Below are 62,787 nucleotides of genomic sequence, written 5' to 3' on the forward strand. Positions count from 1 at the left end.
TGCATTTAAGAACCGAAGGAGTTCGAATAAAAAAAAGTTAGTTTGGTGGATTCGTGTCAATTCAAATTTTAACGGTGTATCTATATGTATAAAAATATCACAACCGGATATAATAACTTTTTTATTTACTTATTGATCACACACAATGCTTTTAATCTTTATAACTCTTGACATATTGTGTATCCATTTAGATCAATCAACTAAAACAAATCTTAAACTCTAACTAATCTCTAACTTTAACTCTTACTCTTACTCTCTCTGGAACTAATTGCATAATTCACTTTCCACAGAACAACCAATTAAAGATTAAACTATAAAGCAAAGAAATTGACAGTAGCTGTATTTTAAATGTAGCCTAGTATATATGTTAAACAGACAAAATTCATATTTTAAACCCCATCATTATGGCACTTTGAAGTTTGGTTAAGCTGCCGAGGAATGATCAACGGTTATTTTGAGAGACAATTAAGGACACTAATAACTGTCATTGAAGAGAAACAGGACAGTTGGATACAGTTAAATATTTTTCTTTTCATAAAATGATTCCATTATTCATGAAATGGCAATAAATTGCTGATCAAACTCTCTCTATCGAATAGATTTTCAACAGTTTATGGACTTACCTTAAATTCGGCCATTTTCACTGTGATGTGTCTTTTTCCTGCCAGCAAAGGCTAGCAGGTTAAAGTAGTTTTGGGCGAAGGAGTATTCCAATCTAAGGTGGGAGGAGAAATTGGATTGAACTTGGAAATTTCAGCATTGCTAAAATTTCTAATTCTTGTTTCCTCTACACTTTGATGCTCGGCAGAGGACCGTTGAGAAAGCTGTTATCGCTTGACCATTCTGTACGTGATTCGGTTTCGCAGTGGTTGAGGCTATCAATGGGTAAGTAAGACTATGGCATTTTTCCGTGCTGCTGTGCGGCGCATTGGACTAGATTCTTGAGCTTTCACGATCCCCGGTGTGATGCCTGTCAGCAAAGATATTAAAATTATCATCCCCATAGTGCATGTACTAGTGATGACTGAGAAGACAGTCATTTAAACATATGCAAGTCGAAATACCTCAATTGTATGTGATCCTCTTAGCAATCCTGGCTCATGATTATGTTCAATTCATTCATGTAAAAATCCAAAACAAATATCTCTCTAAACCAAAATATATATCATTATAGAAAGTTCTATGCAACTAATAAAGTTTGGAAAGAAAATTTGTATTTTGTGCCACATATTTCGAAATCAAAGATTTGCCTGCGACTCTGCAAGTAAATATGTACATGTTTTCTGTGTTTACTATTAATTACATTAAATATAACATTTGACCGATTGCTGCAAGATTCTTCGAAAGAAAAGTGCTGTATTTGGTTACTAGTAAAGATATAAATGTCTTTGTCAGAAATTACCGCTTAGGTGATCGTTATCACCTGCGGTTGCTGCAGAACTCATAGCAACGTCTCGGTAATATGTTAGACGTTTCGTACGGCTCCATATAATGCTGGATGGATTGTAGCATATAATCACTTATTGATACTATTGATACTGATATAGGACACCGAAGCCTCGTATGATCATTACAAGACGTGATGACCTAAGTGCCATTAAACTCGGGTGGGATAGGTTTATATGACACGAAGGTGTTCAGTATGAAAGTAACTAACAGTAAGTTTCGAACTGTCTCATAAGTACATTTTTGCGGCTAATAGCACTATATTTGCATTATGCATGATCATATATTGTGTGGGGTTTGATTCAGAGTACGTGTTAGTATAGTATCTAGGCAAGGGTCCTCTAGCAGTTTGAGTGAGTCGCTGGAGTTCTCGATGTATGTGACAGCCGTAGGGGATTTCCAGAAGTTTCTCGTCTATAAAGCCACCCGGCCTCTGGGAGACTCAATCACCTAAAAGAGTTTGAAGCATAAGATAGATCTCGGTCTAATAAAACAATTGGCTGATCGTTAGCAAAACCTATCACTCACTTGAAAAATTTATGTCTATCTATCTATCTATCTATCTTTCCGCATGATATATAAAAAAATAAGTGAACTACATACTTAACATTTTGAATGAAACTTCATTTCCTTATAAGCAACACTCACTTCGATTATGGTGTATGTCACTCCATAGGATTTGGCTGAGAGTCAGGAAATATTTGTACATTGATCTAGTTTAGCAGAATAAATAAAGTTGTATAAAAGCTGACTAAAAGCTGACTACAATCATATGAGTTTATAAAATGTGAATTTTAATTCATAGAGTAATAGAAAATAATAATATAAATAATAATGAGCAAAAACAATATTAAAGGTCGATGCCAAGATGTTATGTCAGGGCTTACTTGTGTTGTAGTACTCTTCCTAGGTAACCGAATTTTTATTACTTAACCACTATTATAAAACGTAATGAAAAATAATGTAAAGGCATGTGGCAAGACTAAGATTTTGCATGCGACGATTTCTACGCAATCAAGAATGATTTCAGTGATGGTGCATGTCAAACCACAACATTTGGCTACGCGTCCTTAAAGCCACTTAGTAGGATGACAGAATTCCTCTTTTGTTTTCGAAGGAGATTTAGAATTTATTTACTTTTAGATTATCTCTCTGTATATGTGTACGTAGGACATCTCAAAAATAATATTAACTATAAAGTAGATTTCATGTTTGGCATGCATCTTCAGTGAAGCCTGTTAAGCCAGCGGTGTGTGGCTTACTCCTACCTTGTTTTATTTTTAGACACCTGTTCTCCAATATAGATTCTGTTTGGCGAGTTGGAGCCCCTGAACGTTAAAGAGCCTTACATACGCCTCCCCCCAACCACTGACTCCTACTGTACTATCTATCTGTTATGAGTAAAGTTGATAAAATGGAATATGGCTCTATACATTTAAATGTCAGTTTTAATACTGCTTGAGTACGTTTATTTAGACTTATTTCATTATTTCAGTATGAAGATTATAACATAACAAATCTTAACTGAATTAAATTTAAATTCACAAAAGTATTCAATGTATATCAGAGAAACAGACGATGACCATCCGGAAGAATCAAATATTAGGAATATACAACTAAGTGCGCTATCGCATGTCCTTTATTCAGTGAGGATCTGTAATTCTTTAGAAGCCAAAATCATCTCTGTATAGTGTGTGATCATTACTACTAGACTATATTGTTCTACAGGAAATTATGAAATACACATGTAACTTTAATTGTATAAATTTGTATATACTTGACTTTATTGTGACAACACGAGGTTTTATTTTTTAAAGAAGCTAGACAATATTACTATAAAATACTTTTATCCTCTCTATTGGCGATTTTGTGACTCCCTGCCAAGTAACCAGACTTGAGTACTACAGGTTCGGCCAGAGATCTGTGGTAAGGAGCGTTATGGTACTTCCAGTCTCCATGGTTCCACCACCATTCCACAGCGGCTTAGGCTGCAAGAAACAGGATACGGTCAAGATTACAGCGGACGGTATGAAAAGCATTCTGGAGTGTACCATGGATACTCGCACCATAACACTCCTTACTTATGGACCACCTGAGTTATACGGTTTACATAATACCAAAGACTAAATATATGGCACTCTTATGTCATGTTTGATTATTCACTGTGATAACACGATAACACGAAATGGCCGAATAATGTGATAAACAGCCTCAGTGTGGTGAGAAGAAAGAGATTATCAGTTTTACTTATTGAAGTTGTGAGAATGTTTCTGCAGTCGCATATTTAAGTAAATATACGAGGAAGGATAATCTTTAAGCCCAATAAATAAAGGGTTTAAAATGAATAACACGTGAAATAGGACAAATATAACAACGAGCATTCATTTGTGTTGGCTTTTTAAGTTCTCTGTACATTATCATGAAGTATTTGTGTGCGTGAAATATCACATTAGTGGGATGTCTGGAATTAAAGAAGAAAATTGTTTAAATATAAACGCATAAAACGATAGAAGAATCAGAACAAATTCGAAAAACAGTTTGAAATCAATTAATAAAAATACTTTTTTAATGCATTTTCTAATATTAGTGTTTAAAATGTTGCTTAGTTTACCTTTATGATGCAAATTTATATCGGTAAAAACGAATTTATAATCAAGGGATTAGAAAATATTAACAAACAACTGATAATCCTCAACTATGACATGTTAGGCGCTCCCGGATTGTGCAAGCCTATCTTGCTCGCTTATGCGTTGTTGGATTTCGATGAAAACATTACCTTTGGAATTGTTTTAAAAATTTCAAAATCTTTTAAAAATGTTATAACCAATGTAAAACATCTAATACCTATCAAAAGACAAAATGTTTGCTGTTTCTGGCTTGTGGTTGTGCTCACTTATCCCTTGACGGATTCCCTTGAAACTAGTATCATTGGAGCTTCAATAAAATTATCCAAATAGTTGGTATCTCGTAAATTTTTTATAACAATACTGGTATTTTTATTATTTTAATTTTAAAATTTTCAACTGACGTCATTTTGTTAATATTGAAGAAAATAACACAATGATTTAAAAAACATTTTATTTCACGTTTTGAAACCTATATGCCAAATATGGTTTCTTTAGCTTTACTAGTTTTAGAGATAATAATTTGCAAAAAAAAAATTAAAAAATGGCGGCTGACGCTAAACGAAGTGGAAATTGGAAAAAATATTCTTCATTTTTAGCTTATAGTCACACATAAAATCTGAAACTGCATAGCCAGACCAACTATTTTGTTACACCCTTTATAGTGGCATAACTATTGTGATGTTTGTGCCTCTATTAATAGATCGCCGGACATTAGGCATTCCATTCGTTCCAAGTGAAACATGCTAAGGAAGTTACCAAATACTAGTGGTATATAAACCCTCCAGTAATCTCAACAAACCAGTCGTCTCCTTCACCCACAATGAACATCTTGGTGAGTAGAAATACAGTTCATAAATATGTGCTTTTTGAAAGTAAAACTACTGTATTATTTTACCAAACAAATTTAAAACACTCATCTAAAAAATCAGTCGTTTAAACGTAATTCGAGCGCTACTCAAAATATAGAAAAAAGTAACACAGTGAAAAAATACTTTAGTATAAATGAACACACACACACAATATATATATATATATATATATATATATATATATATATATATATACATAAATTACAATTGTTTGTACTGTAACAAATTAGGTATTGCATATATATTTATTGTAACAAGATACGTATTATTTATTATTGGTATACATGATTGCAAAGTTCATATACTATATTAAAAACATTTAAGCACTTTAAAATCATTACTTATTGTTAACATATATCTCCAAATAACTTTAGTACCTCTATTTCCAGCCTGTTTTCCTCTTAATTACGGTGGTCTACACAATAGTGGATGGTACCTCTCATGGAGACTTGAGATACCACGGCCCCACCGCCATACCACACGTTCTCCATGACGGACACATCGCAGACACCCATGAGGTAGCAGCTGCGAAGAGCGCTCATCTTGCCGCTCTGGCCACACAGTCTCACAGTCATGGGTACGAAGGAAGATATGGATACAGCGGTGATGATGAACACCCCAGGTCTCTTGGAGACTTGAGATACCACGGCCCCACCGCCATACCACATGTTCTCCATGACGGACACATCGCAGACACCCATGAGGTAGCAGCTGCGAAGAGCGCTCATCTTGCCGCTCTGGCCACACAGTCTCACAGTCATGGGTACGAAGGAAGATATGGATACAGCGGTGATGATGAACACCCCAGCTCTCTTGGAGACTTGAGATACCACGGCCCCACCGCCATACCACACGTTCTCCATGACGGACACATCGAAGACACCCATGAGGTAGCAGCTGCGAAGAGCGCTCATCTTGTCGCTCTGGCCACACAGTCTCACAGTCATGGGTATGGAGCAAGCTATGGATACAGCGGTGATGAACACTCCAGCTCTATTGGAGACTTGAGATACCACGGCCCCACCGCAATACCACACGTTCTCCATGACGGACACATCGCAGACACTCATGAGGTAGCAGCTGCGAAGAGCGCTCATCTTGCCGCTCTGGCCACACAGTCTCACAGTCATGGGTATGGAGCAAGCTATGGATACAGCGGTGATGAACACTCCAGCTCTCTTGGAGACTTGAGATACCACGGCCCCACCGCCATACCACACGTTCTCCATGACGGACACATCGCAGACACCCATGAGGTAGCAGCTGCGAAGAGCGCTCATCTTGTCGCTCTGGCCACACAGTCTCACAGTCATGGGTATGGAGCAAGCTATGGATACAGCGGTGATGAACACTCCAGCTCTCTTGGAGACTTGAGATACCACGGCCCCACCGCCATACCACACGTTCTCCATGACGGACACATCGCAGACACTCATGAGGTAGCAGCTGCGAAGAGCGCTCATCTTGCCGCTCTGGCCACACAGTCTCACAGTCATGGGTATGGAGCAAGCTATGGATACAGCGGTGATGAACACTCCAGCTCTCTTGGAGACTTGAGATACCACGGCCCCACCGCCATACCACACGTTCTCCATGACGGACACATCGCAGATACTCATGAGGTAGCAGCTGCGAAGAGCGCTCATCTTGCCGCTCTGGCCACACAGTCTCACAGTCATGGGTATGGAGCAAGCTATGGATACAGCGGTGATGAACACTCCAGCTCTCTTGGAGACTTAAGATACCACGGCCCCACCGCCATACCACACGTTCTGCATGACGGACACATCGCAGACACTCATGAGGTAGCAGCTGCTAAGGTAGAACATTTCGCCGCTGTAGCTAAGGCCAAGGCTCATGCGGGATATGGTCAAGATTACAATGGACGATATGCTGAACATTCTGGAGCGTACAGTAGAAACTCGCACCATAACGCTCCTTACCACGGGCCTCTCACCAAGCCTGTCGTATTGAAGACTGGATACCTGGCTGACACTCAAGAAGTCGCTACTGCCAAACAAAATAACATGCATCTATTGCATTCGAACTACAACTATCACCAATGACGGGCGGAGATTATTATTATTTTTTTTAATTTGTAAAATTGTTACTGAAATCTCATAAATATAATTTGATGACCCACTAAATTCTACAATTACTAACTGCAACAAATCAAACAGAAACTTTTTATTCAATATTTCCTTCGCAGCACGTTTTCAAATATAGTAAATTTGATTACTAGTCTCGAAAGTGAACTTAGTGCGAGGCGAAACTGCATTCACAGTGGTTATTGAGCCCCGAAATATAGCTTTCGAGACGAATATTGAACGATAATTTTGATCACGATGCAAAAAGGATGCAACATATTTTATAGTCTTGTAATATATTTTTCCATAAAGAAGCATAACTTTATTGTATAATTAATTTTGGTGTTAAATCGGCGGTTTGATCATAGAACTGCCACAACATACAACAGAATTACACACAATTGTTTATATAGTTGTTTGTAAAGGGAAAGTAATGTTTAGGGAAATAATCGGACTTAGGTACGAGGGAAGTGATTACTTTCTCAGATGTCAGCTGTATTGATAAGTAGCCCATTACCTTCCTGAGTAATGGAACATATGTTTTGAGGACATATATTTTAGATATATTTATATACATTTATACTTAAGAAAAAAATGTTATTTTTCACAATTTTATTACTGCAAAAATTAATGAAAATATTGTAAACTTTGTTTTATAAATATTGCAGTTAAAAATTGAATTATTTAAGTAAAAAGAATTTCTATATTATAGAAAAAGTATGCGTCTGACTCCTCTAACTGGTACAAGTAATGTTAACATTTTCAGTTATTTGGGAACTACTAAAGTTTGATTTTTCGCACTCAATCCTGCGTAAAACGTAAATAATGCTATTATTTTATATATTAAGAGGAAGACAATTTCCATACCACAATGAAGAACTGTGGAGTTAGAAATGGTTCTGGACTTTAAATTCACAAATTCTTCAAAAAGTCTTCAATAAGTAATAAGAACACAAACGCTTGTATTTGATCCTTGATTATCATACCTTAGCGTAGCAGTCAGAACATTTGGCACTCTAACAGAGTAGATAATCTTAAATACATAAAAATATAAACTTAAACTTAGTAATATTTGCTCTTTCTCACTATCAGATTCCAATCGAATTACGTGCAGCCGATATCAAATACAAAAGTAGTTGGTATACATTTTAATTAAAACACATTTAATAATGTAATATTGAACTTAGTTAACTTGGTTAACTATATTAAATCCACTATGTTAATCATAACTGAGAATTTTGGTGAAATAACAATTTTATTTCTGCAAAAACTATTGAAAATATTTTTAACTTTATTTTATAATTATTGCAGTTAAAAATGGAATTATTTACGTAAACAGATTCTATATTATAGATGAAGTATGTAGTTGTATCTCACTGGTACAAGTAATGTTAACATTTTTCAATCAGTTGTAAACTACTCAAATTAGATCTTTCGCACTCAAACCGAAGGAAAACGTATGAAAATGCTATTATTTTATATATTTTGAGGAAGAAAATTTCCCGTGGACATACAGCAATAAAGATTTGTGGAGTTAGACATGGTTTTAGACTTAAAAATGCACAATTCTCTTCAAAAAAGCTAAGACGTCCTTGTTAACATGGTTACATGGTTAAATGGTAAATTAAAAATAAAACGTTTTACTATTCAAAAAGGTTTCAGTTAAGAAAATAAAATATATAGGTTGTCTGTCCAATCACAAGAATAAACAAAACAATTATTTTGGGAATATTTCTGATAAATAAAAGAAACTTGTAGTTCACAATGAACGTATTTGGAACAGAAAAATAATCATACGAATTGATTCAGGGTCATTAAAATTGTGTTTTAAAATATACACATATTGAAATGCATTTATAGTTAAAAAGGATTTTCGTGTCTATAGAAATATATATTCAAACACAATTGACCAAGTGTGTACACGACACAATATAAGACGCTGAATATCGACCATAGAAAGTGGAGACACCAACGGTTGTCTACAGTGAAGGTGAAACTGATGCCTGACACCTGACAGAAGGTGCGTGACAGCGCAGTATTGTTGGCATATCAAGCTGGCCCTGATGCCAGAGCTGAGGTACGGTTAGTATTTGGAGAGATCTACTTTTAGGCACACATCTAGAATACAATTTTGGTTCAGGACACTACTATAAATTTCTGAGGTGCAATCATGATCAGTCAAAAAGCTAACCGTCCTTCGAAAAACCAAGACTCTAGTGGGTTTATCTCTGTGTATTCTACGCATTGAAGTAGTAGGTATTATTTACGTCTTATTATTAAGTACTAAAGTAAGTCTGTAAATAACTCCATTATTGGTTGATCGTTAACGAAGTCTATCACTCGAGGGGCTGGAAAAATTTAATTTCTGTCTGTTTCAATAATATCTAGAAAACTAACTGACGTATAGACTTAAAATGTTGCATGAAACTTCTACTTTATAGGCAATACTGAGTTCAATGATTATAATTTTCACTTAATGGGATGTGGCTGAGCGTTACCAAATATGTTTATATTGGTTTTAAGGGTTTTTAACCATGATGACAACGAGAAAATATCAGAATTAATAATATTAAATTTTAACATGTGTAATTTATATTCATAGAGTAAAAAAACATAATAAAGTGGAAAGTCGATGTTAAAGTCAGTAGTGATTTCAGTGTACCCAATCTTGGGTTTTAGTGCCCTCTCAAGCTCACAAGCACTGTTATTATTAGAAAAATGCTATTAAAAAAACCCTTGTTTTTGGTAACGCTTTAGATGATCAAGGAACTACCTGGATTGTATACTCAATGTCAGAGAGCCAAATAATGCAACACATATTGAAAAAAGGTTCTTGCTACGGTTTCAAATGCTTCTTAGGCTGGTAAAATTTCAAAATTACATAAAATTACAAATATTATAGGTTCGAGTATGTCGTGCCATATTGTGTAGCTTATAATCCGGTGAGCGAAACAGTTCCTTAGTGAGCACTTTGGGATGAGCATCAATGTAAAACCTTTGATTAGACGGTTCTCAGGAATTAATTATTGTCTACTGAATTATTCAATAGGATTGAGTTGTGAACTTGATGAGAAAGATAGCCACGTTTTAACGAATCAATTAGAAGAATTCATTGCAGAATGAAACTCCATTACTCTGATACGATTCTTTCAATTTCTTCCAGTATAATTTAAAAAGTAATTATATTTATTGCTATATGTATATCGTAAATAAACGTAAAACTTTCAGAGAGATATAAGTAAATGTTATTGATACTTACTGAATTTCCTGTATTTCATTAACACTATACTAAGGTGTATTCTAATCTTTGACTTTACAAAGAAATCTTTCAAAATTTTATTATTATTATTAAATTTTTTATTTACAATATGATGTCATTAAAAACCAAATATATATGAACTGTTTGGTGTTTGTATGATTTCGAAGTATATAAAACAACTTTTTTTGTATTAAATCATACCATAATTTTATTTCTTTTCATTCTAAGAAATAATTTAACCTCAATATCGGTGAAATCTTAGAATTTCTTTTGATCAAGGGTTTTGAGCTAGACACTACATAAATGTCATAAAATATCAATGTAATTGCAGAAATCTGTTACACATTTATCATTCTGTAGAGGTGCAAATATAAAGAAACCGTTTGGTGTGTAAATACAGAAATACACCGTTTTACACCTGTCTTGGGAACTATCCAAACAAAAGAAATCAAATGTTGAAAAGTGTGAAAAGAGCATTAAATTTACTGATAATTAATCAATTTCGTTTTTAAATTTCAGGGCTTCAGTACATTAGTTGGTTGTAAAAGATATTCAATGATTTTAATGTGTTTTGAAGATAGGAATGTCTTCCAATGACTAGGAATTTCTCATTATTACTTGAAACGCTTCTTACATATTTCTTTTGTATTATGCTATCCTAATATGCTTAATTATCTAGTAATACTGGAATTTACTTCGGTCTTTTCAAAATTAATGAATTGTGACAAAAATAAATGCCAAGATTAAAAGTCTGACATATTTTATAACTAATGTACATTTGTGCGTAGCGTTTATAAACACTATTGTTCGTTCAATAAAAATGCACTCATATAAACGGTCAAAACTATTATTCGCCATTTATTGTTTTACTTAATTATTGTTGCAATTTATTGATTAATGTGTATATTTATTGTCTCTGAACAATATCTTGAAAGTGAACTGATATATAAACTTAAAATTTGGCATGAAGTCATTTCTATATTAGCAACATCGAGTTTAATGATGGTAAATTTTACGCCGCACCGTAGGATTTGGCTGAGCATTATTAAATGTTTTTAAATTGGCCAGCCATTCGGCAACCATGATGGCAACGAAAAATCTCAGAGTGTATAAACCGTGTATAATAGTGTGAAATTTCACCATGTGACGTAGTAACATGTGTAGCCTAATGCAATGACATAAAGACATAAATGTTTCATATATCATTAGCGAATCAAGTAACACACGTTACATACTACTACTTTTTAACGGTAAACAAATTCTTCAATAAAGGTTTATTAATAAACGACTTGTGTTAAGACTTGTGTTTCAATGATCTTAATATTTTCATAAGATTTTCGTGGGTAGCAGTGAAGATCAAAATCTGGAGTATTCCAGCTACAACTGCTACCATCAGATGGTAAATTTAGCCGGAATGCAACAAATAAATGGTATCTCTAGGCTTGGTGAGGGGTCCGTGGTAAGGAGCGTTATGGTGCGGGTATCCATGGTACGCTTCAGAATGCTCTCCATACCGTCTGTTGTAGTCTGGTCCTTATCCCGCATGATCCTTGGCCTTGGCTTCGGCGGCAAAATGCTCAGCCTTGGCCGCTGCTATGTTATGACTGTCTGCGATGGGTCCGTCATGCAGGAAGTGTGGGATAGTAGTGGGACAGCAGTACCTCAAGTCGCCATGATAGCTGGAGTGTTCTTCACCACAGCTATAGTTATAGCTATCTTCATAATGGTGACCTTGGGACTGTGTAGCTAAAACAGCAAGGTGGCAGCTGCTACTTCATGAGTGTCTGCCAGGTAGCCATTGTGGAGGACGTGTGGGATTGCGATTGGTCCATAATAGTTATCTTCTACACAATGGATAACCACCGTAACTAAGAAGATAGATATCTGGAGAACGTAGCAGAACTTTAGTTACAAACAGTATAGATGTGAGTTATAACCATAGATAATTAATTGTATTTATTTACTTTATTATATATGTAATACATTGATCAGTAAGGAGTAATTAATCGTCCTGGACAAACATCGAGTGGTTTCACGTACCGAATAGTACATGGTTGATGTTTATTGTGGTGTGAATCGGTATGCTTTGGTTACACGTTTTATAGTGTATAACGGAGGATCAGTATCCTGGGAGAAAGTCACATTTTGTGGAATTCCGTACGTTTTCTAGTTAAAAAAAAGAATAGTATTACCATTGCAGTCCTTTGCAAGGAGGAGAACATCTCAAACTCGTATATATAACGTCAACGGTTTGTTTACAGGTTTTGATTAAAAGTTTTTCGTTATAATTCAACAATGTAAGTTTACTTGAAGGACATTTGGTGACTTCAGATATGTTATAGTCTGTTGTACGGAAATTATTTTTTGTTGAACATCTTCAGGGCCGCATTTACAAATTCGGCGCCCCTAGGCCTACAGACCAAAGAGCGCCCCCCCCCCCCCCCCCAGAGGACTCTGATTACATTGACGTAGAAATCCAGTAAATTTAATAATATAATATAATTATAATTATTCCAGTAATTATATAATATATATATATATATATATATATATATATATATATATATATATATAGGAGTGTTTTGAATAAATAAAAGCAATGAACCAATGAATGAGTCAACGTCGCACCCCGGACCTAGTTGACCTTGGCCACCCGCCCCGCCGAGCGCCAACACCACCCGCCGCCGCAACTTTTTTCTTTTGTGTACTTTAAAATTTATGCGCCCCCTAAAATTTTGCGCCCTAGGCCTGGGCCTAGTGGGCCTATAGGGAAATGCGGCACTGAACATCTTAAAGGGATCTTTAAGAAACAAACGCTTCAGGGTTGAAACCTGATTATTTGATCCTAGCGGAGCAGTCAGAGTATTTATCACTTTAACAGTGTAGATAATCTTAGATATACAAATATAAACTTAGACTTAGTAATGTTTGATCTTTCTCACTAACAGATTCCAATCGAAGTACGTTCAAGCTGATACAAGAGTAGTTCGTCTATAAATTGAATTATACATATTTAATAATGTAATATTCAATTGAGTTAACTTAGTTAGATATATTAAATCCACTATGGTAATAGTAACACAGATATTTGGTTGGAATAACAATTTAGCTTTAATTTGGTACTAAAATAACGTAGGTCAGTAAAGATACACGAAATTTTGGGTTATATGGAAGTGAATGGTTTAAAAAGAAAATAACCATATAAAAGTAATTGAAAACAGTAGCTAGAATTCAATGAAGATGACAGGGATTTGTGTTTGGGTATTGTTGTATGGCCGAATACTATTATGAACCATGGCTGGTTAGTATTCAAGGTCATTGCCTCATTCCCACAATCATCGTATCTGTACGCAAGGATCACACGCACCAGGATGACCCACTTCCTACCACACATCTTCTCACATACGTGTTCATTGAACCCTTGTATATAATGGAACATATTATCAGCTTCATTAAAACTTTGCATTTCATTAAATTTTGGAGAAATGCTATTTTAATTTTTGTTGTCAACATTTATGAAGACAAGTTGTTGGGTTCTAAAACAATTCAGATTTATTTTGATGGGAGGTTGGTCTTTATCCAGCGTAAGAACTTTAACTATAATCTCATTTACACCGATTTTCATAACACTTCTTAGTAAACAGTTTTTACTAGAATTTAAGTACGTAACGAACTTTAAAATTTTACATTGTGTGAAATAAACGAATACACAGTGACCACGGTTGACCTGTGACCTTAGTCTAATGGTTAGAGTTTTACTGTTTTCATATTATAAACCTTACCCTTCTAAAGTTGACTTAATTTATCTGTAATTTGACAAAACAGGCTAATGTCAACCGATGGTTGAAATATTAGTACCCTTGCAATAGTGTTTTTCAATCTAAATATTTATTTGAAATTTACAGATTAATTTTTAATATAATTAGACGCAAATCAAGAGAATAACGCTTATTGAAACATAAAAAGTCATAGTGTTTGGCACCTTTAGTAATGTTTTGTCCTGATATTGGTATAGGCTAGGCTACTCGTTTTCGTTCTGAGGACATTACGGCTCACTGGAATGTAAAGCAGTTTAGAAAAGAAGTCCTTACTGGATTTTTGTACAACTCAGGGAGGTATTTATACAGCCTTTCCGAGCTACAGTCACGCATTACAGATATGTCACTATGAACACTCTAGTAACTGTAAGTATTCGTGTAAGTTACATACGAGTGTAAGAATTCGTTTATTTGGCGCTATTTTTATTTTGAACAATTTGAAAAGTTAAAATATCTAATTTTACTTGTTTTTCAAAACTAGTCTTCTCTCAGTCAAAAATGCCCCATTTTTAATGTTTCATATGTTGCAAATTGGCAACAAAAACAACAGTTATTTACAATATGATTTTTCCCACATGCCCTAGATTACAAATATACTAATTGTATTATAAAACGTAGAGTACGTAATCCTATATTTCATTCTAGATATTAATTTTACTTAAAAAAACTTACTGTACACACTATACAATTGTAATTATTATTTACAGTAATAAATAAAAGGTTTTAACAAATATAAACGCTTTATGGGGTCTTTCTGTTATAACTCATATTTAGCTAGTCCATAACAAATTATTCCAAAAGTAATCTATTAACCCTAATACGAATATTTAGTAATTACACATCCACTTTTTAAAATTTTTAAATTGAGTACAATTTAGTACTTAGTTATTACAGAACGAAATGTTCAGCCTTTGTAGCTACTACTTCAAGAGTGTGCTTATTACGATGTGTACTTAGTAATTAGTACATTCAAGTACAAACCACACAGTTCACTGGCATAACACCTTCTTTGTAACAAATACAAGTATAATGTTTAATGTAATATTAGATAGAATGACGCACAAATTGATGTAATTATATTTTAAAACTATAGGTTTTTTAATGACTTCATGGCAGAGATATGCACGAATTTTTGTTTTGTACTTATTAAACGGTAGAAATGTGATAAATGATATAACGCATGTCAATAACGAAATCGAACGACTTTTCTTACAGTTAGGCATTATCGTAGCAGTGGCCAAGAGCTACCATCTTGCTGCTCTAGTCGTATAGCTTCACGGTTACGATTATGGAGGAATGTATGGCTATAGTGGTAATGAAGAACATCCCAGCTGTCATGGAGAATTGATTGAGGTACCACAATCCTACCGCCAGCCCAAACGTCCTGCATGACGGACACATCGCAGACACTCTTGAAGTAGTAGCTACGAAGGCTGAACATTTCGCTTCTGTAACCAAGACAAAGGCTTATGCAGGATACGGTGGAGACTACTGTGTACGATTTGTCCAGCATTCTGAAGGGTACCCTGAATACTCCCATCGTGGTGCTCCTCACCACGGAAAACTTGCTAAACGTGTCATTCTCAAATCTAGATACCTAGTAGACACTCTTGAAGTAGTAGCTACGAAGGCTGAACATTTCGCTTCTGTAACCAAGACAAAGGCTTATGCAGGATATGGAGGAGACTACTGTGTACGATTTGTCCAGCATTCTGAAGGGTACCCTGAATACTCCCATCGTGGTGCTCCTCACCACGGAAAACTTGCTAAACGTGTCATTCTCAAATCTAGATACCTAGTAGACACTCTTGAAGTAGTAGCTACGAAGGCTGAACATTTCGCTTCTGTAACCAAGACAAAGGCTTATGCAGGATATGGAGGAGACTACTGTGTACGATTTGTCCAGCATTCTGAAGGGTACCCTGAATACTCCCATCGTGGTGCTCCTCACCACGGAAAACTTGCTAAACGTGTCATTCTCAAATCTAGATACCTAGTAGACACTCTTGAAGTAGTAGCTACGAAGGCTGAACATTTCGCTTCTGTAACCAAGACAAAGGCTTATGCAGGATACGGAGGAGACTACTGTGTACGATTTGTCCAGCATTCTGAAGGGTACCCTGAATACTCCCATCGTGGTGCTCCTCACCACGGAAAACTTGCTAAACGTGTCATTCTCAAATCTAGATACCTAGTAGACACTCTTGAAGTAGTAGCTACGAAGGCTGAACATTTCGCTTCTGTAACCAAGACAAAGGCTTATGCAGGATATGGAGGAGACTACTGTGTACGATTTGTCCAGCATTCTGAAGGGTACCCTGAATACTCCCATCGTGGTGCTCCTCACCACGGAAAACTTGCTAAACGTGTCATTCTCAAATCTAGATACCTAGTAGACACTCTTGAAGTAGTAGCTACGAAGGCTGAACATTTCGCTTCTGTAACCAAGACAAAGGCTTATGCAGGATATGGAGGAGACTACTGTGTACGATTTGTCCAGCATTCTGAAGGGTACCCTGAATACTCCCATCGTGGTGCTCCTCACCACAGAAAACTTGCTAAACGTGTCATTCTCAAATCTAGATACCTAGTAGACACTCTTGAAGTAGTAGCTACGAAGGCTGAACATTTCGCTTCTGTAACCAAGACAAAGCTTATGCAGGATACGGAGGAGACTACTGTGTACGATTTGTCCAGCATTCTGAAGGGTACCCTGAATACTCCCATCATGGTGCTCCTCACCACAGAAAACTTGCTAAAGTGTCATTCTCAAATCTAGATACCTAGTAGACACTCTTGAAGTAGTAGCTACGAAGGCTGAACATTTCGCTTCTGTAAAGGCTTATGCTGGATATAGAGGAGACTACTGTGTACGATTTGTCCAGCATTCTGTACCCTAAATACTCCCATCGTGGTGCTCCTCACCACGGAAAACTTGCTAAACGTGTCATTCTCAAATCTAGATACCTAGTAGACACTCTTGAAGTAGTAGCTACGAAGGCTGAACATTTCGCTTCTGTAAACAAAGGCTTATGCTGGATATAGAGGAGACTACTGTGTACGATTTGTCCAGCATTCTGAAGGGTACCCTAAATACTCCCATCGTGGTGCTCCTCACCACGGAAAACTTGCTAAACGTGTCATTCTCAAATCTAGATACCTAGTAGACACTCAAGAGGTCGTTGCGGCCAAGCATCTGTTAAATTCCGTTCACCAAAATGTTCACCAAAATGTTATAAATGATGGGCTGAAACTATCATTGGTTTGGTTGGTTTCCCAAACCAGTATCATATACTCAGTATAAAATTTAAACAAAGTTATGTTTTCTAAGTGGATTTTAATACAAATGTTTTGAATTGCTCTCAGGATTATTCACTAGCAATATGTTTTACGAGTTAAGATTTCAAGTTGGTAATTCATAATAATACAAGTTATTATCAAAACTGTATAAAGATATTAATACTCGTATACTGCTTAAGAGCTGCTGTTTGGAATCTACCTAGCGCGAGTAGGATTCGAGGTGACATTCGGGAGACAAGCACCATTCCGGATATGTGTCATGCTTTCTACGGTAGAGGTCTAACATTAGGGAGCAGAGAGAGACGAGCATGTCGGACCTACCATTAGCCGAGAGAGCATCTGGTGCACGTCTAATAACATGTGGGAGTAATCTGATAGTCACTTGCGTCTGCGCATGCGTCTAACTCGGTGTTCCGCGTTCCCCTGTCCAAGTTGTTCCCATCCGACAAACTGAGACTGAGCAAAAATTAAAAACCTTTAATTTCATTTGACATCGCTCATCCAATACTGAACAAATTCCAACACTCAATGACCACCACGGTGATGCAATTAAAGTGGGAGGTATTTGTTTGTTTATACTGGTAAGTATTCATTCGTTGCAGTGGTCCAAGCATTTATTTTTAAAATTCCTCATGAAAAATGCTTTGTTTCTTACGTAAATGTTAGGCTAAAAAGAGGTCGTGAGGTTGTAATCGAAATTTTTAAATTTACGTCATGTGGGATTGTGTGGGAAAAATTTGAAATACATAGTTATCTTTACTAACTAATTTGTAATAGTGCAAACCCTAAAGGTTGTAAAGTTCCAAAAATTACAATTTGCTTGTATGGTCTGTAATAAAAAAAATTTCCTTCGTTAGACTTAAATTTATTCAATAACATCCTACATTCATAGGAAACGAGAGCGTAAGTATGAAGTAAGAGTTGGAAATTTCCATTATCATGGCTGTTGCTAGTATATGCTAATGGGAATTTAGACGTGTTGGTATCTTTTAAAGTGAAACCTGTTCAAAAATGATTAAGCTTGATACCTTATAAGGGACTGAAAATCATATATTTTAATATACGCTAGTTATTGACAGAGCATTTCAAAATCGAGCTAAAGGCCTTTGGTTGAACTATCGTAATACTTGTTCGATCTTAAAAGTAGATTATTGTACCTCTTAAACCGAAAGAAACACATACTAATGAGAAAAATAAAATTTGGTGATTTTTAAATTGATCTTACACATAACCAAAGTAGTAATGAGAGAAACGTGAACAGCCATATTAAAAAAAAGCATATTAGGAACGACAAACGTGCGACATTTGTGGATACGTTATATGCATAATGTAACGAAGGTATTTGGTAGAGTTGGTTGGTTTGATTAAAAGCTTGAAAATTTCGTTTACCTATAATATTGTGTTTATATCAAGCTAATTAAAAAAAATGGTGTTTCATCTTTTTTTACTGGAAGATGTGTTAACACGTACGGAAGCTCAGCCAATATGCCAAAAATTAAACATTGGCCCATATTAAAAATTAAATGATCTGTGTAGACTTGGCACTGGAATATTAGGCTGCATGATTTGTAAACTCTGTCTTTCCAAGAGAGTTTCTTATGCGAATATAGATTTATCTTGTATTAACTGTTGACAGTTCATGTTTTAGTATATTGGAACAACTCCCAGTTCCAAACGCAAATGTGAGAGAAACTGGAAAAAAGTTATAGAAGAACAGGAAGATTTGTTGTTACGTAATACATTATTATGTTGTAGCTAATGTAATCCAATCGTCATATTAGTTTGGAGTAGCCTAAGCAATAAGAAAAGAAATTAATATTTGCATTAAGTGAATATTTCGGCACATTAGCCAGTTAAAACCAAACTTTTAATCATATTATAATCACTAATGAACGACAGCGTTTTTACAGACAAGATGAAACTGAATAAATTTTAATGTGAGTGACATCAATGCATCACATATCTAAAATAGTAGTATTAATTAAATTACATAAAATGAATAAACCTACATGGCTTTTACGGGCCAACGCCATTTCACTTGTTTCCCTATTTTTGGACCTTCTTTGTAAAGTTGTCAAGCTGCTTTAATTTCAGGTGTCATACGAGGAGATGTAAAGTTGTATGATTTTACATATCATAATTATTGCATATAACATAAGTAAATTATTATGCGAATTCGAAGCAATATTAGATAAAAACTCAAAAATACGTAACAGTGTTAATATTATAATTATCAATAGATTTAAAAATATGTCATTATTAGCACGCTTTTTAGCGTCCCAAACATTTTAATGTTACCGAATTTGTGACGTTTGTCAGAGACATCGCCCAATTAGGTGATTGACTTCGTCGGTGTTTTGAATATGATGGTGGTGAGAATGCACAGAATTTAGTTCTGAATCTTGTAAATTGATATTTGCTATACATATAAATCATGTCTCCGCAATAAATATTGATTGACTGATTATCATGTAATAGTTATAATTCTCCAGGTTTCTTATATCACAGAGAACCAAGCGCTAATACATTCTACAACTAACTGCACTTATAGATTATAACTGTTTTTAGTAAATTATTAGGAGTTAAAAAAATCGGTATTGTACAATAAATCTGGAGAGGATGGTTTTTCCAGTAAATTTTACTTCAATATTAATAGCGTCTAGTAATATTATTTTATAAATTTTCAATGGAAATGAAATAATTATCTATTTTAATTTAGTCTGAAATTATAACTAGCAACACTATGACCAGTTCTAACATTTATAATGCTTCATAATATTTATAAAAGTACAGATATGACGTCGTTACATGGTACTCATTGAATAAAATATATAAATATAAATTTACTAGGTGCAATTTCTATATATTAAATTAGACTTTAGAATAATTAATCTTTTCTTGTCAAAATAAAAAGTACCCTTACCCTATTAGGTCATAAAGGAAAATAAGTTCGTTCTCCCACTTTTGGCCCAAAAACCTTATTGATATATTCACGAAAGTAATAGTCGCGCACCGGTCATTGTGCGAGGTGAAACCCGCAGACAGGTCGGAATGCATCAGAGATTCGGCGGTGAGTTTTAAATATGCTCCAGTAAAAACGTTGGTCACGGAGGGAAAAGCGCCTAGAAGGAAAGGGATAGTGACAGGAAGGGGAAAGGTGGGGGCACAATATCCACCAGTAGCAATGACGTTTCTTTTTTATACATATTCGAGCCGAGTTCAATGTTCAAGTGCACGGTAGCATTGCAGAAGAGGGGGCCCGTGATTGGTTATGCTCCAGATCCCCCAGGTGTCAGTATGAATCCTATATAACAAGCCGTGTGACGCATCCGGCGTAGTGAGCGTCACCCAGACATGAAAACAACACTGGTCCTAGTATGCTACCTTGCGGTGGTCCTCGCCGATTCGGACCTCAGCAGTCTAAAGCTGTTCTATCGCGTCGTGGAAAAGTGTGGGGATGACGCCGACGTATACAGCTGCCTCAAGATGAAGGCTGTGGGGCTCCTTGACAGAGCTCTGTCTATGGACACTCTACCCATCTCCAACTACATCACAATCACCAAGGATCCCAAGGCCCATGAAGTACCACCGCCCACGCTCAGGACAGAAGGGGAACTAGAAGCGTCGCTTCCTAGAGATCAGCAGAAAAAGAGCGCTGTTCTTGATGAGATGCTGGAAGACCGAGTCAGCAGGTACTTAGATACCAGGACGATCCAGCTCTCTATGCCAGCTGATGTTCTCGAAGGTAAATTCTAGTAAAACAGTTTCGTATATTTCTATACTTTACAAATTTATCTAGAAGAATCTTAATAGCAATGTAAATCAACAAATTTATTGACTCTTCAATAGTCCAATATCTTTTTAAATACGTTTAAACTTGCTAATCTTAGCTTGGGTGCAAGTAACAGCGTTGAGTTTTTATTAACTCTTAGAAACAGTACAATATCAGTAATGAGCAAGCATATGTAATACAAAGACCTTCATACGTGTAGACCATGATGAAGGAGACGTTTTTTCTTACACGGTGCATGTATCCAATCTGCTTATGGAGTAAATTGCGAAAAATTAAACATAATAAAATAATGAAAATTTGTAAAGATTTCAATCATATAAGCACCTTAATTTTAATATGATATAATGTATTATTTAATTATGATTTAGTCTGTAATGTTTACGAGCGATCCACCTTTAGTGATCGATTAAGAAAATTATTAAAATTATAGCTGAACATATATTTATTCAGTAGGCTAACTTAAACAACAGCTTTTCATTGTAATTTGTTGCTCTAGTGCATGCTGTATACCCTTTAATAAAATAGAAAGTTTCAAAACTACCAGTAATAATAATTTATAATAAATTATTGGTTTTTAACGTATTTACGAAATCAAACTATTAAACTATTGTGGGACTTTGAAATGTTATTTTGAACATAAACTTCGTAGAATATACCCATACTGAACTAGTAGGTCTGTATGGACATGTATAAATATAAAGCTTTAGGTGATATAATATTACATTAATAGATTTCCATTTATTGGAAAAATGCGATATTTTATAAAGGTGCTTCTACCCAATAGACTAATATCTAATAACCTAATAATCTAATTTAAATCTCTATTTGTGATTTTGTCTAGAAAATATTTTTATTTTATATTAAAATTTATTTCATAAAAGTTTTTGCAAAAAGTCATAGTATGTAACTCTTATCAAAAATGGTTTTAAAAATCGCATTTGTGTGGCTAATACTTAAATAAATATTTAATTTCTGATTGAGTAAAAACATATTTCCCTGATTTTAAAATAATGGTCAATAAAACATCCGCCATTATTAAATGTTAGAACTGAATAGGACAAAAAGCTTGGAATGAAATAATAGAAAACTGTCTTTAATGATCAATGATTGGAACGTCTGAAATGACTAAGCTGCTTTATTATCCGTGACAGCTAGATCAAATTGTTTCCTATGCTTTAACGCCTCCAGTTATATATTTTATTTTCATTACTTCTTCGAGTTCGTTTCACTGTATTATTATAGGTGACTCAATGAAGCTTGCTAGTAAACCAGAGGCATCAACAGAGACATAATTTCCGTATTGTAAAATCTTACTGATTGTAGTAAAAAATAAATTTACAGTACAAGAAGTAAATATTATAACAGATTACTATCTAAACTAGTTTACTCGAACTAGAACAATGAACATACATTCATAAAACTCATTAAATAAAGGAAAAGAGAACTAAAAGTTTGGAAAATATCAAAAAATAAGTTGTGCTGTTCATAGCACTCAATTATAGAACGTTTATAGAACAATTAAAGTACGTATAGAACGTATGAAGAAGGTTGAATAAAGTAAATTACAGTAAATAATGATGTGGTGATTGAGACATGTTTAATATTAAAAATAGATTAACTCCGGTGGGTATCTTTATAATATTTACTGCAATTAATAAATATTTTTAGGACTTAAAGAGGCAGTTTTGTAAATTAATTGTGACAATAGATTAAAGTAAATTTAATAGGTCTTAGAGTGCTGTATTAATAATGTGCTAAACGTGCTCAATCTGAATATCTTCGCTAGAATTTTTATTTTTTATGTTTCAGTTTATTGCAAAATAAAGAAGAGCCTATGTAAAAAGGGCAAATGCCCCTATAAAACTGCAAATCCTAAATGATTTGCACCATTATTAATCACAGGGTTTAAACTGCAAATTATATTTTAATGTTTTCAGTTAAAGACTTCCATCTGTTTGGTGGAAACGTGTTTCTAATTCAATTACTAAGAGTTTAATAACATATAAGTATTCTTGTTTTAAATAACGTTATACATGACAATGGAACATTTTAAATGCATATGTGAACAAAACATAACATTCATTTACTCGTTTCTTATGATATATGACACATTAAAACGAATATATCTATATTTTCACACATCCGTTTAAAGATTTTCTTTTGGTGATTTCTTTATTTAAGTAGGTGAAAAAACGGCAATAGTAAACTTTAAAACAATCTTTATATTTTAAATTAAAAATCTTTTACCTCATTTCGACAAAACAGATTATAATTTTTCTTAGTATGCCAACTCAGAAAAAATCCTTGATTGATTAGTTTTCGATTATTTAAGTGAACCCACCCTTTTAATGCATAATCAATCATAACGCGATAGTTAGTTAAACACCAAAATTGGAATAAGAAAGAATTATCTAAGACTATATTTAAAATTTGTTGACTTAATAGAGACACATTTAAAGATATGTTTTAACTAATTAGTTATGGGATAAAGATCGTGCCAATTTTCTAAACACTCCGTATTTAAAAATTTAAATGTACTTATTATAGTAGTTTCGTTTTCAAATTCAACCGCGTTATTAAATATCTATGAAAATTCCACCAAAAGGGTATAGACCATCCCCCCATAATGTAGTTAAAAATAAGTTAACATTAAATATTAATTTATCAATTTTAATTACTAATATAGTTTTTTTACTTTTAAAAAATACCGAGACGTTCATTCTGTAACCAAGTTGGCTGAACTACTTACTCTACCTCGATCAAAAATATTTTCATAAGCCTCAGTAATTTATACAGGCAATAACTATTATAAACAAATTGTCTTACATTTTACGTGTAAGGCGTTATTTTCCGAAGTTCTTGAATTGTTCATTAAGGACTCTTTTGAAAAAAATAATCGATAGTAATGCAATACTAAAACTCTTATTATTTATTTACTGCCTCTACCATCCCCCTCCCCCCCTGAAATTCCTCCCTAATCACAGTTCATCCCTTATTTGATAATGTGTTGTGAATTATCTTTGATATGATATTGAGATTTATTATTAAAGAAAAACTGATTGGAAAGTAAATATTTTTTAAATATAAATAATATATTAATTTAGTTGTTAAATATATTAAATGCAATCCGTATAAAATTACTCTTACAAACAAGATTCCACACATTATCGGTTATTAAAAGTGTGTTACAATAATATCTATAACGATTGATTTGTAATTAGAAAAATGTACTAACAGTTAAATAATTGGTTGATACTTAATAGCTGCTTTACATCTGTTAAATTAATGGGGCCTTTGAGATTTTCATATATGTATTTTAATTTTATGTATACATGTATTATGATATACATAGCCATATACATATGATTTTGATACTCTTACAATCAATATTAAACATAATTTATTGTACTTACATTCAATTACTTCACCAAAGTGGTACATTTCGTCATGAAACAAAAAATAAATTTTGAAATTAAATAAACTTCTTTGACCGTCAATTTACATGTTGAAATATGAAAAACACTACTAACAAAAATAAAAAAAATAAACAGATTTTATCATTTAAAATGTACTTTACTTTTAGCTAACTGCGATTTTGAAAACGAAATATTTAATTTAAAATAGTATTTCACACAAATACTATATAGCAGTTAACATTCATAAGCAAAGTGTTTTGGTACTCCGCTGGTATCTGTAAACAAAGGACGTGAACATTTTAAACAATTAAGAAAATGTTAAATACTCAACAATATATACTCACCCTCTAAAGTACGATATACCAATTATAGTAGTCTATCGCCATAGTATATCCACCCTGAGAAGCAACATTGTCTCCACTGACTGTAAAAGTTCGCTGTAACATAAGTTTCCATTATTTTTTATAATACATTATGTACTAAATATATGAGCAAACATCATTAATTATATTTATTTCATTTCAATGATAGCGTTCGCAAATAATCAAACAAGATATGCACATAATATTATTTCGGATATTTGACATCGTTAGATGTTACCAAAATATATAACTCCAAGTTCCAATGACTTAAATTTACCCTCTTCTTCAGTTGCAATAAAATACCCTAAAATATAAAAAACTAAACATTGTGGCAATAAACTGCCGCTCAAATTTAAAATAATTACTACGCAGTACAAGATGAGTGGAGAGAATTAACCCAAGCGATGAGACTGGACAGGGGTCAAGAGCGCAAAAACGTCTCATCCGAACTAACGAGAGTGAAACAATTGGTTCATTCTCTCTTGTATAGATTTAGGTCTTGCAGGTCGTTTGGTATGACTTAATAATTATTTTAACTTTGAGTGGCGGTCCAGTGCCACAAATTTAGGGCCATGTTACACCTGAAGAAGAGGTTAGATTTCAAACCTCGAAACGTAGTGTTATATGGTTTTTTAACTTATAACGATGAAATGTCCAAAATCTTATTATTCTTTCAACATTATCCATCGACAGTAAAAAACTTCAAACGAAGGTACCTATAACATATAATAATGCATAGAAGCACTGTGGAGAACCAATATGTCATAAAATACCATCGATTCTTTCAGTTCTTTGCTCAACAGAAAACGCTCATGATTTCTACATATGCGTGACTCATTTAGGGCTCGACCCACAGTGAAGAGTACGATGATTTTGCACCAAACGCACGGTGGAGGAACAATAGGAGACAGTTAGCTAATGTTGACAATGATATGATAAGTAGGCAGACGCGGCACGGTCGGCAGAACTCGGTAATGTTGTAGACTTGACCAACAGACCTCGGCCTCGAGACTTTCACGGTCCTGTCATGCTTCAGGTGCTGCTGCATTTGGAGCCGCATCGGCCGCGTTTTAATTTTAGACTGTTTCATGGTGCTTTTGAGGTAGTGTGCATTTTAATGCATTAAAGCACCTCTCTATTGAATAACATACTTGGTCACTATCTACTGAATAAATATGTGGTCTAATGAAATGAGTAATTTATGAAAACGGTTTGATTAATACATATCACATTTATATCATTACGATATTATTCTTATTGTAAAATAACTCAGAACCATCTAATCCTCAATTCACCTTTCTTAAATTATAATAATTGATATATTAACTTTTCAAATATCGTGAAGTTTATTGATCAAATTTAGAACCAAATTGTTAATTTAGAAATATACAAAACAAATTATTTTCTTAAAGGTTACTCCTTGACTTCAATATTTATAACACTTAAAAATAATAAATTACTACAGCAGTTAAGTTAGCGTACACAATTAATTTTTGAAATTTGAAAGGATAACCTCATGATATGTCGCTAGGAAAAGTCTGAATTTGAATTTAAAAAGTCAGAATGGGACTGAACATTTCCACGAATGAACAAAGTTGACGATAAATGTGTGGTGGTAGGATTAATATTTTTGTTACATGACAGTAAAACATTACTATTGTGATGTAACTCTACTATTGCTCTTTTACTATAAACATATCGTTATTAATAGCTGGCCGGTGAACCCAAGGCCCTAGTGATTACCACATAATGAATCAGTCCTTCCTGTAATTCTTTAATAAATGTGACGTCGTCATATATGTATACGCCATATTAGTAGGTTCTACTATCATTTAACTGTATTTGTTTAATTTTACCTGTTAGGTAGTAAATCATCAAATGAAACTATTGAAAACCATTGTACATATTTCTTTTTTATAGTAAAACGTTGTTTAGTAACATTGAAAAACCCGACGGAACGTTTTAAACGGATTTTAAATATAATTTGACTTTGAAACCAATAAAGGTCTTTCTTAAACGTATAGCCTATGTAAAAATCAGGTTACAAGTCTATAGCAGTTTGATATTAAGAGTTATCATACACACAGCATGATTTTAACAAGAAACTGTCGACTCCTTAATAACGCAGCAAGTGTGTAGAGAATCAATCATCCTCTGCCTAAAACTCATACTGTTGCCACTTGCTCTTTTTCTACTTACGTTGCTTATTTTTTTTAGTTTCATAGATTTAAGTAGCTGTTGTATAATTAATTGTTATCTGTAATAAATATTTTTTTAATTTTCTGTATTACACGCATAATATGTAATGTATATTATAAACCAAATTAATAAGGTTATTGAAATATTTTAGTAAGAACATTTATAAAAATTTCTACATATTCAGTTTCAATAATATACAAACTGTTTTCAGCAGGTCGTAAGAAGAAGGACAAGGGCGGGATGATGATGATGGCTGCCGTGGCGATGGGAGGGATGATGCTGCAGATGGCTATGGGGAAGATCGCGCTGATAGCAGGCAAAGCACTGCTGATAGGCAAAGTGGCGCTTCTACTATCAGCAATTATCGGACTGAAGAAGCTGGTTGGAGGGGGTGGAGGGGAGAGTCATCCTCAGGTAGTCTACGCAGGCGGTGACCACCACGGAGGCGGCGGTTGGGGACGAAGCGCTGCTGAGGAGGCTCAGGAACTAGCCTATCGGGCGTACAAACCCCAGACGTCGGGGGCTTAGCCGTCACATGATCAATTTACCCTACAGTATTACTTCAAATGGGTTGTTAGAATTGTTGTCATCCATTTACAATTGTTATTTGAAGAATTTTAATGTTGGTTGATTTGATGAGTCAAACAACCACTGATGTAAGTTTTTGTGCAATATTTCTCATCAATACCTATGAAGCGTACATTTAGACATTTAAAACTAGTCATATTTTTAATTTTCATCTCTAAATATTACCACAGAAGGTCTCAAATTTTAAAAATCCTCAAAATTAAATAATACTTATTGGTGTATCAAATAATCATTATCAACCAGTCAGGAGTAGTTAAAACAATTGTTTTATTTTTCTTATTTTATTGTTAAATATTTACTATCATGGACACGATTATGAAGAAAGAACAAACTCTACTAGAGGATTTTCTTTATTTGAGGAAAAAATTAACTATATATTGTTTGTTTTAGATCTATACATTTAGTAATAAGGGCATTACATTGTTGATATTAATTTCTAGACATTATTAATGCTTGTAAATACAGATATTTTATTTATACCTTTGCTGTTCAAACTTAAATAGATTACACTGTAAATAGATTAGAATATTTGATAGTCATAGAGCAATGTGTTTTATTTATGTTTTATTTATTTTACCTCATACAATATTTATATGTTCCTGAAATAGAAAATTTTACAATACCGTCCATGTATTTTATTTTCCCTCCTGCCTCAGAGTTTTATGACACTGTAAATTAAAATAAAGTGGATTTTGGCTATTTATTTTCATAAAATATCAATCAATTGAAACTATGGTTGTGAAATATAACACAACCGATATAGCTTGAAGAACAATAAAGCCGAAGTAGCTTGAAGAACACTAACAGTTAGGTAAAACAAATATTTATAATAAATTACGATTTATTTATTTGTGTTATCAATGATTCATGAGCTGGAGTACAACGTCTTATCTATGTCATACTGGAAACTTGAAAATATGATATTATATGAAAGAAAACGTTTTGTTAACGCCCTTATCCCTTGTACACCTTATTAAATATTAATAAAACTTGAGAGCAATGAGTATATATTTTTCAACTACCAAACAGCTTTAAATAGGATGTAGAGAATAATGGGATATCTAGAAAGATACAATCAGTTAGTTACAATCTTAATGGAAAATTTCTGTAAAACTTTTACACACTCGTATAATCAAAATTATTGCACTATCTATCCTGGATAAAATTTAATCACAGGCCAGTGAGCTACAGTATGGATGGGTGCAGTTATATGGCATGATTACTCAAATATTTTATTCTAGAACAAAATATTTAAACAAGTACTTGATTATTTTTAGTTTTTCTTGAATAATGTAGCCTAAGCTATTTGAAGAGCCCTATAACCCAAGATCCTTCAACGAGTTACATATGAATAATAACATCACTTCTACATACTACGGTATTTTAACGTAAAGCACCGTCTAAATTGGAATGTTGTAATACATGTGGCTCCCGGTCCACGCAAAAACTCTTTTCAATTTCATGCGCATTTTGATATAATTAAATGTATATTGGGATTACAAATTTGAATGTTCAGAGAATTTAAACGGTTTAGGTTTAGAATTAAAAATCATTCTTCAGAAAGAAGAAATTATTTTATATATCAAAGCAAAACCAATAGCACCAGTGTTTAATAAAATATCATATGCATCTATATCACTTAGCAAAGATGTACAATAAAATACAATTACAAAATAACTAAGCATTCGTCAACCAGAGCCTTATGTATTTGTCTGATAGTAAAATTTTATGCGATTGGATTTATTGAAGGAGTCAAATAATTATTCTAAGAAGTACTAATATCTACTGTAGACTTTTATCTGTTACAGAAGAAAGTTAATAAGAAACTATCCTTAATAGATGTTTATGAATTTAATATAACCACATATTGATTTTGCACTAGGGTACAGACAGGATTTGAATCTACGCCATCTATAGGTCAGGTCCAAAGTCTAACGTCTGAAACAGATTGGCAATCGGCACTCCCATTTTTTTAAAGATAAAATAACAGATTTTCAAAAAATGTATTAACTTCAAATTGATACTTTTAAATCGACAAATTTAGACGAAATTTCAAGGCGATGTAAACTATAGACGTGCTACATGAGGTTAGGAGTGTAAAACGTGGAAAAGACAAGTAATCATGCGACTAAATATACAAATTTTAAAATGGGTTGCGGTGATGTATATCTGAACATAAAAATAATTTTCGAAGACCACTGGCCTGCTGGCTATCCTACGAATGATCCGGAATTATTCTACACCAGGGAGCAAGGACCGGAACCGACACAAACGATACGCACTTTACTACCGGCTATTGTATTATTAGCGCGCGGCATAATGCCGTAGCTACGGTATAACATTACTCAGGAATGTTGGGATGTACATGAGTTAGGCCAAAGAAGTAGTTTCCATTCTCCACCCAATGACAGAAACAACTGACTGTTATCATGGCTTGCGGACTTATTTCCACGTACTCTTTACTAGTAGATATTATTTCACTCATCTTGCATATTCTTTCTTTGTACTCTTGTACTTTCAATTCCAAACTCCAGTTCATCTCTCCCCATCCCAAAGGTCCCCAAACTTATTCCTTTGTGATTGTGGGATTTCTTTTCTGATATCGTCCTCTTCCTTCCACCTACTTCAAGCTTCGTGACTGTCGGGTATGTACTAGAGGCATCAAGGTACTATTCCAAAAACACGGGTTTAATTTATCTGTTTATTAATGGTTAAGATTTTTTAAATATTTTTTCTTGTAGGTCCCTCTCCACTTTACAGTGGGTAGGATTACTCCTACCCTTTCTTGTGGCGTAGCTCTTCAATCCGTTGCTTTTCTTCAGGCATTATCTTACAAAAGATAAGTACGGCAGATCACAAGCACATAATTGGCTTCGGTACTACCAGAAGTTTTGAGACCATATTCGTTTTCTCGAAGTCATTATGTTTGTCATTGTTCATACCATTGTCCACAAAAACTGCATTGACCTAATTAAATCCAAAAAAGGATTAAAAGATTCCCTATAATCACGACACGGAAACTAATGCCACTCTGGACCCACCCCTTTACTGTTTGTAAGTAATGAACGACATCCTAGTCAGATATTGCATAAAATGACATAAACCTTCATAGAATTCAATCGTACTCTAAGTTAAGAATATGCCACACGACTTGGCGCGAAGATTTTTCAGAACAGTAACATCTGAAGCATATAATGATTGCGCTGGACAATGCTCAAAGTACAATAACTAGAAAACTAGGATTTTACGATAACTTTTATAAATACTGTATAACATTATACATTATAAACATTTGTGGTTATCCTTCAGACCAATGTAAAAATATTCGCTAACGCGCAACCAAATTGATGGATAAAAATATTATTCAAGTAAATCTATTTCAAGTTTAGACTTTTACCCTTTATGTTTTGAGTGAAATAAGGTTTTAAAAATGGGAGCATTGCCAAAAAAGCACAACTACCAGTTTTTTAAAGGATTTTTCACTCATAACACTCTCAAAAGAATGTTGTTAATAGCGGTTTTCACTCAAAAGGTTTCTCCCGTAGACTCAAAATGTGTTTACACCGATCCTGGTTTATTAAGAATGTCAAATTTAGATATTCCCGTCCAATATAAAAAATAATATACAATCGTTTACTTCACTGTTTATGCCATTAAAGCTTTGCTTTTACTTTTCATATTCGATTTAAATTGGTTAATTGAATCGTCATTTTCAGATCAATGTATAAAACGTCTATAAAAATTCCATAAATATTACAGAAAATGGTTTTTACCGCCGGCCATAAATCCGAAAATATATCTTAAACATGTAAGAAACGTATCGATAAGTCTCTTTTGGAATTAGATAATACTAATAAAAAAATCTTCGAATGAAATTTTAATTTTCTAAGAGCAAATTGGTTTATTTAGAATTCCAGGATATAATTAATTATCTGCACATTCAACAACACTTACGTTCAAGAGGTTTTCGTGTTATATAGAAACAAATACATAACATGAAAACACATTAAAATTCATAACAACCAGCAAAATGAAATACATAATTGTATTTTATATTATGTTATAATAGATTACAGTTCAATTAGAATTCGTTAACTTTTGAATATTCAAATAAATAAATATTATACCAAACCGGTTTTGCTTGAATAAAATTAAAACTGTCCGAAAATACAGTTTTAATTGAAATTATCTTAAATATCTTAAAACGTAAGACATAATGACATTTAAATAGAAGATTTTAAATATAAATATTACTTGGTAGTCCTACTATAAAATGATTTATTTAACATTAACTGGTCAGTATCATGTACTGGTTCATGCAATGAATGAAGAAAACATAACGTACTTCTATTTATCAGCTTTTTATTAGAATTTAAATTATACTATATTGTTTTAAGTGTGTCATGTGTGATATCACTGATAATTGTATAATAGCACTCATTTATTAGATGTTTCCAGGGAATTGAATGATTCCTAATAACTTACTCAGATAAAAAATAGTAAGAAAGTACTATCAATTACGATTGAGTAAATTATCAGTTAAAGAGATCAAACTGGATCGAGAATTATAGAGATAATGTAAATAAGTTGTTTTTAATAAGTTATTTTATCTTACACTGTCAATGTTTCTACACAAAAGGTTGAGGGCAGTGTTTAAACCGTTTAAAGACAGGTTATTATAGAGATATAATACATCAAATGAGTCCATGGATAGCGCCAGCTAGTACAAATAAAACTAATAATCTTTAAAACATTAACATCAGTAAAATAAGTCGTTGTTACAGTACATTTATTACAAATATTAAATTGCATAATGACCTAAATAACCACATTGAATCAATTAATAAAACGAATTCTATCTAACAATTTAAATAAAATATTAATAATATGATTAACCTTAGCTGTGAAAAATAATTAATAGTTTAACTGGTCAGATCTCCAATAAAGATATCCCTACCGGATCAGTCGAAAGAAAGGTCGATTTAACATGCGGCTGTAACTCTAAATGTCAAATTGAAGATGAATTATCGGTTTACATGTTTGATTAGCACAAAATGATGGAAAAATGACCCTCAATGTTGAGATGTTAATATAATCCAACACTTACTATTGTTTAGAAAGTTCAAAATTTTGAAAAATTACTACACAAAAATCGTTAAAATCATATGCATTAAAAAACGTGGATTTATTTTATTTACAATACTTTTTTCTTATTTTGCGCTGTAATGTATAATTAGTGATATATGAGTATAATAAATCTTTATCCAAACTTTGAATAGCCAAAAACATGCTGTTTATTACATAATATACGTTAAAAATGTATTGGTTTGGACCTATGGTGGCAATTAGATTAGTTAAAGTTTTGCTTGAATGTGAATGGCTACCATCACAAAAAGTGTTATTGGTTAAGACTGACTAACGATCTCATCAAAGCTGTGTACGAATACTGTCTATATACCAGGTTTGTTCTGAATCTTTTACGATCTACGGCAGTTATCGTGTTTAAATTACCCTCGCGATGTTGTATACGAGTTAAAACTTCGTACGTTCTATCTGGAAACCATATGTGATATAAAAAACTCTTTTGTGCTTAAATTATTGTAAATGACTTGAGAATACTAAAACATTTATTTGTTTTGCACTATAATACATAATAATTTATATCTAACCATTCCTTTTCCAAATTTTGAATGCCTGCTAACTTGGAACCGTAAGATATATCGGAAAAAGTGAAAGTTACCTAGTTATAAAATTTGTTTATAACTAGGTAATATATGGGGGAAATATATCGGCTTTGATGTATGTTGGGAATTAGTTAAATTAAAATTATTTCTTAAATAAAAATCTTGAATATTTTCATTGATTAAGACTAACTAACTAAGGCAAATAACAAAAGTATATTTTTTGCAATTATTGTGACTACACAATTAATCAACATACATTTAAATGTATTTATGTTGCTATAAATTCATATATACATGTTTATATATATATATATATATATATATATATATATATATATATATATATACTATTATATATGTATAATAGTATATATACAATTATAATTATATTACACACACACACACACACACACACACACACACACACACACACACACGCACACAAACACACACACGCACGCACGCGCGCGCGCGTCTAAATAATTATCAAAAAGGTGAACACATAAGTTAATAAGCAATATTTTTTAATAATTCCATATAAGTATCCATAAATGGTGAGTATGCATTATCAGTGGGTTTAGATCATGATCTAATGTGTGTTATTTTCAATATTTTCTTAATTACATCGTCAATGTTATCAAGTACCTAACAACGAATCATGGTCACTAATATCAGACCATCTCAGTTCTTTAATTCTTTTAAGAGTAAGTTTTCACTCTTTTTTTACTTATTTCAATGTACTACTGGTGTAATTCCGTTGTAGGAATAAATAAATAAATAACTACTACACTGCTGTAACCTGCAAAGCTTTTCCTATCAATAATAAAACATTTACTACTTAGCCTACATTATGTAATTTTTTTACAATCACAATATATAATACGAACGATACAGCAATGTACGGCTTTATAAAAATAATCGAGTTTGTCGACAAAAGACGGCAGCGAGCTAAGTAACCAAGTACAGGAGATTTTCCTGTATTTTGTCATTGAAGAAACACAACAGTTGTATTGTAGTAATACAGTTGAAAGTAGCCCTATAAGTTTGTACCGAATGGACAATACGCATGGAGTTGGATACCGCTGAGGTCGTAGTAATGAATACTCGAAATTCGAAGTTTACGTATATGTTTAATATTGGAAAATAAACGTAAAAACACCACTTGGTAAAATAAAATAAAATATTACCAAGTTGCTGCCAAATAGAGTATGAATGAAGTAAAATATGATACCATGGGATGGCCTAAATTTTCCAATGTTCTATGGATTGTACCTTCCATTAAATTATAAAAAAAATAATTATTACAACTTTAAAAATAACTTCTATTTACGATGAACTTGTCTCACAAACGCGGGAGTTAGTATTCTTGGCTCGACAATGCAGCTGTAGTCGGAAAAGAGGAAGATTAGTAGACTGAACATGAAGTCAAGTCTAAAACATGAAGTAACTGGGCTTGAACTCAAGAAAGTGAGCTCGAAGAGCGAGCTGTAACTCGCCTAAAATCAAAATCGTGACGGTATTAGCCATTTATCGAGACAACTTATAATCACGACAACGTGGTCTCGTCAGAAGGACATCGCCAAAAATATTATCCAAGTTGATCTGGCAAATAAAACACATTAAAGGTAAGTTACTTTACAAGTTATAACTTTACTTTACATTACATTCAAATTATATGTCTCGCACGAAAGGGCTAACTTATGATACGAAAATATAAATTTTTACTTAAGGACAAGGCGCGCGAGGTGTTGCTTCGGTAGCAAGGTCAGCAGCTACAAAGTTCTCGAGAGAAATAATTAATACGCGTGCCAATTAGGTTATCAATCCACCAAGAATTTAATTCCAAGAACATCGGATGTAACTTATACTAACCAGTAACAAGTTATTGGGTTACGAAAATATGTGTTATATGAAGTAAAACTAAAAAAAGTTTGAAGGGTCATTTCTGTCTATCTGTCCGCACGATATATCGACAACGAACATACCTATAGACTTGAGATTTTACATGAAGCTTAATTTCTATATAGACTCACTGAGCTCAATTGTTACTCCATGAGATTTGGCAGACCATTTTGGAAGAACATTTGTGTTATGAGTTACCCTAGTGGCAATGAGACAATATCATAATTAATAAATTTGTAAAGAAAACCAACATATTCAAATGGAATTTTAAAATATGACTTGTTACTATAATTGGCAGCCTTTTACAATGAAATGAGCTAAACTTGAAAATTGCACTCAACCTCAGCGAGACTTGTTACCGGGACTTGGTATGGCATTCTCGAGTCTTGTATCATAAGAATATCATAGAGAATTCAACAAAGACCACTTTATTATATCCTAGAGTAGGGATATTAGGGAGAATCCAGCTACAGATATCTTATTCCGAAATTCTTTGCTTCTCAATAGCATACTCCCTTCTTTCTTCTATTAATGGCAAACAATAAATTAAGAAACTTGTAATAGTTTCCCCCTTATTTTGACCTCCATCCTCCAACCTATGTAAGATTCGAATGGAACAGAATTAGGAAGAGTTCAAACAGATTAAGGCTTAAGTATTGGTAGAAAATGCGATCGACTTATATAAGATTTTAAACTGAACTAGAAAATACATAGCCCGGCCAACGGCTCTTTCAAAGCAACCTATCTATATTTATAATACACTTAAGTTTATAACACTATCCATTACAGTTAAGCAATAGTTAGTGAGAAAAGAAAAGCAATTAATAGTGAGACAATCATGCACTACAACTAGCGATCGTGCACAAGAGGCATCCAAGTCCAAACGAAATATAGTGTATTAAAAGTAATATCAATAACGATAATAACAACAATAACTATAGTAAAACAATAAATATAATAATACCATAAAAGCTATTAACGTAAATACATCTATAAGCATTCAAATGATCAAGTTGTGCAACATTCAATAACGTCAACAATGTAATTAACAACGTTAATCTTAAACAACAACTAAATACAGATTAAGGCATATTTTATTAGTAATGTGGAGTTTTATTTTTATAACAAAGAATTATTTATAACAGTTTTTACCATTAAATAAGTTTAAATGAATTCGTAATCATGTTTTTTTTATTTAAGCAGCTTTATTAACTTAAAAAAATAATGTCTCTATACGTAAACGTACGAAATATATTTTTGTATATGATACGTATGAGTTTTCTTAAGAAGGACATGATTGGCAAGGACATATAATATATGAAAAAAGGTTAGTTTTAAGAAGCTATTAATTGTAGTTAGTATGGATATTAATTCAATCATATAATAATAAAATATTACAAAATTCAGAGGTTCAACATTTTTTAACATTAAAACGTATGAAAATAATCCACTATTTTCTTAGAAGTAAATTTATAACTGGCCCAAACATTCTTTTTATAAATATAATTGTAAAGAATCAGTACATGCACAGTACATTAGTACTTATAGTATAATAAAGACTTACTGTTTGTATCTTGACCATCGATCGCGTTTCACTAACTAGACCTTGCACATCTCAGCTATTTCTTCGTCCCGCCTGCAACTCTCGATGAGTGAGTACTTTATTAAAACGACCAATTTCATCCCATTAGCATTGCAAATCGTCATAGCTGGGTTTGATTGGTTATGCTCCGAATCCCTGAACAACCAGACATGGTTTTATGCAGCATATGTATATAACGAGGAGAGTATGAACCACGGTCAGTGTGTTCTTCCTCTAGCTATGCGAACAACTCTGGTCCTAGTTGCCATCCTTGTGGCAGCCCTGCCAGCGGCGCAGGGGGAGGACAGCGATCTCGGCTCACTCAAGGTCTTCCCTCGGGTCTTCGACAAGTGCAGTGGAGACCCTGACATGTTCTCCTGTCTCAAGTTGAAGGCTGTCACCCTCCTGGATCGTGCTCTAACACTAGATTCGCTGCCGGTCTCAGAATATCTGTCGATCACCAGGGATCCGAGCGCGAAGGTAGATCAATCAGTGTTCCAAAGGAAAGAGGACCTGGAAGCTTCCCTTCCTAGGGATCTAGGACAGAAGAGCTCCATACTGGACAGGATGTTACAAGATCGCCTCAGCAAGTATCTGGAAACTAGGACTATCCAGCTGAACATTCCAAAGGATGTCTTTGAAGGTAGGATCAATTGAAAGACGTATCTCAATTAATTAAACAATAGAATCAATATATTATATGCCATTATTTTTTGGCGTATATCTTCATTCTTAATTCAAATAAGTTTGATTTTTATCTGACCCCCATTATAAAAACAGGCACATATTAATTAGGACTAGCATGAAGTAGTATTTACTTTCAAATTGGTTGAATATGTTCAAATTGTACTCTAATGTAAAACCTGGAAGAGTTAACACGTTACAGTATGCAAAATTTATAACAAGAACAATCCATATGACAAGGTTTTATCCCCTTGATTCTAATTTAAGAAATAATTAAATGTAAATTTTTTAATTGTCAACATTTAAGGATTATTACTGTTGTCTTAGATATAAATTTCCTTAGGTAGCAAGTAATTCGGAGTGGTCATCAATCACAAAATAAGACCAGTAATCAAAACTTCTTCTCAGAAACCTATTTTAAGTTCAGTAAATTCGTTACAACCAATTATCTAAGATTATTACGTCATACAAACATATCTGGAATATTCTTATAATAAAAAAGGGCGCTTATTTTTTATCCGCAGGCCGAGAGAAGGGGTTTAAGGGATACAAGAGCAAGGACAAGGGAGGCGGTGTGTTCCTGGTGTTCGGAGCATTCTTCGCCATGATGCTGCAGCTTGCTCTGGGCAAGATCGCGCTGATAGCAGGCAAGGCGCTGCTGGTAGGCAAGGTGGCACTGCTGCTAGCAGGTATCCTGGGTCTTAGGAGTCTGCTGCATCATGGCCACGGCGAATCTCATTCATCTCAGGTAAACGATAGCAGAAATAAAAATTTAAATTTAGCATAAAATGGAGTTTGTTGAAAAAGTTTTTTTAACCAGATTTTAGTTGATCATCTCACAATTATTCTTTCGCGTTAAAACTCAAAATAATGTTCTTATTTACACATTTGCAATGTTTATTTCTGGTTTTTGCCTTTGCACGCGATAAAAATCCTTGCAATTAACATAATAAAAGTACTGAAAAAATAATGAGACAGTCCAACATTTTTACGTTTTTATTGTTATTTTTTACTTAGTTTAATAATGTATTAACAGTATTTTATCTACGAAATGATTATTGCAGTTGGTACATTATCTAGGCAGAAACGGTATATTTTTTAAAAATCATACAGAGTAAAATAATTTTGTAACTAGTTTGTGCAAAAATGTTTATATACTCTTCAAATATAATCAGCTATACTTATGATCAATGATTTATGACATTTATTTAATAAGAAATGTTCACAAAATGGAATTCCGTTTACTTTTATGGAACAGAGAGTTAGAGTTTAAGTAACAATGACATTTGTTTACTCGTATAAGAAGAATCATATTTACTGGAGTCAACTCAACGCTTTTATTGTAATTACTCATTTATTCTATGTCTTTATCAAATGAGGTTTACAACTCCGTCAAAACCTATACGATCAGTAGTATATGTTATAATTAACTTTATTAAACTTATGATTATATTTATGGTGAATTATACGAAAATTATAATATTTTGTCAGAAATTAGCTCTAAATCTAATAAGTATTGTTTTTAAGGTGATTTACGCGGAACCAGAACACCACGGTGGGTGGGGACGCAGTTTGGGGACCAAGGCAGGGGATCCCCAGGAGATCGTCTACAGAGGACAACGACCTAGCCTTTGAACCCCAAGACTGCGACAAGACCTAAAATTATGGACCAAACTATCTATCACCCCACCTGATTTAAAAACTGTTGAAATATCTAGAAACATCATAAGTTTCTAATCACGTTGTTCATATTAATCGATGGATTTGCATTTGTTAGAATGTAGTTACGATGCGCCTGTCAGAAACGCCCAACATTAATTTATTGTATATCTATTTGTAATATACTGTAAACTTATTTATGAATAAATTATTTATTTTCTGAAAAATGATTATGTGTTTTTTACTGCTATAAATATTTAGTGTGCGGAACAGGTGCGAAAAAGACCTAGAACAGTTGATATAAAAACGGTTCTAGAGTAATTTATTTCGTCTGTCGCGACATATCTGTGATAAAAGGTATAAAATTTGGAGTAGGTCTAAAAAATAATAGTTTTATTTTTGAGGTATAATCTAAATTGCTTTACTATCTGTGCCATACTAGAGCAGCCCATACCAAGATAGATTATGCCATTTGTTTGAGGCGGCTAAGGACTACCAGCTGTTCTCTAATCTTGTGAGGGATCAGTTATTTTTCATACGAGATGTAAAACTGGTAACAGAGCTAAGCGTTTGGTGTAGAGGTATTAAAACGTAACAGCCACCATGAGGCTATTTGGTACGGGCTGCGCTAGCTTCAATTATTATCCTTTAAAATAATACCCTTTTTAGTTCTTATAAATTTAACCTTTGGTGTAAGTATAATTATAGCTTATAAGTTGGTGGCTGAATGACGTGACTCCTTTTTACGTACTTGAATAATTTATACCCTCGTTTTACGAACGGTTTTAGAATATTCTCTTGTTAGTAAGTCATTGATCCACTGTGCGAAAAATTGTGCTTATTTATCAAACATCGAAAATAACCCGATTGTTGACTAGAAATATTTTGCAAAATTAAAAAAAGCTACAAAACATAAATGCACTGGGTGAGCGAACATTTCATTTTCCTGTCAAGAAAAACTAGCGTACTGCGGCAAAATTAGTTGTGTTGTTCCCACACAATCACACGGATTCGTATCTATTGTTGACATAAATTACTTCTCTCATCTGACGTATGAGAGATGTAGGAGCTCGCCCCAGTGACAACTATTATACACTTAATTATTGGTTCAACTAATTTTCATTTCATATAATAGATGATATATTAAAAGTAGGCCAGAGCTACATGACCAAGTACATATAAGAGAGCTCGGTATACGATCGGTCTGTGAAAACACGAGTGATTTAAAGCTTGCATAAAGAACGATAATTAATTTTTCTCTTTTAGCTAGAAATAACGTGTATCACTATGTTTCTAATACCGAGTGTCCCAATGATAAAATAGGTTTTAATTGTTTAACTCACAGAAATACTGTACTAAATAAGAGCACAACTTGCAAACGTTTAAAACAATTATTAATACGAAAAAACTACCATTGAGAAAAAAATTAAGCATTAAAAAGCCAGAAAAATGATTATGATTTATTAGCCATTTCAAATAAATTATCCTTAATATAAAGGAAGTTCATCGAAAAACTAATCTATTAATTCCGATTACTGTGACCTAAAACTGTATGTGTCACAAAATAAGTTTTCTCCAAAAAAGATTCAGTTTTTAGTGACTTGAGTAAGTAAATGGCGATAGTATATTATGAAACTCCATTTGTAACACATGTTTTATCTCTATTCATAATTTCGTACTTTTTTCCAACTTTTCACAGGCTCTGTGTTGATATTGTGGAATTTATTACTATGAGTAGTGCTATAAAATGTTATTAATCTGCTTACAGGTATTAAAAGCTTGCCCATCTGCATGAAAATAGTTTAATTTTATATTGTTATATATTACTTTAACTGTTTTTGTAGTTGGTAGGGTATGGTAAGATTTTAGGCAATTATATTTATATAAATATGCATCAATAGATAAATCTGTATGTTCTAATTTAAAAATCTTTTTATTCAACAATAAATTCAGCAAATCAACAGTTGATTTGCTGAATTTAATGTTGAATAATAAAATTTTTAAATTATAACATACAGATTCTATAACTCTGAAATAAATTAAAAAATCTATAAAGTAAAACACAATATTTATTTCAGATAAGGAAAAAAAACTCAAAGCCAATACCATACAACTTTTTTAAGGCGGCATCAAATGTTAAGACACACGTATTACAGAATTAATTCTAAAGTTATACATTATTTAGAAATTGTATCAGTTAAGTTAAGGACTTATTCCGTACTGTTGTTTCATGTTAGGTAAAACACTATCTAATGGATCGAAATTGAATACTCTGAGAAATTCAATAAGTACTCATTGCATGTCTGAGATTTGAGGTAATTTCTAAAGCCACTCTCCATGCTATTACCCTGCTTCATGATATATATTCCACACGTACTACAACTGAAGTGTTATCTCAAAATATTAAGTTTATATATAAGTACTTTCAGGCTATTTTACACTCGATCAAAATTTGCCTAAAACTTACGCAACCTATCAATTGCCACGTTTTGACGTGCCCATCTGATATATTTCCAGCTTTCATCTCGACTTCTTCTAGCTCGTTGCTCCTTGTCATTTTTTTAAATTCCTAGTAGAATAATCTTGATAATTATAAGTAAAAAATTTCCCAAGTGTCTGTGGGGTATGCTAAGTTTAGTTACTTCTGGCATCTTTCCTATATTGTGCTCCAGGACCGATTCTTTTAGTATACACAGTGTTATACTATGTACATTACTAACGAAGCCTAGAGGGGCTAGAGGCTGGGAATCTTTCTACTGCAGCTCTGAGGTAACTTAATGATATAACAATTCCAATTCAGCACGCAATCCTGTTCATTACTACAAATATATACGCAGCGTCTAAAAGAGACATTATTCAGACAACTAATAAAAACTAAAACATTATGGTCATTGGAAGATAACTACATCTCTGCATCTTATTCTGTCTCGTTGCTCCATGTGATGTTTCCAAGGACTCCTATACGAGTGTTTTATGGAGCCCTGAAGTAGACTATGAAGGGGTCCACAGTAACTTCAAAATAAAATATAAAATAAAAAAAATTCAAATTTCTGCACATAAATCTTACACCAATGCTATGACGAAATCTTATATTGCCTTCAATAGGGGTAGTACTCCAGCCATCATCATTACACATATGTTTCTATATATGTTTAAACATATGTGGGGTAATTTATGATCATTGAAAGAAAAATACATATCTGCATCTTACTACGTTTCGTTGTTTGAAGGAGTCCTAACGACCGTTTTCTTAAACCTTAATGCATAAAATAAAGCTTTCAACAATAACTCCAAGGTAACATACGATTATGACAAATAAACAATTTCAATATCCTTACTTACATTAGTACTGTTGCTCAGGGCCAATTTTTATATATTGCCTCCAATATTTACATTACTCGGACCATTATCGTGAACATATATTTGTGTCATAGCATCTGTGAGGTAAGTTATAGTCATATGAAGAAAAGTACATCTTTTCATCTTATTCTGTCTTGCTGCTCTATACAACTAACATTAACAAAAACGCAGCTTTAGTTCGTAGTGTTTTAAAGGACCCCTACAGGAGCTATTTTTTGAACCATGATGTAGAGTAGGAAACTTTCCAAAGGAAATTTAAAGTATTTTATAGTGATTTAGATAATTCCAATCTCCGAACTGAATCCTGTCCCGTTCTTTTTGGACGTATTCTTTAGGTTTCCACCAATAGGGTCATCATTCCAAAGCCATACACTAAACAAACACTAAAACTGATATTTTCTAGCATTTCTAAGGTAAGCCTTAATAATCTTAAGAGAACGGAATCCCCGCAATTTTATGTATCAGACTTGTATATAAAGTAGTATATGTAAAATTTCGAAGTAATTTCCAGGTAAGATATCTGTACAATCTTTAAATAATTTATGTGGGGCCACTACGGGGCAGCCCTCTTTTGTTGAAAAAAAAAAAAAAACACTCATCAAAAACGCTTCAGTAGTTTAGAAAAAAGAGATGGGCATACATAACAAAGGAACATAGAAACAGGTCGCTCGGTGAAAAATAAGTGAATGATTGTTAAACTAATCACAACAACATTGATCGCAATACGTATATCTTCCCTGAAGCTGAACTTGTGAAAGGATCTTAGCCACAAGTTATGTCTTGCCTGAACACGCTTATCGCGAAGTTAAAGGTTAACCTCCACTTCCCAGACCAGGGACCTTGACCGATGCCACTCCCCAGTCTCCGCCACCATCAGTTAATGGCCACGTCACGATTGTAGGACACGACTACCGATTGCTTACGCCTTGTTTATGTTTCCTATAATTAATTGGCTTTACCCATTGAGCACTCAATGTAGGTGTAAAGCTATATAAACTACCTAAACTAAACGGTCGTTTGTTAATGTTTCGGTTACGCTATAATTGTCTCGGTTTTATTCCAGCTCAGATTTCAAACACAGTATACTTTTATGATTTTAAGGTTTAATTTGTAAAGTTTCATTGTAAAATGGTTACTGAATTTATAAATTTCTTATATAACATTTAACATTATTTTGTTTTAATGAACGAATGCATTCTTGATTTATCCAGGCGAAGTTACAACTACGTTCTTTAATTCTTTTAGCGTGAGTAAATTCCTAGCTCGGTGATGGGAAAGTACATGAGCCTGTATATCAGAAGCGATATCTCAAGCATTATGTAAGTTACAAATTTTAAATTTAGTATACCAATATAGTCCAGTAACCGGCATCCGATTTGAACTGTATACAGGCTTGTTTTACCTGAAATCAATTGAGATATTTCCCTTGAATAAAATCTGACAAAGAGGTAACGCACCTTAAAAATCCTTGTTCTTTATTCCCAAGACCCATTTTGATGTAAAAACAGAAGAAAATAGATGATTTAAATGAATGAAGTCTTCTGAAATGAAGACTCAATGGTGTTAAAATAGAGCTAAAATGTACATCTTATATTTTTCAAAAACCAGCCTTATGAAGATGTTTCGACATCGAAACCGGTCTCGGGAATAAAAAAAGGATTATAAAGTAAGTTACCTCTTATCAGACTATGTAAAAGTCCAGAGGCTAATAAATATTAAATAAAATGATAAATCTGATCCTGCTAACCTTGTAGATAGTGACATTTTTGGTGAAAGTTACGATTTTTTAGTCTCCTAATCTGATTGCATTGTAACTACAGTGCTATCTATTTGTCTGACTGTGGGTTGTATGTGAAGCTAAGAAATTTATTATATACTAACAGTTAGCCGCAGCTTCGCATGCGATTTAATTTTTTCAATAACAGGGGCAAATCCTTTTTAAATTGTATTCCAAACAATTCTGAGATAAGTGATACTCACTGAAAGGTATTCCAATCTCTTGATCCATTTCAGATTTACGTTTTAAGGAGGGAAGGTATCTACATGGTTTTACATGCGTTTAAATGGGAAAACAATACTCATTTCATGTACCTGCTGAGCAAAACCTACTAGGCTTATTAACATAACTTATTTACACATTGGAGACATTTTAAAGTAAGTATGTACCCATTTTCGTTAAAAAATTTCAAAAAATAAAAATTATATAAAAATAAATGAATTTTTGGACAAAATATGAAGTTTTTAATAGTATAAAGTTTTTTTTTGTCATTGATAATAATTACAGAAATGAACTATTTTGGGTAAATAGAAGTAACTACAAACATTTTATGTAAAACATAAAAGAAGTTCAAGTCAGTAGCTTACTCCAAAGATAAAATACAGGTATAAAAAGTCTCAAAATAACAACTTTTGGAAAACCTCTTAGAAATAAAAGAGTACTTCAACACTTACTTTTAAAAGTCTCCAGCTCCATATTGTGAATCTTTCTAATGCTCATGGTCTTCTTTATTTTTTGTATTTTCTTCACTCTAGCTTTTTGGTAATTTCTTCCGAGTCTTTTTCAACTTTGTTTACCCTTATTGTTTCAATTTAAGCAATCCATTGTATTTACTTTTTCCCTCTACACCCATTTTTAAGATTGGGCCTTGAAGTCGAAGAGTGAAACTGTTTTTATAAGTACCTCTGAAATTTGTTTATTTTTTCTCGAATATTTCATGATATATTATTTAATAGATCATACGTTTAAACCACTAACACTACTAACTATTCTAGGCCAGAGTGGAGAACTCCTGTCTAGAGAGACTAAACTATAAATGATTAACTTTTCAGTTAATGCACTTACGATGTAATAGATTATGAAATGTTACTGTAATTGATTACAATTCAAATAGAAACAAACCTGGAAATAAAACTTTTACACGTAATATGAAATTTGTAAAGTGCAGTAGGCAATGACCAGATGAATAACAATGAATCAATCAATGTTTACCGTAACATGATTTAATCTGCATAAATTATTATAATAATTATTCTTGAATTTTATAAGTGATTAAACAATTTTACAATCAGCTAATCAAGACGTCCACAAATATAATGGCAAAGGAACGTTAAAAGACTTCATACGACCAGTGGGGCGTAGCCCGGAGGGGTTTTCGAAATAGGAAAAGGACAGTATATTAACCAGGGACCCTAAGAATTTTCATGTAAATACTAGACTACTGATATCGATTTTCTCGGTTTCTTTCTCATCTCAGCTGACGTATAGCAAAGTACAGGGGATGTAGTCTAAGAAATAAATCATATTCCTAAGTGCTGATAATAACCGTACACCAGTACTTTGCCTTCGACTACTAATGTTGAGCGATGTTTAAACTGACATAACCTTATTCAGAAACACAAAATGCTAATGTTCAAATCCTAATCATTAATATTATACGTCTCAAACTTCCCGAATACTTTTCCATATAAAATACTTCCCTTTTAATTGGATAATAATTCTTAACTCCACGGATTCTGATTTCCGCAAAGCTGGTAACCACGAAATTACGTTTATATTGTAACTACGAATCCACCCAAAATAACCCAAAACTTCGAATAATTAGCTTTAAGTTAAAACATTATTTAAAAAAATAAAAACTTTTCACCAAAGAAGCAAAAGCCATGGTAAAAATCTGAGTTGCTGTATAATTGATTTTAACATTAATTAAAATTAATAAAATTCACAAGTACAAGACGTTCTTGGCCTAATAACTATTGCTTAATTACTATAAGCAAAATTAAGACTAATCTCGCGGACACTAATCTCGAACATTTTTGCTTCGAGGATGCATCAGAATTACTTTGCCTAATGGAAATCTCCACACTTATAAAGGAAGTGGGTGTGTATCTCAGTTACGTAAACATAGGACTGAACTGAGATAATTGTTTTATCGTGTTACAACTGTATTAGTATAGACAGTATAGTCAGTATAGACAGTTCATGAAATTTTAACATAAATGATAAAAGTAAAGTTGTCGGGAAAAATAATTTCAGTTTTATTTTTCTTATAACTATTTATGAACAAAATTAAACGTGAAAAGCATTACGAACGTTTATTTGTGGACATGTACCAGTTCATATCCTCCTTTAAATATATCCAAAACAAAGGTTAACGTGATTTGCACTTTGGACATTAAGCAATTTACTGAGGTGGTAAAAATTGTTTTTAACGATCCGTCTACATTCCTGATCGCACGATTGGGGATGGATAATATTGTAGCATGGATAACATGGCTAAACTTGTTGTGACTTCCATGTAACATGGCCTAAAGCGTGTCACCTCGCATTGGTATTATTCGCAGTCTATTTGCAGAGGCACTGATTTACCTGAGGAAGAGATCAGATTTAAGATCTCGAAACGTGTTACTGTTTTTGCACTTAACGGTGGAAAATCCTACAAATAGCAACTGTCATTATAATAGATCAAGGCAATTATTCCACTTAGTAAAATAACGTTTTTCCGTCTCAAAACCTCATGTGTACGAAGATTAAAAACAGTTATTAATACTTAAATTATAATATCGTGGGACAAGGTCGAACAACAACGCCATTACATGCGACAAAAAGTGCAGAATAATTGAAGGCGTGTGATGTAAATTAAAGTGACTTGTGGTGTTAGGCGGACGTCAGTAGATAAGGATTAGTGTCACGACAGGAGATATGACAGTCGGTTAAGGTAAGGCACCCGCACGCACACGCACTCGCACACGTACCAGTACCTACAGAGAGATATTACATGTGTGACCACTTCTACTGTTGGGCGGGATAGGCTGTTTTCCTTAGTGTACAATTACGTTCGTCACATACTGTAAAGACAACTCTCTTATAGGAAATGCCATGCTTATTGACTTGAATTATTTATTTTCTATTAACTGAATGTTTCTTTTAAAGGAGGCATTGTCGTATAAGACGTACATTTATACTACTTTGCCGATTTTAACAAAGTCACGTATTTCAACACCTAATACTACATAAGCCATAGGGAAAACAAAATAATTACACGAACCATCTGTACACGTAGTAGTTCAGAAACTAGTAATGCTATCTAAGGTGTCAAAATATGAGGCCAAAACTTACTACGATCATTCTGGATTTTCCCCCATAGGGATTCATTAATTGAAATATTGCAAACAAGATACGAACCTTGATTCTGGTAATAAGCCTAGCTTATATATTTTGAATCAGTGTTCCTGAAATAGCACCCTTTAGACATAGCACCTCTTAGCTCGTGTACCTTTCAAATATCGAAGCAGTTTTAGTTTTTTTAATGGTCACCCGAAAAATTTTATTACGTGAACGAATGCATGATATCTTAGTTAGACTTTAACAATGATTGTTGATAGACTTGAGCCCCTCTTTCCAGGGTTCATTCCATGAAGTTCAAGGAACTCACTCTCTGCCCACTGGTTCGCAGAGCGAAAACGGTTCATTTACGTTAATTATTATCAAGTGAGCATTTGTAACGAGCTCAATTATATTCTACTCTGGCATAATGGTGAGGAGAATATGTGGCGCACTAACCATCGGGTACGGCATTAATTGCCAAATTACAAACAGTGCGTGAATATCTCTTTTGACCGCTCATTAAATGAGCATGCATCCTTAAATATACGTTTTTAATTTGTGTTATTAAAAAAAAGCATTACACTTGAAAAAATATCAATCAACTATACTCACACTATACCAATATGATATATGTTATTATTATATATAGTATATATTATGTGATCTCTATATAAATTTATCATTGTTTTTAACAAGAACTAGTATTAAAAACGATATTTATTAGTAAATAGTATCACCTATCTTCATTTAAATTTTTTTACAGTATTATCCGTTTGCATACAAAATGGTTTATTCTTTGTTTTTCTCGTTGCCCTTAAGATTAGGGTCAATGCTGTTTGAATTGTGGTAAAAGAGGATTTGTTTCGTACTGGTCAGAGTTTTAAAATCTGTAAAATGATGCCTCGATCGTCGTTATGTTGTGAATCGTCAACAAAATTCTCTAATAACAGTGAATAGTTGTGGTTTTGAGGTCAACAACATCACCTTTCCGTCTTTTGTAGTAAATCCGAACAGCACCAGTGGTCTGAGGGTATGGTTTTGTTTATATATTTTAACTAATGATGGCAAGTGTTCTCTGAAGCGAACATATAAACCAAAATTGATCAGAGTTTTTCGCTAAACTCTAGAAGCTGAGGAAAAATCTCATTGCACTTAGTCCCTGAAAAGAAGCTTTGTTCTTTCTTCCAGAGAGAAAGAATATTCAGCATAAGTAACGTTGTCAAAATATATCTCAACCGTGCCACCATGGAAGGAGGAGATACTACCTCTGTTCCACCCTCTTCTAGTCGAAGCGTGTATGGGACAATACACCCATCATTGTATAGACTAGCAACATCCTTTAACACTATGGAAGTTCAATCCACTGCAATTCCCATTCTCTAAAGTAAATTATCAAGCCTAAGCCCAATGTCTAGACATAGAGAAGTGCTGCTCTTGGACATCTATTAAATTGCCAGATTTATGCAGCAGATCGGCTTTTGTGTCCCCAGGGTAGTTACACTGGAAGGTATAAGCTAGCTATAATTGAACCCTCCTGGAGATATATTGGAAGTAGTCAATCATCAGAGAAACAGGTTCTGCGCGTGTAGTCAGGAAGATCATGCTTCTATCCTGAGAGCGGAAATGTGACTCTTTAAAACGGATCACTATCCCAGTTTCCATTTTAACTATCTACCATTACCTCCTCCATCCGGTACATCTCCTATCCGTTAATGTGCAGGTAATGTCAAAGAAAGGGGAAAAACATCTTGTCAGCTAGTAAAATACAGTGCTACCAATAGTTAACACAACATTAACCTCTGAATCGCAAACACCGGTTGGTAGGGAAAGTTCTCTGTTTCACACTGTGAACCTGTTTTTTCCACCGTCCGATGGTTTCCGTTACAGTTGCTGCAGATCTAAGCTAATATGTCAGGTAACCTTTCATTTGTAAGCCCGCCCTCTACCTTACTCGTTTCTACTCTCTCCGCTTAAAGCACTTTCGTTGCACTGTTTGAGCACTTTCAGTTTCGCGAGACGGTTCTGTGGTCAACTCTGCGCTCTGTATGGTCTGAACAGCCTAGAATGCAAAATGACTTTCTACATCAGAATCCTGTTGTATTGATAATTTAGTTGGAACGATATATTTATTAGAACTTGACACTTTGTACGCGGTAAACCAAAATACATCGTATATGAAATATCATGGTGAATATTTGTATTTAAAATTATTCTATTAAAAAAATATTTACTAGTGCATATTTAAAATTTAAAATATTAAAATATAAGTTTTAAATAGAAGAATTATTTAGGTCACACATGGATTCTAAAAATATGATTCTTTTTTATTCGGACCTTATTCAAATATAAAATAAAAAAAATAACAATAGACAAATTAATAATATCTTATATAAATAAATCGAATTTTGAATTTATTTTTAAAACAATCTATATCAAAACCTTTTTACTTAAAAACAAGCATAAGGTTTTTAAGATTTTATTTATAAGTATGATTTGTGTTGGTATGATTGTGATTGTATAATTTATTTTATTTACTAGTTGTGATGAAAGTGATGATTGCGATGCATGTTTAGATAATTAGTTTATCTAAACACCACCACTTTTTTATTTTTTTACTTCAAACAGATCCTAATTTACTAATGTAGTTTACTATAAAGTCAGCTCACACCTGAATGTATAACATTGCTTACGTTCAGCCAGTGTAGTACCAGAGACAGGTTAGAGCCTTTTCCACTGTCCTTAAACCACTTTCTGTCACCCAGAAAATAAAATAATACAACAGACATCCCTAGTTGTTTTTACACTCTGAATTACCGTTGTTGTTATTTATTAAATCTGAAGTTATTCACATAAAAATAATGAAAAAAAAGTACAGAGTGAAATTCCACACACTTACCAAACTAGCCAAACTTACCATGTAACTATCGTTATACCACAAATAGATTAAAACATTGTTCTGGATTAAATAACCCATTTTGTATTTCTATCTTATCTAACCGCATAGACATAATGAAAAAATCAACAATGAATATAGAAAGTGAATCGTGATCGTGTATCTCGTTAAAATAATTTACCTTGTGAATAAAAGACATGGAAAAGGACAGCGACGCCATGTACAAGAGAAGGCTGGATAGCTGGTTGCTCCATATTGGTTGACGGTTCAGGAGCAATATTGCGATCACTGTATATTTCGAAATATTTATAAATTTGATTGCTTTGTTAAATATATTAATTAGTTTTTCTTCATAAGCTCTTACTTTTATAAACTGGGAAACCTTAAGTAACTATGATAATTCGTTGAGATAATTTCTGCTCACCATTGACTACACCGACGCACTCCTGCCTGCGCACAGACTTTATGATTACTGAGGGAAAAATATCAATATATTATGTTAGATGTATTGTTGTCTTTTTAAAATTAATAATATTTTTTGAATTTTGAATTGGCTTAGTCCTACAGCATTAACAATCTTTTTTGACTACTATACATTAATGTATGTAGTCTGACTACAGGGATATACCGCACTTGTGAAAGAATATACTGAATAGGCCCAGTTTATTCTGGGATATTTGCTGAGAGTTAGCGAAGCATATTACTCGAGGGGCTGAATAAGTTTCATTTCCTGTCTGCCTTATAAGTGAATGATGCGGTGCTATTTATTTACAGTTCCTACAAGTCACTCAGTGCTAACAGTACTAACAGTGCCTTATCTATTTTAAAATACATTAAAGACATGTTTCTTTACTTTAAAATAAAGTTAACTTTTAACTCATAAGTACTAACTATATGACGTTTTGTGTAATAACTTTTCGGAAAGTAAACATTAGTATCAATGCTTTACCTCTATCGATTCTTAAAATATGAGTGACAAAGTAGATAGTTTCTCTCACAAGATTCCATTTCCCTCCACGTTGTCGACCACCCTGTGGGAGAAAACATCGGGTTTCATATCAGTTTGTTACATCACACTTTGCCCTATTGGCTAAACATGGTTAAGCTTGAAATTGCGTTTAGTACAATCCTTTTTACCCAAAAATGTAGAAATTTGAGTGTAGTGATGAGCAGCTATTAGGCATCCATTGGATGTATTAGGTTTAAATGACGTTAGAAAATGTTGAAATATTGTTAAACCCTATTTCCTGAAGTGAATTCTGGGGATATGTATGTTGGGTTTAGTTAATCAGCAAAAACGCAGGTGCTGTGGTTGTGGTCAGGTACTTCACAAGTTTAGATGTTACAATTTCGCTGGAAAGACGAAAAGCGAGGGTGATGAAGGCCACATGTTGACCTTGACAGTGACAGCGAGTGTGTCGTGAAAGATCACGTGACTGCTGGGGTCAACGTACCGTACCGGTGTACAGGCTTAGTCTACAGCAGATACAACTACCACAGACAACGTCTAATCTTACACAGTACAAATCATTTGTTATTATACCAGAATGGGGCGTAATAAAACCAGCTGACAATTACACTTATTTTCTTTTATTACTGTCAAAGAAAAAATAGCCAGAATTATTATACCGTATTAATCAATAAGCGTTACTACAATAACTCTAATGTAAAACATCATGATTACGTTGTAATATACATTGGATCTGACTTTATTCATTGATTACATTTAATTTATTGATTACATTACATTGATTACATTTAAGTATTTGTAAAAGGACTGCAAAAGTTGTTCAATGTGAATTGATTTAATAGTAATAGGACTTAGTCAATTTGCACATAGGCAAAATTTAGTTAGTTTTTTATTCTTCCTTATGCTGTTAGAAATAGTGAGAAATAAGTAATTTAGAATTTTTAAGAAAGTTTGTTATTACATCAGACTTTATTGTCTGTTTCCTGATCGATTTTACACCAAATTATTGAAGACTTTCACACTTAAAGTAATGTTAACATAGCTCCGAACTCGATAACTAAATAAAGAAACTATGCAGTAATAATAATAAAATGCATTATATAGTTGTTAAGAGAAAATGCAAATAAATTGTTACATTTGTGTATGGTTATTATAGTAACCAAGATATAAACACAAGATAAATAATAACAACTCGTCATCACATCGAAAAAAGACTTCGCTTAGGAAGAACATATTTTAGTCAAAGCTAAAATGGACAAAAGTAGACTCTGGGTGAAAAGAATTACTTAATTACTCCCACTACTGCTTAATATGCCGCAATTATATAATACTAGAATGATAATAATATATAATTGTAGTCTTAAGTATAAATGGTTAAAATATATTTTTAAAGTCACGTCACATGGGGACATCTTTAGAATTTTCAGTGGGTAACCTTTTCGTTTTCATATTTGGGTTGAAGGGTATCTCGTTGTAGTATTTCTTTGTATTACAGTTGAATTGTAATAATGTATAACAACCTTGCACAAAAGTTAAAACCAAACGTGCTAGTATTTTAACGGATTTTGATCGATTAAATTTAGTCAATAGGTCTTTAGTACAATAATCTTAAATTAGTTGTCAGATACGTATTATTTTTAAACACTCACTATGGTCGCCTACGCTGAGTCCTTCCTTTAAACACTTATTTTGAAATTTTTTACCGAACATTCTCCCAATCAAACGGAGACAAAAGAATAAGATAGTGACAAATTCTAATTTTAAAGCTATATCTATAATTTACCAGTTGAATAAGTTTTCAGTTAAAAGTATATGATTAAAAGTTAAATTTTTCAGTAAAAAAGTCAATCTTATCATACCTTTTTCATATGTTAGTACGATTAAAATATTTTGAACCATTAACAATGTATCTTTGCTTATTGACTTTTGGAACAGATTGTATACGGCAGCATTACACACAACTGTGTAAGCTATTCACCACTAGGAGGTTAATATCATTGTAATGTTTTGTAGGTAAGACGATATTTCATGGCGAAGAAACTGCAAAAACATTACTGTACTCCATCAAACACTAAAACGATGTAGACCGAGTTCCAGATCGTTTGCAAAGTTCTGCCACAAATAACAACACGACATTGTATAGGAGAGGAGAGCTCATTAACCTGTAATAAACTTTCCATTTTACGTTTGTCATGCAGATAAGGACAAAGTGCCGCAAACCCTCGGCACGGTAGTCGTAAAACCTCGGTTTATGACCGCAAACCTCCGTGCGTTATGCGAAGAGGAAGGCCAGTCCGCCTGATCACTCCCTATACAGATCCTGTTATGACCCCTCAACGGTTAACTGGTGCTGCCACGGCGGCACACATAACGGACAAGTGCAAGGTGGACGCTCGTCTTTTACTTTCTTCCAAGAAATGGCTCCTAGAAAATTCTGAATAATAATGCACCGCATCCGTCAACAACACATGGTAGACGTTTTACAGAAAAGTGTAGCTTTAACACCTTTAAAAAGTTGTATAATATAAGAAGGTGGGTTTGCCGCCGGATACCGGATTTGGACAATAAATCGTATATGAGTTTTAATATTACTTATATTATTACTATTTATATTATTTGTATTTACAGATATTAATACCACTTTCACAATTCATATAATTTAAGTCTGTCATAGAGTTATACCTGTATTACCTATATGAAACATTTGTATTTAAAATGAAAAACTAGTAATATTGTTCTGTTACTATGTAAAATATTAAAACTGAATTAAAATGTAATAAAAATCATTTTACTTGAAATAAAACAATTATTTGTGAAATGGTTTAGTTGTTATATCTTTGGTTTAATATTTGTGTAAAACCAGTATGTCTGCAGGTAAATTACATTCTTCGTTTTCTGCTCTAATATTTTTATTACGTAACTATTTGTTATTTATTATTGTCACAATTTTTTATTTTTCTAACAGAAAATACTGTAATTAAACAGTCACTCAACAATTAACTGCGTTTACAAAAACCAGTTAAATCACTCATAAGAAACGCAAATAACTTGTTTCCATCATTCAAATACTAAATAAAAATCATGTTTGGATGATACTAATTATTTACTGTAGTTCATCATTTAGCTCTTGAATACATAAAACGGTGTCCGGATATTCGTATACACATGCAAGCCAAAGCTTTACCTGACTATCAGGTCGTGACGTCTGGCGACCGTTCGAGTCTGCAACCAGACACGAGTTACTTAGGTACAGGATAAATTAATTGCAAAATGTTCACTCTTTCTAAATATGATATAGAAGCAGCCAAATTGACTTCCACAATTTCCTTAAAATCTTTAATTTCATATAGTTTTGTTCATATATTGAACGTCCGATACAATGCACATTCAACCATTTTTTTCTTCGTGTTATTTTTAATGAAAATAGAATAAAGTGGAATAACAACAACTTGGTAAGTAGTGAAGGATTGACTACTAAAGTGGACAGAAAGATTGTCTAATATTTGTTATAATATTATATAAACACTTTTCAATAAATACAACAACAAACAATGTAAACGGCAACAAAGAGAACCAAAGCTAAAACTAAATATATAAATCTTAAATTTGAAAATTTAGAGAAAAATTTATAAAACTTAACCGATAACGTAAAAATTTATTTAAACAATCATCCCTTACGCAAGCTTACGTAATGAATAATGAACTGTTAATAAACACTGTACTAATGATCTTCAATGTCATAGTTGTGATTTTGATGTACAATTTCCTCTTAAAACCCTAGAAGATTATTATTTTTGTCAAACGATGAAATCTTGAAATGGCTGTTGAAAGCATAATAATAGTTACTATTAAGAAATATTAAATAAATCTTTTCATATGATTGATGTTAAATAATTATTGAAATAGATGGGCTTTACTATACTGTGGTATGTGTCAGGCTGTTTGTAAAATAAAACAGATAACTATTAATCCTAACCATAACGGTTTATACGCTATCAAAAAATATAACTCACGTTACTTAAGTAACGATTTTACAATCATGCTGTCATGCATCAATTATTATTATTACTATTTATATAAATATTATATTTTCAGTAAAGTTATTGTTAAATTCACACTAAACAAATATTGCACGTAAGTATAATACATCACTAGACTCAAGTCTCAGTATTGATCTATTTATAAAACCACTGACCACAACGTACCCTTAGAAGTCCTTCGAGTAGTATTAAGTAATATTAGATATGGAAATATAATCTGTCAATATATAAACACCACCTATTTTTAAATTACCAATTGTGTCGTTTTACATGCATAGGCCTTATTTTCTTTTAAATATATTCCTGATTTTATTTGTTAACTGTTCTGGGCAACTGACAGGCAGTTGTCTTAAGAATTGATAAACTAGTTCAAATATAGTTAAAAATCACCATGGCGTATTAATTGTTACAATTATTATCACGGCTTAGATATAAAAACCGGTCTGCTCCCCCGCGCAATGACATCGATGAGATGAGAATTTTTTTAATAATTATACTTGTGTAGTTTTAAAGATTTTCAAACACTTCATAAAAACGAATATTTAAATTAAATGTATAGTTTAATTTTACAGTAAAACAGTGGTTATTGCCATAAAATCCGATTTGCACGGTAGGGTAATATTGCAATTAAGACAGATTGTTTAAATACAGAATGTCATTTTTTATGAAGTAATGATTTTTTCACCTGATGATTAACTACGGCAAATGCCCGTACCATTTCAAACCTTCAATATTATCAATAACAAACTTTAAACAAAGAACTGTTTGAATAGTGAAATAACCACCCATTGTTTTCCTAATTTTGGTGCTTTTATAAAAATCACTCTCTTTCCTTTCGTATTTCAGTCTTTATACATTTAATCTCTTTCAGGTATTTTGTCAGTATAATAACTGAGCATGTGAAAAATTAGTAAGTACCGTACATCGAAGATCCGTGTCGTGTTGTAACTATAACAAAATACTCAGACACATTTGGAATGTTAGTTATAACAAGTTATTAGCTACTGTACTGACTGCAGTGAAATAATATTAAGATTATACCGCTAAAATTTACTTCGGGAAAGCTATTCAATTTCAAAAACTTATCTTACAGTTTTCCGGCAATAATTTCAATACAGTAGTGTATCTTAGTGCATTTTGATATCAGTTATTTTTAGTATACACCTTAATGTCACTGTAAACTATGGTCTTTTTCAGGAACACTATTACTTATTGCACATATGTCCACAAGAGATGAAGCAGGATCATCGCCAGTTTACTCTACCCTAAAATAAACTGGATGTAACGGAATATCCACAGCCTAATGAGATTAAACTGTCCCAAAGCTCGCGACAACAACGGAGATGGAGGTATTGTCGCGGTCAATGGCAGTCAGGACGACATAATGGTGGCGATTGTTCGACGGATGCCCCACTTTGGCACTCGTAACTTTCGTTATTCATTAGCCATTATTTTTTTCAATATCACCATAAGAGTTTCACAATTGGCCACGGTCTCTTAAGCACCCGATGCACACGTGCTCCCTATGTGTTACGCTCTTGCTTTCCGCCTCGCTCTAGCTCCCTCTCCCTTCCCGCGGATCTTCCTTAAATACTATGTCCGGTGGGTGCCGGACACCAGTGCTCCCGATCCTCCAGCTCGACATGTATCTGTCCCTTAGGTAAGAGTGCAGTGAGTGCAGTGTTGTGTTGTGTCCTCAAGAACCGACGCTTCGCCCTTTTGGATTACCTTAGTCTAATTGTTTTTGTTAGTTGTAAAGCGGTTCGAAATTCGAAGTGGATTGCATAGGTTAAGGAACTAAAATTGAAAATTCAGTTTATTTTTTAATTGAAACTAATTAACAATGAGTTACCTCTTCATTATTACTAAAAATCAAACTCATCAACAATGACATTGTAAATCCATTCTGAGTTTTCTTCATGTACTAACGTATATACATATCTGTTTTACTGTTAATAAAGTGTAGTTTTAAACATGAAAATTGTAACTGGTTTTCATTGCAATGAATTATATTTAAATGAAACCTTTAAATTTATATTGAATGTGATAAACTGTGCTTTTGTGTAAAGTGTATAGCTTTGTATTTTTCCAATATTTAAATTCTAATTACACTATGATTGGTCCATAATTGTGCTTTATATTAAATATTGCTTCCAAATAAGTGAGTGGATGCAAATTCTAATTCTACGATTACCCTTTGGATTTGGGATTCCAGTCATGATCCAGGTTCAGCTTGAATTTAGAGGCCACCTTGTAATTGTCATTCTCAATTTATCCAATCATGCAATACAGTAAAAATGTTAAAAAATTAATTGTACAAACTTGAAATATTTAAACAAAAAGTTGTTTGTACATAATTGTATTAAATTTAGTGTATTTGTCCCACAGGACTGTAGCCTTAACTTTACATCAAGAACAACTAGATGCATTAGCTACTTATTATTAATTTATCGTTGGTATTCTATATCTTGTTACATTATTTATATTTTATTGTGTTCTAATAGCTGGTATATTGCAGGTTGCTGATGGTGTGCGCATGTGTGGCGCTCGCGCACGCGGGGGAGGACGCCTCCACAACGGCTGCTGTGCTGCAGGGGGCGCGCTCCGTCTACAAGACCTACAAACAGTGCGAGGCCCAGGCCAGTGTCGTGGGCTGTCTGAAGTTGCGCGCCCTTCGACTGATAGAGCGAGCAATCTATCTGGAAAACATACCCGTGGCTGACGGTAAGTATTATGATACGGATATAATGAACTGTATGTAATTCAGAATTAACTACTAGTATATAACAAATAGTTTATAAGAACAGTTAGTGAGGCATCTTCGGATTTACTAAATATTGAAAATGTAAAAGCTTATTGATAATACCGAACGTTTTGATACTGCCAACTTGCATATAATAACTGATACTTTAACGGTTATTGATAACTTAAAGTTTACTAAAGAAACAGATTGTTACAGACAACGTAGGGTGCTGATAAAGAATTTATTGATAATTATGGAGTGAAACTGAGAAAGGAGATTTTAGATAAACTATTAGATGTGATGGTCTGGTAAAGAGTTTGTTAGCCCCCTGAGTGCCTTTCCTAACACTCAGCAAATAAATTAAGTCCTCGTACAGTTCCTAACCAATGAATGTAATATTTTATAGTTCCCATAAAAGAAATTGAAATTAAAATTCTAACTATCGATATACTTGTTACTTTAAAAAGGTAATTGTCAAAGTACTTATATTACAATTGCATCCTGGGAAAAATTCTTTAGGACTGCCGTTTCAAAAACGAAGTGGGTAATTAATGTCAAACGTTATGTATGTTGAGATACACGTATAGTATTTTAATTCAGTCTGTTTAACAAAAAGCATGTAGTAAGAGTCAACTTCAAAACTGTAGTAGTTATAAATATAAATAAACGTTTATTATATATTTTGTATTATTCATTAATTATTAATGTAATGTGATACGCAATATTGGTATTTATGGAATTATATTTCTTAGTCTATAAACTCTATAATACAATTTCTTAAATTACGAATTTCTTATATAACTATTTGCATCAGTTTCTGGAACAAAAATATGGAATAACAAAAATTTTGATGCAATTGTAAATTTTCATGCCAAATATAAAATTGGCCTATTTCACTGGATGAGTACCATCGCCGAATTCTGTTCTAACTTATGAAAATTCTCAGTACATCAAAATTTACACTTGTGAACTCTGTTATAGGGGTAAGCCTGGTTAGCAGACCCGACACGCAACGTTCCCTCAACGACATCCCGGTGGATGAGAACTCCTTACCGCAAGAGGTCGATCTGAGGGACAAGCGCATCGACTCACTCCTATGGGAGAAGATCGGAACATTCTTCCAGACCCACTCCGTGCAGCTCCAGGTTCCCAAGCTGGTCGAGGAGTCTAAGGCACTGCTTGAGAATGAAATTGATGACGAAGAACAAGAGGGTAGGTACTGTTACAGGTCATCCGGGTTTTAATATCGTTCTTATCATGAATAACCACCTAGGATACTTATCTTTTATCTAAATACCCTTGAAACTCCTAATATAGGTATTCTGATAAAAATGTTAGAAAACTATTACTCGCCAATAGGAGGAAAATATTTTGCTTAGAGGTCTGCAATGTAGTTACCAGCGTTAATCAGTCACTGTGCTTCATTACGAGAAGATTTTTAAAATACATTGAAACATCTCTCTCAAATATAGTAATGATTATAGTCTAGTTTCAGTTATTTAACGTAACTATCTGTAAAAGGCTTCCATCTGACCGTTTTCTCGATTGGACTGATTGCCTATGAAAGCATATTCTAATAAAATCGGCACAAAAAAAATTCACTGAAATATATCTTCTGATTTGAATAATAAAAGACTAAACAATTGCTTAAAGGCTTTCATATAGTAACAGTGAAAGCCTTTGCATTATTCACGAATATGACTGTTTTCTCACTTTAACACCACAAACAAGGATTCTTATGGTAAGTAATAATTTATATGAATTTGTGTAGTCCTGATCCGATTCTCCTTGTTCGCAGGAAGAGGCAAGAAGAAGAAGTACGCTGGCCCTCTGCTGGTTGGACTGATGATGAAGGGTTTCATGGTCGCTCTAGCGTACAAGGCTCTGGCACTACTGGCAGGAAAGGCCCTTATAGTCAGCAAACTAGCCCTTGTGTTAGCCGGTATAGTCGCCCTCAAGAAGCTGTTCAGCGGGGGAGAACAGAAGACCACCTACGAGATTGTGAAACAGCCCGTGGTGAGCCACGCCCACCAGTACACCAGCAGCCACGAGTTCGCGGGTGGTCACGGGGGCGACTGGGCGAGCTCCGGCAGCGGAGGCTACGGTAGAAGCCTGGAAGCTCAGACTCAGGCCCAGGCCCAGGAGAGGATGGACCTCGCTCCAGCGGTACATGGACGTGCCATGGGGGACACCGTGCCTTACCCACACCTCATGGCATATCGCGCACAACTTCCCAAGTACCTTCAGCAAACGCAAACTGCTCAGTAGGATAATTAGTGAACGAGTAGCTAGGTATTAATTTATTTCACTGTTGTAATTTATTTCTGTTTATAATAAACGTTGCATAGATGGAGAAGATTTCTTCTTCTAAACCCTGGTTCACTACATAATCTGCAGCACGGTTCCTATCTGAAATGTGTTAAAACTCTCCACTAAATCTTAGATAGTACTAATGATATAATCAGTGTCACTTATATAAACGTCTTAAACAACAATTAAAATTCAAATTATTGGTTTCCAATATATTTCTTTACATACATCCACGCGATAATGTTTTATATAATACGATACTCCCGATTTGCAAAGAATATTACAGTATTAGAGTACATTTTCTACTTGACACTGTGTTTTGAAAATTCCAAGTTTTTCCGAGTTGAAATAATCTATTTCATGTCATAGATTTTTATAGAATCCTGGATTATCACTAAGGTTAAGTAATAAAACAATTTCATTACATCCGAAAATCTGTAATTGAATTACTACCTAACATGTGTTATCAAGAGACAGCCTATAAAATGTAGTGAATGTCCACAAACAAAAATATTCTTTTAGCGAAATTTAATGTTGTTGATGTCTGACCTAATGAACAAATTCCACTGTGGATGTTTTTTCATTAATCAAGTACACATTCAATTGCAATTTAGAATAACTACCAAATAAATCATGTACAGAACTATAGCAACTGCAACGTTATACATATTATAACGTTGCAAATATTATTTGAAGTTAAAATACATGGTTTACTGTTGTAAAATAACAAAAATAACAATACGGTTATTAAAAAACACATTAATATACATTTTAATGATTATCAAGAATTCTAATTTTTAAGATTGTTTATGAATAATTTCATTACTTGAAATACATTAACAAACCGAGTTGTTCATAAAGGCTCTTGATAAAAAGGATAATGCACCATTTAGCATTCGGCTTATGAATAATTGGATTGGATTCTCTTAGTTTAAAAGTATCGAAATACATCATCTCTGAAATTAAAGAAGATTACCTTGTATCTTGTATCTTTAAGAAAATTAGACAAACACCGATACTTGCACACAAAACATCTTGTCAATGTGAAAGCACAAAAGAAAAGACCAATTAATACTTCAAGTTCTATTTCAATGGTATTATTATGGGTAACTAATGAGATTTTGAAATAACTACTATGAATTGATCATCATTATTTTAATACTCGTACAACCCATAAGTACATTAAAAACAAAAACCAAAAATGGTGATAAAATGAATTTTAATAACGTATTTTCTGGCTGGGACGTAAAATACCTTAAGATAGCAAAACCTATAACTAGAGATGATGGATCTCGATATCTCGAAAACAAACGATAGACTTTAAATTTTACATGAAGCCTCATTTCTATGAAGGTAACACTGCGTTCTCTGATGGTGTATGTCACTCAATCCGTGGAATATGGCTGAGCGTTAGTTACTATTTTTACATTGGTCTTATGGGTAACTATGATGGCAACAAGACAGAAGTAGAATAAAAATTTGCAAGCAAATTGAGTTCAATCATATGAGAATTTAACCTGTGACGTGTTAACACATGTGACCTTAAGTACTCCAACACATACATCACCTTTTAGTGGCGTGAGGTATATAATGTTTAATTTAAATATCGCTATGAAACCCAACTTAATGAACAAAAATATTTATTATATAACAAGATTTCTCGAGAGAGACCTTTAGCCTTAAAATTGTGCTCGAAACTTAGTTTATACATAGGCAAAATTAATTTCTATGATTATGCGGGCCAATTTTTAATTTCAATTTATTGATTGGGGTAAATAAATTACTAGGATTAATAGCTAGTTATTGTATATAATTGTTGTTATTGAACTCAGACAGAGTGAGTTATTGACATATATTGTATTTAATTTTTTTTAACTATATACTTTCAGTATACCACTAGTATACTGCCTTATCCCTCTATTTTTATTAAAATCTCATGAAATATCAAAGGATTTGTGATTGAAAATGTATTTGTAAACCATAGACATTTGTGCAAACCATAGTAACAAAAATAATTATTATTTTCATAGAACCAATACAGTATTAATTGATTCGAAATTAAAACCACGTGATAAGTACTTATATTGATAAC

The 62,787-nt window shown here is 33.3% G+C and overlaps 2 protein-coding genes across 2 annotated transcripts; both read left to right on the forward strand.

Moving 5' to 3' along the window:
* Positions 1 to 20,760: 20,760 nt before the first annotated feature.
* LOC124361073 lies at positions 20,761 to 27,777 on the forward strand. Its single transcript, XM_046815108.1, has 2 exons — positions 20,761 to 21,151; positions 27,391 to 27,777. The coding sequence occupies exons 1-2, from the start codon at positions 20,761 to 20,763 to the stop codon at positions 27,702 to 27,704; spliced, it is 705 nt and encodes a 234-aa protein (XP_046671064.1). The 3' UTR covers positions 27,705 to 27,777.
* A 9,362-nt stretch (positions 27,778 to 37,139) lies between these two features.
* LOC124361074 lies at positions 37,140 to 60,741 on the forward strand. Its single transcript, XM_046815109.1, has 7 exons — positions 37,140 to 37,575; positions 38,141 to 38,364; positions 39,144 to 39,245; positions 57,202 to 57,302; positions 58,161 to 58,366; positions 59,367 to 59,597; positions 60,184 to 60,741. Exons 1-7 carry the CDS (start codon positions 37,140 to 37,142, stop codon positions 60,651 to 60,653), a joined length of 1,770 nt encoding a protein of 589 aa, XP_046671065.1. The 3' UTR covers positions 60,654 to 60,741.
* The last annotated feature ends 2,046 nt before the right edge of the window (positions 60,742 to 62,787 follow it).

This window comes from Homalodisca vitripennis, chromosome 4 (assembly GCF_021130785.1).
Source record: "Homalodisca vitripennis isolate AUS2020 chromosome 4, UT_GWSS_2.1, whole genome shotgun sequence".
Classification (NCBI taxonomy): domain Eukaryota; kingdom Metazoa; phylum Arthropoda; class Insecta; order Hemiptera; family Cicadellidae; genus Homalodisca; species Homalodisca vitripennis.

Bases quoted from the DNA above. Each gene is read 5' to 3' on its own strand.
- LOC124361074 (XM_046815109.1), top strand. From the start codon at position 37,140: ATGAACCACGGTCAGTGTGTTCTTCCTCTAGCTATGCGAACAACTCTG. The intron at 37,576-38,140 runs GTAGGATCAATT...TTTTATCCGCAG, and splicing joins TCCAAAGGATGTCTTTGAAG to GCCGAGAGAAGGGGTTTAAG. The intron at 58,367-59,366 runs GTAAGTATTATG...ACTCTGTTATAG, and splicing joins AAACATACCCGTGGCTGACG to GGGTAAGCCTGGTTAGCAGA.
- LOC124361073 (XM_046815108.1), top strand. From the start codon at position 20,761: ATGAAAACAACACTGGTCCTAGTATGCTACCTTGCGGTGGTCCTCGCC. The intron at 21,152-27,390 runs GTAAATTCTAGT...TGTTTTCAGCAG, and splicing joins GCCAGCTGATGTTCTCGAAG to GTCGTAAGAAGAAGGACAAG.